At 42.0% G+C, this 72089-nt stretch overlaps 1 protein-coding gene across 1 annotated transcript; it reads right to left on the bottom strand.

The window, feature by feature from the left end:
• Window positions 1-20492: 20492 nt before the first annotated feature.
• Window positions 20493-66231, bottom strand: LOC147818604 (uncharacterized). Its single transcript, XM_087176428.1, has 5 exons — window positions 66148-66231; window positions 65013-65108; window positions 21102-21737; window positions 20667-20822; window positions 20493-20570 (listed from the first exon to the last, which is right to left on the bottom strand). Exons 1-5 carry the CDS (start codon window positions 66229-66231, stop codon window positions 20493-20495), a joined length of 1050 nt encoding a protein of 349 aa, XP_087032554.1.
• Window positions 66232-72089: the final 5858 nt, after the last annotated feature.

The following is a 72089-nucleotide window of genomic DNA, read 5'->3' as shown; positions in this document are numbered from 1 at the left end:
GTGCTTATCATTTATATTTAGCCCTGTCCAACTTCTAAAATCAAGTCTTATATGTATTTAGTTTTCCACAGTGGATATACAGTATGCAGTTTTGAAAATAATTATTTTGTCATCTGTCCAGTCCTCTAGTAAAGAAACATTGCTCTTTATTGACAGAGCAATGGAGCTACCTTCACCCCTGGCCTCGGGACACGTGGACACTGTACATCTAAATAGCAGTCTCTCAGCGAGCTGCTGAGCTCCATTGATTTTTAATCTCCTAAAGCACTGTGTCATTATTGCAATAAAAACAACCATCCCCTGCTTTTCCTTGATGATCTCTCTAATGTTTATTGACAATAAGCGCAGATTGAGTTTGTGCGGATTTGGGTTTGCCCTCTGTCCATCACACGGTGTCCGAAAGCGTTACTCTATTAGATGGATGGAGTATCACTTATATGTGCACGCGCATACATACACATAAAAGCACATTTACATCCACCCACTGCAGCAGATACTCACACATATACACCTGCACACTGCTCTCCCTCCGCGTGGTCGACCTCTGCTTTGCTCCGCAGCCCCTCAGCGCTGAGAGCCCAGCTCCTGCCAGCAGCAGCACTTTAGGGTTAATAAATGAAGCCCAAATGGGTTTGACCTCCAGAACAGACACAAAGCGATGAAAAATAGCACTTTGACACAGCATGGATACAGGGCCTATCACCGTATGGCGACCTTGATATTTTAACCAAGTGCTTTGTGAGCCGTAATTGACTTTCCCCTCTAAAAATCCATCCTCTCCTAACAATCTGATCCTTCACACGCCTCCTCTCTCTCCATGTCTCTTCATCCATATGTTATAGTGGATCACTGCTCATATGGAGAGGCCAGATTGATGTTACTGTTCATACTAATGTTGTCATGCACTATACAGGCCACTACATACATCAAACCCTGATTGGAGGCACACAGGAAGCCCATGTGTATGAACGGTGTGAGGTGGCTCTCAGTTCATACTTTCATACTTTGTACTCTGGAGGGGGAGGGAGACTAAACAAGGATGGAAAGAAATGGAAATTATTTAAGAGGAACTGGATTATTAAATGATATTATCATATGTGTATTATTAACATGACAGCACTATTTCATTGTTTAAATATCATAGCTTTCATCAACAACGGTATATCGCGACACCCCCCTAATTCAAACAGTTTCCATCATCAAAATCAAGCCTCAACCTCTGGAGTTCATAAAACTGCAGTTCCCCGAATGTCCACTTGAGGCGTCAATGTATACTCCCATGTTAAAAAGCCTGACTTTAAGAGGGGAAAAAAACACCAAATCAAAACAAAGCAATAACAAAAGATGGTGTTTGGTGACGTTGTGAAGTAGCATGGGATCATGGGAATTCTCTACCATAGCCCTCATTGCAGTCAGCCCCCCCCGGTTAGGATTCCTTCAGTGTCAGTTGTTCAGGAGGTTTTGACCAGGAGCAACAACAGACCAGGTAACTATATCAAGTAAAAACACTTAATAAAACTGTTTCACATTAAAAATCTGTGTTTCGCCGGCACTGTACTGCAGAGACAAGACGTTAGGGAGCAACTGAGAGCTGAGGCTGCAGCTAACCTTTGTTTTTCTTGTTTCTCTGATAACCTACAATCCAGACCTTCAGGAGGTTTTTACCAGCAGCTATCCATAGAGGTGTCCTCCTCTCCATAACAAACAGTCCACAGGATTAAAACCAGGAGAAACACCAAATAAAGCACCAAATAAAGCAGTCACGTTAAAAATCAGTGATTCACTGATGCTGTCTGTTGGACACAGTGGATGGGAGCTAAGCTGTCTAACATTTGCCTACATTTTTCCTCTGATAATTTAAGATCCAGAAGAAATCCTGATGATCCTGATGAAATCTGGTTAAAATACAGTGTTGAAAACGACCAAGGTGTACAAAGTATATTTTCAAAATGTGGATTAAAACTGGATAAAAGTCCATTTTGAGCTTCTGGCAGGCAACCACAATGACAGGTGACCAAATGAAAGAGGCCGCTACAATGATTAAAACCACATATTTCTCTTTGAGAATTGCTGGAAACATTTGGGATAATGTAAGTAGACAATTCAACAATATATTATACTAAAACAATACATTATATATAAACAAACTTAGGTCTAGTCATTTTTAGACATTTTAATGTGGAAAAGTTACACTACTACTTTACTATACTATACTTACTATAGCTTTAAGAAGGCTGTAACATAATGTAGATCACAGCTGAGCTGACAACAGCACTTTCAGACACCATGAAGGGAAGACAGCACTGATTTGGTCAACGCTGGTAATTCAGTACGTTCAGTTCAGCTTGAGGTTTCACACCGGAAACACACTGTTTCAGCAGAGTCAGTGAGCAGGGCTGTAAAGTTAAGACAGTTGACTGACCACATGTAACACACAGAACGGCAGAGAGCAGAGAGGGTGATCAGTAATGAGACTATTATTCGTTTTATCCCATTAAACAAGCAACGCTGTAACTACACTAATATGTGATGGTTCACTAGTGTTTCCACTGCTCTTTACGGTCCACATGACTTCTACTCATGTTACTGTATTGGTTTATTTAGGCATAATTAAAGTCAGAAACAACCTTATAAAAATTAGATACTTCTAAACTCAACATGAGCTATTTAGATAAAGCTTCCTCTCATGCAAACTTCCACTGGGCCATAACAGTGGTTGTGAAGCTCCTAATGGGCTTTGTTATCGAGGCAGGATGGATGGTGATGGTTACTGTTTCACATTGGATCACAGCTAGGGCATGGAGGGGGCTATAATTCTCATGATAATTGGGTTAATACCTGTCATGATATCCCCTATTACCACAGCAGTAAATAGAGGAGAGGTAGGAATTATTGTTGTTAATTAGGAAACAATTCATGCTGCTGAAAAATTAAATCAGCAGCATGAAGAGGAACTGTATATCTCAGCTTAATGCAGAGCAGAGATCACCTTTATTGTTATGAGCACATGGTTGTGTCTGGCCTTTGCGTGTGTGTCTGTGTGTACAGTACTTTTATATGTTGCTATTTGTGTGGACATGCATTCAAATATTCCTCTACATGTGTGCACCCTTGATTTGCTGTGTGCACATGAGCTGTAGTGCAGTGTAAAATCAGTACAACCATGCAAGTGTGTGTTTAAGTATGTGTGTGTGTGTGTGTGTGTGTGTGTGTGTGTGTGTGTGTGTGTGTGTGTGTGTGTGTGTGTAAGAGAGAAAGAGAGAAAGAGAGCAGTGCGTGTGTTAACATTTTCTCATTTTACTCGTGAGGGATGAGCAACAGACTTGCTTGAATGACTGCGATTCTGGGACTTTCACAGCGTAAGAGAAAAGTACAGGCGGAGAAGAAAGAGAAGAGAGAAGCAGGGAAAAAAAGGGCCATTTTGAAAAGAGCAGAATAAACAAGAAGCAAAGGGGTGAATGAGTGGATGTGTTAAAGTCAGGAAACAAGAAAGAAAACATGATAGCACTCCTTGGGGACAGCCAGCCAGGGAAGGAGGAGAGGACAGGAGGGAGGGATGAGATGGAGTCATTGAGGGAGTAACAGGTTACAGGGTGGCTGTTATCGGCCAAGTGATTGCTGTTAAATTGACTTTTGTCCCCCTGGCTGCAATGAGACAGATTGGATGTCCCCACCCTCTATTCTTTCTCCTCCTCCTCCTCCTCTCTTACTCCTTTTCTCCTCCTCTTGCCTGAACATCTTCATCCTCCCCCTCCTCTTCCCCGTCTTCCTCCTCCTCCCCTGCTGTCGGTATTCTACATTAGGCCTTAGCCGAGGCCAGTCACTCATGCATGAAGACGACAGTTTGACTGATACCAGACCTTCAGCAGCCAATTCCTCTCTCTCTCTCTCTCTCTCTCTCTCTCACACACACACACACACCCACTGCACATTCTCCTCAGAATGCTAATGCTTCAATCCGGCCGCTAATGTTAGCATGTGCTAAAGAGGAAGAGGGCTGAGAGGGCCCAGAACAAGGCAAACTCCTGCTCAATATAATACCAGTGGAACTTTGTCCCCAGGTGATTTTGGCCCCACACAAACTACAATTGGGGGGAAAAGTCAGCTGGTAGGAATCGTGTGCTTTATCATCTTGATGGGTCAACCAAAGAGAAAAATTTCATTACAGCTTTTCACAAGGTTCGATTTCCGGCTACGCCACATCCACTCTGGTCAATACACGCAGGGAGAAGTTACTGCACAGGAAGCACACAACCACAGTGCTGTGCTAAAGCTTTAGTCTCTAACAGTAAAGTTCAGCAATGAAGCCATGAATAGTTTTACTCATTAATTAACATCATACAAAGTCTAGCAAGTCTTTATAGCAGCACCAGTTCTCCTCAGCACACCTGCACACAGTTCTTCAGGCACTTGGCAGGTAGGTTATAACATGGTCAAAGATGTGAGAGCTTTTAATTTTTCATAACGTATTTCTACCTGAGATTTTTATTATGTTAAAGGTTTTTATCTTATATTATTGACATTATTAGCGTCTGTTCTGATGTTATCATCACATCAGGACAGTCTGACAGACTTTTCTCTTATTACCCCACCTGAACTCCAGTACCACAAATGAGTGTTCTCCAGCTTTCCGGATGTAATGACAACTATGTTTTTAGTCAGTGTTATGGAATCTATCTGGCACTATTCACTTTCTGTTTTTAACAGTTCATTGTTGTCTGGTTGTGTCCTTGACTACTTTAAGACGGCTTCTGTGCAACCACTTTTAAGAGAACCTGCCCTGGATCCCAGACTGCAGGAGAATTATTGCTCCATCTCCAAGCTGCCTTTTATTTAAAATTTTAGAATGGATAGTGTCGAGCCAACTTCTCTCTTCTGTGGGAAACAATTCCACTTTTGAAAAGTTTCAGTCTGACTTTTGTAAACTCCACAGCAGAGAGACTGCTCTTCTGAAAGTTACCACTGATCTCATAATGGCTTTTGATGCGGATACGTGCTTCACACTGGTACTGCTGGACCTAAGTGCAGCCTTCGACACAGAGGACTACAGTGTTTTCAGTGGTTTCTCTCTCATCTTTCAAACAGGAAGTGATGTATGTGTAAGCAGTAACAACTGTACATCTCTTCATTTGCACAAATAAAATATGGTGTGCCTCAGGGATAAATTCTGGGTCCAATTTTATTTTCCTATACATGCTATCCCAGTGACACATCATTCCTAGTTATGGTATATCCTTTCATCGTTATGCTGATGACACACAGATGTACCTGGGACAGATCAGGCCTGTTGTATGAAATATTTGTGTTTTATTTGATAGTAATTTAAAGTTTTCAACAGCATGTAGCACAAAGTTGGTCCAGTCATGTCTTTATTATCTTAGAAGTCTTTTGAAAATATTCCATTAATAATTTTCTGCAGCCCAGACATTGAACTGTTAGCTGTGGGGCTACATCCATATCCAAGGAGTTCCCACACGTCATATTGGCTTTAGATTCACCCCTCCGTTAACTCATTCATCCCTCCATTAACCCGACAACCGTGTGTGGCATGATCCACTCTGTTACCATGAGACTCCAGGTTCTGCAGTCTATTTTTAATGAATTTCAACTGCACAAGATTGTCCCTGCTTTCTCTCAGATGTGGACTGCACTACCAGAGGAGACACGACCCTGTAAATGAGGTATCCTAATGTTAAAGAGGCTGGCAATACTACCTTACACACTACTTTTTGCACATTTGCATTCATACTTTTTCTGTTTATTTACTATTTGTTTATTATTATCACTATTTATAGTTGTTTTTACTTGTATGCTTATTTACTTCCTCTTTTCTAACTGTGTGCTGTTCAATTGTAACAAAGCAATTTCGCTGAAGAGGTCATTAAAGTTTTTCTGATTCTGATTTCATTGCTCTTAAAGACATAAACCAGGTGACTATATCAAGTAAAAACACTTAACAAAACAGTTTCACATTAAAATTCTGTGTTTCGCCAGCACTGTACGGCAGACACAAGACATCAGGGAGCAACTGGGAGCTGAGGTTGCAGCTAACCATTGTTTTGATTGTTTCTCTGATAACCTATGTTCCAGACGTTCAGGAGGTTTTTACCAGCATAGACTTACATGCTTTTATTTCCTCACACCTTGATTACTGCAAAAGCCTTTTTTTTTTTATCTTAGGCAAAAAGCTAGTGATGGACTCCAGACTGTCAGAACTGACAGAACTTTAACCAGAACCACGAGGCATGACCTCGCGACGTCACTTTACACTGGCTACCAGTACGTTGTAGAATTGAATTTGAGATCTTACTGATCACTTTTAAGGCTCTTTATGGCCTTTATGACCTTTAGCATATAAGTGAGCATGTAGTTTGATATCCTCAGGCAGAGGTCTTTCATCAGTTCAGGGACGTGGTTAAAGACTAAAGGGGTGACAGCAGTCAGGTGGTTTTATCTTTTATCTTATAATTTTGGGGTTCTTTTGCTGTTGTGTAAGATGCACTTTGTAACTTGAGTTTTGAAAAGTAACTTATAAATAAATCTATTATCATCATCATCATTATTATTATTACTGCCATTGGATACTCCCGCTTCTCTTGTGATTTTGTTTGTGTGTGAACTGGGGCCGTGAGGCACGCCTGACCTCGGTTCTTTTCCCTGCTCCAATGCTTGTCATTATTAACAACTTAATTAGAATTAATTTTTAATGAAGCATTTTATTTGTTTCTTTTTATGTTTGAAATTAAAGAGAGTTGGAGGGAGGAGGGAGACAGTCCTATTCAAGCATCCATTCAGCACATTCACAGAATGAGAAAATGACCAGCACACATTTACCTGAACACAAAATTACAGTTATGTTTAGTGTTACAATTATAGACAGTGTTGTCATAATTACCTCAGATACCAAATGTATTGTGATAATATAGATAACTACAAGAAAATCTCTCTACAGCTGTGTGAACAAGTGCAGCAACTGACCGTACAATCAGCACAAAAGACTGAGACAAACAGCAACAAAGACAAAAGAAATGCTGAGCGAGGAGGAAAAGTTTGCCAATTTGTGCTGTCACTTCAATCATCGCTCTATGAATCTGTGACTCATTTATAATCTTAGCTTCTCTGTTAATAATCACTGAGGGGGGACCGGAGCTGTAACGTTTCGTAAAGCACAAAGCAGATTTTGACGTCTGCGTCTCCACGAGATGAGGCGCTCGCACCAGGAGGCTGTACCCCCGCCAGTTGGGACAGATTTCCTGCAATGCAGTAAACAGCCAATGCAGATATATACTGCCCCTGTGGCACACGCGCACACACAATACAAGCACATGCACACAGCAGCATACGTTTAATCATGCTTATAACTGCAAGGCATGCATCATATCGGTCTACACACACCACTAGACCGCACATGCACATATTTCAAACACGTCTTTAAACAAAATAAAAGTTGTAAATGCAAACTATTCCTGACTAGGTTCAGCTGCATTCACAGTATGGCGGCCACAGCAGCTGCTGCCTGCCTCCACCAAACTCCACTGTAGTACTTCAACTAACTGAGCGGAGTTCATCTAAAAATGTAATCACAATATGATGCTGAAATTCCTTGCGTTTTAAAAAAATAAAAATGAAATGCTTGAAATAAATCGTTGAAATATAACTTGTGGTTTTTTTTTCAAAATAACATAATTATTCATTGCATGTGATTTTTTTCTGCAGGGAATAAATTAAAATCTTGTGACATTTTAATACTTTTTATGACTCCAATATTAATTTTTGTTCACAAATTGTTCCTGGTTTCTGTGCAGATTCAGAGTGACTGTGAAGTGAAGTGTGAGAGAGAGAGAGAGAGAGAGAGAGAGAGAGAGAGGGAGGGAGGTGTAGGAGGAAAGACCTTGGTGGGAAGCAGAGGGCGTCCAGGAAAACATCAATGAAACTCAACTGATGAGGGCTAAAACTGAGTGAGAGCGAAAAACCTTGACTTTGACGAAGAGTTGGGTAAAGATATAGAGGACTTCAAAAACACAGTGAGTGAGAGAGTGAGTGGGGTGAGAGAGTGAGAAAGTGACAGAGTGAGTTAGAGGGGGAGAGATGAGACAGACAGAGTGATAAAGACAGAGATAGATAGGTGACAGGCAGTGAGCATAAATAGATGGGCAGAGCGGTAGAGAGAGATTGACAGAGATGGATAGCTGACATGGAGAGAGAGATGTTCATTTGGATGGAGCGTATGTTGGTGTCGGGGTCAGTGGCTGTCATTACTGGCCACGGCCCAATGTTAGCACAGCTAAGTCAGGCACGATACCTGAGCCCCTAAGCATGGCCTCTCCACCCTCTCTGCATGTGTGTGTGTGTTATATGTGCAGATACCCATCAGTGTATGCCATCTCCACAGGCAGCTCTATATCTGCACTGGTGCATGGCGGACACACACATACAGTCGCATGCACACAAACACCACAGTTTACACACATCATGTCCTTTAGAGTCAGAATACTCTGAGCTGTGTGTGTGTGTGTGTGTGTGTGTGTGTGTGTGTGTGTGTGTGTGTGTGTGTGCAGTCATTTTTCTTCTTCCTTGTCAAAACCTGATGCCGACATTACCCACGATGCTGCTGGACTGCAAGCAGTCTGATTAGACATGTACATTTACATTTACTCATGGGGCAGATGCTTTTATCCAAAGCGACTTACAAGTGAGAGACATCACTAAAGCTTCAGTGCAGAAGGAGACCTAGGTGTAAGTACTAAGTATTACATCTACTCAATAATCAGGTAAGGAAGTGCACAAAAGGGCTTTGTAAGTGTCAGTCAGTCATGTTTGGATTTTGGAGGTGTGAGGAGAGGAGTCAGTCTCAGAGGAGATGAATCTTCAAGAGATTCTGGAACATAGAAAGGGACACCCTGCTCTGATAGCATTTGGTAGCTTAGACATTCAGGTGTGATACGCTAATAGTAGCTAATGCAGCCTTGAGCCTCTGTCCTCAAGCAGAGATGAGGAGTGGCTCACTTCTTTCTAACGTCACACCCCCTGATTTCTTTCTTTTCAAACTAGTAGTCTTCACCCAATGCTGTCTCAAGTCACATCACATGAGGATATTCATCAGACTACACAGAGCTCCCTCTGGAAACACTAAAGGCTTTTGACAGTTTTTTCCCCTTCACATACAGAAGTACTCCCCAGAAACTTGAAACAGACGTTAATGTGTAAAATTGATTTGATCTAATCATTAGACTGAGGAGTAAATTGAAGAATTATTCCATTGTCATTATCCTGCTAAAGCAATTTCTATTGTCCATATTCAAATAACAACTATTGCTAATATGACTAATGGTGTTAGGTTATGTCATAACATTAAAGAGCAACTTAAAACCAGGCTGAAAGTGTTTCTCTGTCCTCTCTCTTGAAAGTTTCAAGAGCAAATCCAAATCCAACATCATTGAGGGGTGTTGTTGTTGCAGTGATGTCACAGTGTCCTGGAGTACACCTGCACATCACTCCTGTAAGAGTATGAAACTAAGTAACTGGTATAAAGCGAAGACATGATTTTCAGGGGGAGTAAAGTTACCATTTGAAAGTAGTATACTGCATTAAAAATATCACTGAGAAAGTTGCCACAAATTTACTGCATTCACAAACCCAGTCTGTCACTTTGGCAACCAGCAAGAGGGTGCAAATACACCACCCGTTAAGCCCGTTAAGTAATTATTCAATATAGAGACCTGATTCATAGAGACTTATGGGCTATAGTAAAGGCCTATTACACTTATGTAGGAAGGGCAATCAGACATGGGAAGCTGGCACCCTGGGGACATGTCTGCTACTTTTTAATAAGATAGATATCCCATCCTTCATTTATTTATTTGAAAAAAAAAATGACTTCAGCAAACACATGTACAATATGAAAATCCATTAGACAACCCATGAGTTATTGTTATGAGATGACACACTGCAGACTTTTCAAATATGTGCTTATGTTGCCATACTAGGTAACTTTAATGTAACAGCGACAACAATTTATGTAGGTTCACTGTAATGGGACATACAACTCAAGAAAGGTTAAAGAGTCTGCTAATGGATTTTTATAATATACAGAAATGAATGAAAGCCAATGGCTGTCTGCAGTGAAAAACTGTATCAGCCTGAATCTCAATAATTTATAGTTAGGGAGCCCACATTTGCACTCGCACTGGTATAGTTCTTAAAAGGAGCTATTTCTAAGTTTTGCTATTACTACAAAGCAAACGTTAACATTAACAGCTGTTTACTTACTCATTGTGTTTACAATACAAGAGGTTATAATAAGCCCTCTGAGCAGCACTACTTCCTCAGGGCAGACTGGATGCCACAGTGACTCAGTATCGGAAAGTGATAAGATCGTGCATGCTACCTCTAATAGCAGAAAGGACGTGACAGAAATAGAAGCAAAACAAGAGTTAACATTGGTGCTGCTTTCCACCTCTGGAGCTCTTGGTGAGTAAAGGAATTAAGTTTGATGCTGAATGCACAATGTTCATTCTAGACTGGTAAGTAAACACCTGTTAACCCTAGTGTTAGTTATGTAACAATATCAAAACTTACAAATACCTCCTTCAAAGTGGTAATCTTGAAGATTTCAGTCTAGGTTGATTTGGCAGCACCTGGTAGTAACAGCTTATGCGGTTTAATACTACAGGCCAGAGAACTGTGGGGACAGCAAAAAAAAAAAACTACTGTCGATTTTATAAAGACGCCTGGCAATAATTGACCTTTCCCATCATTCTGTGAGCAGCTGTGATCTGATTTTATGCTGCACACGACATGAGTCTGCAAACAGCAGGGCACGGTGAGTAGAGTCGGTCACCTCGCTGAGAAGTCGGAGGTTTGCAGCCTGTCGCCTGCAGCTCTTCATCTAACAGCTCACAGTGGCTGGTCATTCTTGTTCTATTACTGCTTGCAATATTTCAGACTGATCCTCTGTCAGAAAAATGCCAAAAACCCAACCCTACCTAACCCATTGTTTAGTACATGCATTTTTGATGAACAATAGCAGTAAGCTTACAGACAAACATTGCATTTACTCAAACTACTTCATTATCAAAGTCACCTCATATTTCACCAGTTAAATGCAGAAATAGGAATCATTTGGTTTGTATGAGCAGCAACTTAAAACAAAATTTCCGGGAATGTCAAATGTTTCTATACTGCAAATACTTGCAATATGTGCAATGGTTCTTAAAACCACAAATATATTTTCTTATGGATATCAATACTTCAAATAAAACAAAGGAAAAGAGTAAAATATGGGAACTTTAAAGATTGCCAAAATGATGACCAAAATTGACAAAATATGGAATTTCAGATTGTGGTTATTTTTGGTATTACGAGGAATGGAGGTATATATTACACACAGCACTCCACTGCCCTGTTTGTGGAAAAAGCTGACCAATTACACATCATCGCTATGTAAAAACATATCAGACTAACATACATTAGAGTGCCCTTTTTTAAAAGCCTGGGCCAGGGTCCAGGCCTGAGTCGCAAAAAGATTTAAAACCATCCTCAAATTATTGTGAAATTAGTATCCAAAGCTATTAGCCATGTGTGACGTTGCCAAATCCTTCCTGAGACTCTCCAACAAATAACAGGATGAGGAAACACTGCGACACAGTAGGTCACTTCTCTGAAAAACAGCAGTGTAATATTATGTTACATTAGCTTATAATGTAGAATCTGCACTCTAGTCAGCAAAAGCAGTCGAGGGGAAACTTGGGGAGAAAATACTGTCCCCCTGAGAAAAAAAGTTTGAAAACCCCCCTGTAATAAAACCGAGGAGATGAGTTGATGGGGAGATGGAAATGCGAGAGGGGGAGGTGGGGAGAGGGTGAATGAATAGCAGAGAGTGATTATAGTGGATGTCTTATCACTCATATTCCTCAGTAGCTTTATTCCCACCCCCAGCCCTGTCTTAACACACAGGTCTATCCTTCATTGCCAAGCAGCCAAAGTGTGTTAAGTGTTTTTGTGTGGATGTATGTGTGCTTCCACTCTGCATGAATGTGCTTTTGCATATGTGCACAACTCTCTCTCTGTGTATGTGTGTGTGTGTGTGTGTGTTTGTGGCTTTGTTTTACTATATTTGTCGGGTCTGGCCGCTTTGTGAGGACCAAAATGCACTGGACCCCACAAGTTTAAGTCTAAGACTTGGTTCTAGGGTTAGGGTTGGGGTTGGGGTTGGGGTTAGGCATTCAGTTGTGATGGTTAAGGTTAGGGTAAGGGGCTATGGTTCCCACAAAGTGAGTAAGACAAGAATGTGTGTGCGTGTCATTCTGTGCATATGATCTGACGAGACTGTGAGTAATATGGACTATCCTGAAAATCACTTCATTAATCTAGAGTGCTGTACATTCATCTCCTGCTTCCTAGCTCCTGTTTAATACTTGGGGTGTGTGCAGGCTGTCAGGGCATCCTGCTTAAGTAGGGAGGCCACAATCAGTAGCTAAGGAAGAGAGAGAGAGAGAGAGAGAGAGAGCGAATGAGGGGGAGAGGAAAAGAGCAAAGGTCAGAGAAAGAGACAGAGTGAGCGTTAGAGAGGAAAGAAAGAAAAAGAAAACAAGAGTGCGGAATAGAAGTGAGCCAAGTAGACAGATGGATAAACAGACAGATTAATGTGGACAACCTAAAAAGACAGAACTTAGCAAGAGATGACAGAGACAGAAAGATAACACAGACAGAGCGAGCAGGCGAGTGAGAAAGAAAGAGAACACCGGTCAAGAGGAGAGAGACAGATGAGACGAGCTGAGAAAAGAGATGACATATTGCTGTATATAAAGGTGGCAACAGCTGGCATAGTCTGCTGTTGTCAGGGCCTTTGCAGCGCTGGAACAGTAAAGTTCCCTGCCAATGCATCCTTGAATAGCCAGGGCTAAAGACAGACTGCCAATATAGCCCACTGAACGGCTAGGGCTAAAGAAAGACCCAAACAGTGGAGCCATGCAGGGACACAGCCAGGGATTTTAAAGGGGAAAGCAGCTGGGATGGCAGTGGTACAGAGCCGGTATTGGGTGTGTGGGTAGAGGCCTCTGGGACACCCTGCCAGGGACAATGTCACCTTAATGTTAGCTAACAGCAGGATGGCAGCCTGTCACTGTACATATACTCCCCTCACACCTGTCCCACCCTACTGTCCTTCTCTGTTATTCTATGGATATCCTGTTCTGTATGTTTAACCTTAACCTAAAAGGATACAACCATGTGTACAGAAATGTTTTGAGGTACAAGTTAACTGCAACTCCCAAGGTTAATTTTGGGATGAAACATCCAATCACCAAGCTTAATTCTGTCATGTGTGTGTTGTACTCTGTAAAACATGGACAAATGACCACACAGTGATTTGGTGTTTCCTTGACCAGAGCTTTACTAGGAGTCAGTCAAATAAAATACATGACAACAACTCTGCTGAACTCGAACACATCTGCACATACTATATTGCATGTTCACATCCCAAATTAATTAACTAAACAAGATATAACTGTGCTACAAATGTAAACAATGAAGATACTTGGCGTAACAAGATGGCGGCAGCCTCGTTCGCCCACTTCCACTTTCAACTACTCCGAAAAACATAGTTTCATCCTACTCAAACATCTCACAACTCCCCTCCTGACAGTCAACATGTCCCACAAAAACTATCGGAACAATGTCATTGCTCGCCCCTTCAACCACATACCTGTAAAACATGGACAAATGACCACACAGTGATTTGGTGTTTCCTTGACCAGAGCTTTACTAGGAGTGAGGAAAACACCGCGAACAATCTCCCGTTTGTGGGCGTAGACCCAACTAATCGATCGCCGATCCTGCTAGATCTCGACCTACTCTGCCTTTAAATGAATTATTCCTTTTAACTATGAGCTTTTTAACTCAATTGCACTTTTAACCTCTTCAGAATAATATCGTCTTTTTTAACCTATTACATGTGCATGCAGGAACTGAAGACCTACATTCTTGGTCAGTGTGAGTCCAGCAGCTAGGGCAACGCAGTGTGCCAGGATGATGAACAAAACATGATTTCTCATAACCTATGTTGAAATTATTAAATCTGGTGGACATAACATAAACCTATATAATAATAAATAATACATTATCTGGGTGTGATATTAAAGCTACATTATGCACATTCTGGAAATCAAGCTAGCACGAGCGTGAGATGCAAAAGAAAACCACACTCCTCTCGCCTCTCCCTGCTCTGTTACACTCAACCCATGTCTTCATCTACATCGGTGCAAGGCTTCAAGTTAGTGCGCAAGTGTGTTAGGGGTGGGCAACCTCGCAATCCACAATCTGAATCACCATCTGCATCCTGTTTCCGCTTTGATTTTATAGTGAAAGTCGTAACTAGAAGTTGTAAGTCGTATCTTTCGACCGCTTTGATGCTTCTTTCTGATATTTGTCTGCTTGCCGCTATTCTTCACCCAAAATTCTGTTTACTGTTTGCAAATTGTGTCACAACCAATCTCACTTTTTCCTCAGTTCATATGGATTATTTGTTTGGGAAAGTGTTGTAATTCATTTATGAGGTGCTATATGTAAGTGTTTTGATTTGAAAGTTCAGTTGCTGCCCTGGCTTGTTGTGCTTCCAGTTTCCCTGCCTACAAGCAGGCCTCTGGTCCCACGGGCTGACTGCAACTCCACCATCTTGGACTGCAGCTGGTGACAGTAGTTCTTGTTCTGCTCAGGTACAGAACTTGTACATGTGCTGCTCCACCAACCTCAACCAACGACAGGACAAGGACTGTTGTCACCAACTGCAGTTACCGTGCTAGCTGTTAAACAGTTAACAATGGGCTGGTTAGCAGCGACTGAACTGAAATGAAATATCTCAATATAGCAATTTTTAATGACACGATCTGCACGATTCATCTGAAAAATAGATCATATCCCAAAGTAAGATCGCCCATGATATAAGATCGTCAGATCGCCCACCTTTAAAGTGTATTTATGTATTGGCTGACAGCAGTAACTCCCACCTCTGACTCTGGCTGTCTCTGATTGGTTACAAGGGTGAGGCTCACTAAAAGCTTGAGCTTAAAGAAAATAGGCTGTTCAATGAGTGAGTGAGATATGTTTTGGAGCATATTTTTAAAAAGAAGTTATGTACTGTAGCTTTAAATATACTGTTTAAAAAATGTTTTTAAATGGGAATACAGCATGGGGAAAAACACTTCCAGAACCGGTAGCCCCTCCCATTTTGCAACCCTATTACTTTAAGTTCATACCAACGCAGATATTGCACCATCAAATTAACAGCACTGACACTGTTAGTCAGAACCAAAGTTTCAAACCGGAGAATACTAATGTAGCAGGCGCTGGTCCCGCTCGTTAACAAGTACTGTGTACTTAACTAATGTGTTGTTGGTTCTGTGCCTTTAAATGTGTTAACAATAAGAAAAATGATCTTTTAAAAACTACCATATGGCTCCCTTCTTGTTTACTGGTCTTCCTGTTTCTGATTATATCAAACCGCAGAGCGACCCCCACCCTCACCTTATTCTCTAGTGCCAGTGAATATGACCAGCTGTGCTGACAACATTGCAATGATGGTAATTAATGTGGCTAATTTGGGAAGAAAATCAGGCCAGGTACAAGATGAGCCTGACCTGTATAGTCTCCTTTGAAGAAAAAAAAAAAACAAAAGCTGTCCACTGTCATCATCAAAATGCTCTAAATGATGCTGCTGAACTGGACAAAAGAAAAGTTCACACTCAGCATCACTAGTTTTCAGGTCCACTAACATCTACTTTCACTGTCAAGAACCTTTAAGTCTATTTAAAGAACTAATAAAGCCTATACAACCTTGTGCAAGCATTTTATAATGCCTGCTCACACTTGAGGTAAAACCGTGACAGTGTACCAGTTTAGATACAGTAGCTGCAGTTTCTAACGATGACTAATTCCCCAAGTCAAAAAGAGAGAGCGATGGAAAGCTAAATGTCCTACATGTAGAAAATGCACATCACAGGCACCAAACAGCAGAAGAACAAAGACCCACAGGGCAGAATGAAAGGACAATTTTTCTCACAAACTCCTGAGAGCTTCTACATCAAAGGAAGGTACGATTTTAGGATCTGATCCGTGCTGCAAACTGAGAGCAAGAACAGGGGAGGAGCGAGGATCAGATCTGTAGATAAGACCACTCAGTCGAGTCCGAGACATGTGAATCAAAGCAGATAACATTCAGAGATGCATGTGACATTTCTAAACCATTATATACCGCATACATGTAATTATTTTTCTGGTACTTTTGTGAAGCCTTTGACATTACATTGAGACCAACATGATGAAAGATAAAAAATTTGCTGAAAAATTTGCAAAAAATCAGTATTATATGTAGTTTAGTTTACTGTCAGTATAGAATATCATATTCTCTGATGGTTTATGTATCTAGAAAGTTGTAATAGTTAACCCATTTCTCAAGAAACCCAAACCTTACTCTCACTTTTAATAATTTTAAGTATATGTCCAAATTAAGTTTATTAAATTTAGTTTTAGAAAAACTAGTTTCATCTGAACTGATTTGATTTATGAAAAATTATATTATTTGCTTCCACTAGGTCACATAATTAACAAACACAACCTTCATTATCATCGTTATGCAGATGACACTGATGTATCTTCCATTTAAAAACATACACCAACAGTTGTCTTGGCTCCCTGATATTAAATGAATGATTTCCAAGAATCCTACAGCTAAATAAATCAGAAAAAAATTATGCCTTGTCCTCCTAACTCCATCCCCAGCAGAGTCTTGACCCCCAATCAACAAATATCAAACTAACACTTAGAAACCTGTGTGTAGTTTTTGGACAGTGACCTTACTTTTGACACACAAATCACAAGAGTTGTGCTATCATGCTTCCTCCAACCGAGGAGCATCTCTGAACTCAGGTCTTTCATTTCTCAGGCTGATTTTGAGAAGGTCATACATGTTACATGTCTTGATTACTACAGTTCCCAAAGCCCAAACTCAAAGTCACACCTTCAGCTGTTTCAAAACTCTGCTGCTCAGCTTTTAATTGATTCGAGAAGGCAAGACCACATAATTCCTGTTCTGGCCTTTTTTTCAACCTTTATTGGCTACCAGTCAGTTTTAGAGTTCATTTTAAGATTTAACTGATCACTTTTAAAGCACTTCATGGCTTGGCTCAGAGTTATATTGCTGAATTGTTGCAGCTTTGGAACAGTGCTGGCCCAAAATGAACAAACTGATCTCTCCTGCTAGTATTTTTGCAAGTTTGATACAAATTGAGTTTACACTATTATGCACACAGTATTTCATGGCAAGAGTTCCCACCCCACTTCTCTCAAAGAAGTCTTTCAACATGTCAGTTTAATAGAATACACCATATCTGCAGGTCAGATGAGCTTTATAATAAACATAGTCTTGGTGTGTTTGAAGGATTGAGGGATAGGCAGCATGAGGAAGGCTGGAGGAAGAATGTGTCAAAGTGAATGTCTCAACAAGAGAAAAACTGATTCAGACAGTGGAAAAACCCTCTACATCATATAAAACTCTCCTTTAGGAAAAGAATTTGAAGAATTTGTCCAGAGACACTGGCATATTTTGAATCAGACTTAAAGATCCCCCTGCATTGTCTAATACACATTTCACAGTTGGGAAAGCTACCAGAAGAGGGATGGACACACACTACAGGTACGGGAGCACGGAAAAACAGCGAGCCGACTCAAGTACTACAGCCCTGGTAAGGATGCGTCAATGTGTCCCCTGTCAAATGTGTGTTTCATCCAATTCCACAAGGTCCTACTAGGTCATGTTTCCCTGAACTTTCAAAAACCTAATCAGATACCCAGCATTCCTCACTAAAACAGAGCATGTTCTGTAAGATACGAAATGCCGGTGAGGGTTTCCGAACTGTCTGGAACTGACTCACAAAAGGTTCCTGAGAGCAGAAGAAAAGTAGGTACAGCAGTTTTCACACACAATATGTTTGGTCTATGAGCATCATGCAATTTACTGTAATGCATCCAACATGAGTTTAAATGCTGCCCATCTATGCATCCCGTCTCTCTCCCATAAATAACAAGGCCCATGCCACTGTAGCTGCTGTTACAGTATTATTTGTCCCACCATGTTTTCTTCTTTCCCTCCTGTCCTTTTTTTCTCCTTCACACACTTTTTAATTATTTTCCTGCCACATTTCCCTATAGCCAGCTATCAGATTAAATGGGACGTGTTGAGGAGAATGAGTGTGATGTGTTGAGTGGGACATCATAGTGTGTGTGTGTGTGTGTGTGTGTGTGCGTGTGTGTGTGCGTGTGTGTGTGTGTGTGTGTGTATGTGTGTGTCTGCCTCTATGTGTCTGTGCATACTGTAGATGTGTATGTGCTTCTGTGAGTTTATGTCTGTGTGCCTGTTCTTACTCTGTGTGTGTGTGTGTGTGTGTGTGTGTGTGTGTGTGTGTAGGTGCGTGTTTAGGTGTGTGTGTGTGTGTGTGTGTGTGTGTGTGCGGAAGGGATGTCCTAGTGCTCCTACTGAGAGTGATGAAAATGTCATTTTATCAACATTTTCTGACAGAACAGCTCAGTGAATACTGATGCATGGCTGCTCTGCACTGAGGGGCTCTTGTGGTGTGTATACAGAGCCGGTAAATGGTTGTGAAGGCTGATCTCTGCAGGTGCTGGAAGCCTGTGTGTCCTTTTGATGGAAACAGCATGGATGAGCTGTCATGTGTTTGGTCAAACCTGTCTTTCTGCATTTACAAAGAGAGTTTAGTGAGATGCCTTTTACAGTGAAGGCTATAGGCAGTAGGGCTCTGCATGGTGTGATTCAAAAACTGCCTTAAGGTCAATTGAAGAAAAGAGCCGGGCTTTATCGGCAACAAGTGACCCATAATCTTAATAATGACTGGACTGAACACAAACCAGCAAATAAAAAAACTCAAAATGTCTTACATAGCACAGTGTGTCAGTGCGTCTTTGATTTCACACATCAGGCTGAAGCTACATGTGCCAGGCAAAATGTCAGCATCCTCACCAGTTGACTATAAATTAGTTAAGATTAAGTTGGTTATTATAGTATAATATTGTTAATGAAATGTAATAAAAATTTAATTTTATCAAAATGTAACCCTGGATGGACGCTTAGTATGGAAAATTATACTTCACTGATAAAAATATCCTGCTTGATCTACTTAAAAAAATTAAGGCAACTTTTTGCATCGGATTATTACGTAGATCCAGCAAAGCTAGTCATAAAAAATGTATTTGCAAGTAAAGTCTACTTAATTTTAGCAATTTTCCCGGCGTATTTTCGAGTGTTTTATCTACTTAATTTCTTGAGTTACAAATATGCATTTTTAATTGAAATTTACTTATTTTTTTAATTTGATATTTCTTACTTGAAGTGGGATCTACATAGTTTTCCCAAATGTGCTAATGTCGTTTTAAAGTTACATTTACTCACATTTTCTAGTACACAATTCAAATAATTGGTTATTTTATTAGAAGGGTACACTCAGCAAATTACGTAGCACTCCATGCATTACATAAAGACGCGTTATGTACAAGTCAAAAGTTTGGCATGAGGATGGTACTAAAGACTTGTCATAAGGTCACCACAACCAAGAGGAATCTTCCTTTGAAAAGCATTAATGTACTACTGAAAACTGACATATTGGTCTTGAGATAAACTGACAAAATTGACATGGTTCACAGTGTAGAAAATATGAATGTGCTCATAGAAGGCCATAAAGTCACTAAAATGTAATGGATTTATTGACTAAACATCATGAATGTGTTTGCTAAATTCTACAACAATCCATTCATTACATCCATGAATATGACGCCATGTAGCTGAAGTGTTGAACACACGTATAAATGGACAAGGCCATCCCCTAGTCTGCCAACAGTATGTACTCTGAACAACACCCACAAGTCAATCATCGGGTATAAATATTTAACTTGTATTTCAAAAGATTCTGAAATGCAGTTCAACCAATGCACAACTTGAAGTAAGGTCTTATTTTGAATTATGAATACAATACATCCACATTGTATAGGATCTTCTCCATGAATCATGTGTTTCTCACTCCTGAACAGTTACGTTCCTTAAAATGCTCTTACAACCTTAAATTAACAACAACCCCATATGAAAAACCTAGGTGACAAGGATTTGTCTGAGCTGACCAGGGCTGAATTTTGTGGCATTAAAAGTACAGAGAACTGATGGAATTCGGACTATAATACAATACATACAATACATACCCCAGATAAGCAAACACTAGCGTCAAAATAGATCAGTGTAACCTGAATTATAATTGCTTATCTGCTAACCTGTATGCCTTTTAATAATTTGATAATATTTGAGTAGAATGTGTATACATGATACCATTCAGCAGCCAGCCTAGCTTGCACAATATTGTATACACAGTATATATATACACACAATATACACAGACAGGGCAAATGTATATTTTCTTTACCTGGTAGTCTTTGATTCACTCCTCCGTCTTCTCACCAAGGTAGAGAATGAGGCCTCTGATTACAACTTCTCTTCGGAACTCAATGCTGTGGTCCTATAAAAGTATAAAATAGGTCATTATGTTAAGTACAGAGAGTACAGTGCAATTTTGATACATAAAACTAACTTTTACACTGTTGTAAGTACATACCTCATTTAACATGTCGAGGGTCTCATCAAGTTTCTTCCCAGTGGCTCCCCCCTTCCTCCTGTAAAGGTACAACAGTTTGGGCGTATATTGGTCCAACTTCCCCAGGAATGTGGACTGTAATGGCTTCAGTGTGATCCTACAGAATTCCTCCTCGACCTGTGAGAAAGACCAAGAGTGAGATGAAGAAACATCACAAGATACAGAAAGAAAACAATTAGAAAGAGACAGGGCAAGAGAAAAATACACAGAGTATTCAGCTTGAACTGAATCGTGAGTGCACTAACAATGGAGCGCTTGCTATTACACAGGTAATCAGATAGACATAACATTTTCCCCCTCAAAGCTTCATCAGGTAAGAACACTGCTCATTTTCTCGAACAGGTGATCAGGTAAGTGTATTTTTTACTTTATTCTCACAACATAAGATAAACATACCTGGGAAAGTTCAAACAGGGCAGGCCATCGAGCTTTGAGGTCAATCACAGGTGGTTTCTTGAGGATTACATCATTACGACGCAGTGAGAAGGTTTTGGCCATTTTCTTATTGATGAGCTTGTTGTTATCTCTCTTCTTGTACTCATACAGAAGCACCACTTTCTCCTGTTCAAGGGTTGCATCAGTTTCACCTTGAGGATGAGTAGGGAGGTAGTTAACCTCAGATTTCTTTGCCTTTTTTAAGCCTTTTGCTGGAGTTCTATCTGCAGCTGATTTCCTCTTCAGACAGTTAACGTTTAGCTCTGGTAGTCCAAGGTGTCTCACCTTTGCTCTGTAATTGCCCAACTTGTACTTCAGACTGTTGTGCCAACTATATAAACCATTGAAGGACAGTGGGTCCCTCAAACACAGATGCTTCCTAACCAGGGCCTCAGTGACCTGCTCCCTTTGGGCTTGTGAAGGATAGGCAGTGTAGACAAAGATGCACTCTGCTACTTTGTTCAGGATGTCAAATTTTACTGCAGGATTGGTGAGTAGGGTTCTGTCCTTTTTGTAAGCTTCATTTGCAGCTTGTAGAACTTGTAGGTATCTCAAACTGAGCTGGCCAAGGCACAAAACGAAGGGAGGAAGCGCTCTCTGGAGAAGAAAGAATTATTGTATCACTAGACACAGTGATACTGGAACCATCATCTTCCTCAGCACAACTGCTATCAAAGCTCTCTTGGGACTGTTTAGCATTTAATGAATCCTCAAGCGTCAATGTGACCACTGGCTCAGCAAGAACCACCTTGACAGTGTCTTTGTCTTTTATTTCATTAGTTTCAAGGAGAGTAAAAAACTGACCATTAAAATCTTGGTCCTGGAACTGGATACTAAATTCTTGTTCGATTGCAAATGTCTTGTGTACAATATGCTTCAATTCCTCCACAGTCTGAGGGATTCCTGAGGGCAAGGAAAGCTTGCGGATTTCTTCCTGCAGTATGACACGAAGTTTGGCAGACATGTTGATGATCCTGTAGTAGGAAAAAAAAGACCTTTGTTATTTTGAATTTAGGCATGTAAAGAATCAAATTACATTCTTCAGTGGATAAAAGTGGATAAAAGTGCATTTTCTTTAAAATGCGTTCCATCATGAAATGACTCATATCGACCCTCATCAGTGTTGTATGAAGATTTGAAAGCTTTCTCCTGGATGTCTCTCAGACTTAATATGTGACAGTGATTCCAGAAGGGGAACATACTGTAAGGTGTGACCTTCCCTCTTGTCCAGAATGTATTCAACAGATTCAACCACATGAATATTCCTCTTAAAAAACTCCTGTCTTTTGTAAGATGTAGCAAGAGGACCATCAGCTTTTAAAGCTATGCTGATGATTTGACTAAATCAGAGACAACCAGGTCATCAAGTAAACAGTCATGTTTCCTTAAACATGAATTTACAGCCTTTCTTATGCTAGGACCTGACACTGAAGAGGTGAACTGGAGCTCCGATACTACTTCAGTAATGCATTTGCTTGGCACATTATATATGCTCTCCAATTTTAATCAAAGGTGGCCTAACTTCAGTTCAATTTCTTCTTCTTTCAATTCTTCAGTTTCATACTCTTCTGAACAGTCATATGTTCCTGAACATTCATTTGCCACAGAACAATGTGCCTCAGAAATATCCTCAGTAATATTTGACTGATCTATATACTTATGTACAATTTCTGCCTGGAAGTCACGTAAAGAATGTGCTGTGTGTTGTCGGGATCTGTGTGATGCAAAGGTTCCATAGACATTGGTGTAAAAACCACACTGCCTAAAGACGCAGTTCACAGTTTCATTTCTCTTGAGATGAACTCCAAGATGTTGGAAGTAATCCTTCTCAGTTGACAAACAAGCACGGAAAAGTTCACAAGTGAAACAAATAACTTCTGGTGTTGATTTGTTACCTGAATGTTTCCTTGACAAATGTGACTTTAGCGCACTCCAGGTTTTGAAGGAGCAGGGGCAATCAGGATGTAAACAAGGAACAAATTCGCTGTGGCTGTGTCTTAACTTGTAGTGCCTCAAAAGTTAATTTGTTTCTGGGGCAACGAAGTGACAGATCTTGCAAATCCATCCCATAAAAGCCAGATGCAAGATCCAAGTATGTCCGGTCCCTAAAGGACAAGCAAATTCTGTGGTCTCTCTGGGGGATGTTAGGATGGGACTCAGCCGCGAGATTTGTCACCTATGTGGTGCCAGGTAAGGGTCAGGAGCTTGGTTTTCTTTAAGTGCCGTTCACCTCTCTGTCCACTTGTCCATCCATCCTCAAAAATAAAGAAGTTACAAAAATTAAAACTTAAATTAGCTGATCAATCATTTACAACCTTAAAGTGTGAGTTCAGGTATTTGATGTGGGGTTGTGTCAGATGCGCATCCATAGTCAGTGTGTAACCTGGAGTAGATTCAGATCAGTGCAATGCTAGTTTAGAGAAGGAGCAAAGAGCACCAGCTCAAGTGATGAGCTGCTGTGCATGTTCCTTGGTGCCTCTCCTAACTGATCTGAATCCACTGCAGGTAATTCACTGGCTATGCATGACTACCTCACACCACTCCATGTTAAAGAACCCAAACTAGCACCTTAACCAACCCACACTACTGATTAAGGCAAGATCATAGTAAATTTCTTCCCTGTCTAGATGCCAATTAACCCTACTGCACCAAAACCTGGAATACATACATAGAGTATATGGCCAGGTATGTCTTTCAAATCTAAGCTTGTACATGTGATGTAACCTACTCCTCACCATAAATACACAAATGATATACCTCATCAGAGTGCATCCTGAGGATTTTTTTTTTTTCAGCATTCTAAATTGCACACATCTTTTTTCTGGAGCGGATGATATAACTAGCTAAGGAGAGAACCATCTCTTTCCTTCTCATCTCTGTTGAAAGTTGCAATGGTCAGGCTAGATGTACTGCATTGGAGTAATTTATCAAATGTTGTGGCTGACTTTAGTGAATCATAACATGGAGTTAATCTGCAGATGCTTTGAACCATGTTTTTAGGCTAGCCGACTGCCAGAAATGTTTTTAGCTAGGTGTAACGCTATTATATTGTTAAATAGCAAAAACTGCAGAAAATACAAAAGTCAAAGATATAGTTTTATCAAAATTTTTGATACACCGCAACCACAGGAGGACTTTGAGAATAGAGACCTACATATGCACAAAAATATTGGGCCGATGAGGTCAGTAGTATGCAAGATTACCTGCGGACACACACGACCAAATGTATGATGCCCTCCAGGCTTACACCTGGCGGGATAGCTATTTAGCCACACACCAAAGTTAGCTTAAATGTAATTTAGCTTTAGCACTGAGTTTACCCATGCCGACCAAATCTGCAATTTAAAACGGAGCCGTTAGTTTATAATAACGTGTTAACATTAGCTTCAAATTGGAAGAAACTTTTCAATCGCCACTTGCTAACTTTATTTTCAAGTTACAAGTGCCACTAGCATAAAGCCATTGCTACCGTCATCTTCATTCGAAAAGCCTCGTTTTTATTTGTTTTCCACAACAAGAAAACAAAAGGCCAGTATCTTACCAACTATTTTGCTAATGTATTTCTTACGTTCAAATTCAGTCCTCTTTGCTCCTCTTTTCTCCCCGCTTCACGTGTAACGTCTTCTGCCTGTGCCGAAGTGTGTTCCTGCAAGAGGAATATTCTGGAACTTGCGGCTCCTTCCACTTCACAATCAAATTTCAATGGCGTAAATAAAACAAGATCATTGTTTGTTGTAGGGCTGTATGTAAAAAGATTGCCCGGGATTATGTAAATACATCTTGTTAAGGAAAGAAATCCCAATGTCTCCTGTTTTGAGCAAAGCTTTTGAACTTAAAAACAAGATATATTCATGTAAAGATGCAAACTTTATTTTGTAATGTTAATATCACAGGTTTAATTATGCTACATTTACAGCTGCTCGAGTTAATTTTTTTTTTCAGTGTTGGACAAGCAACATTACAGTGGCCCTGAGAGCTAAACGCACTGTAAACACATGCAAATAGACAAAACACAAACAAATTCAGAAAACATCTGCATCTATTTCACAACACGTGCTGTGAAATTGATGAACAGTGAGTTTGGGAACGTAGACCTATGTCATGCAACGATTACCAGTGTCCATGAGGTTTTTCGAATGTAACCTGTAACCTGACAAAATAATGTAGTTTGCTAATGTTATGCTGTTTGGCTTTAGAGGTTACACAGGGGCTCCTCCTGTAGTCATTACACTAGTTAGTTTTGCATGCTAATGTTTGCAGCTCATGTGGGAGCAGATGGACTCTGTTTAATGCAGTCCTTACATTTTCACTCATTTTTAGCCTTTGAGAGAGAAAACATGGTCTAAACTCTTGAGACATCACAGCTCTGTGCTTCAACATGTGGCCTGCATACGGATGCAATGCTCAGACAAACAGGATGACTGGGGTAGTATGAGGAAGATTGCTATAAATATATATAAGTATTTGAGAATTTTCAAAGCAGACATTTTTCTTCCCAAACTTCTTGAACAAACTGCAGTTGCTGGCATGTTATCTGGATTGACAATATTGCTGAATCAAGCAGTAAGAGCCGCTTTACATTCCCTAATGAGCATCAGCAGCACCGCTCCTCCCGTCCATACCACCAAACACACACACATACAAAATGCAAACACAAACACATGACCGTTAAAGAGGTGAGCATATTGACTGAATAATTCCCATCTGTGTGACCCCTGGGGTCCGAGTCGATATGCAGCTGATGGTCAGGACTGGACCGGGCCTCAATTCAGCCTCTCCAGCTCATAAACCCACAGTGGAAACATCAGACTGCACAGACGTGAGAGAGTCATTTCAACGCCAGCCTACCCCCCTGATTCGATTTTAATAGGGTCATTATCTTTCAGATTTTTCACTTTAAAGTAGAGGGGCTACATCATTTCTTTCAAATGTTTCACTCTTGAGTAAAACCCTCCAGCAGTTGTTGAGAAGTGTCAAGCTTCCTCTCTTTAGTCACACTATAAATTAATATTAATAAACTGAAACTTCACTAATGTCACGGGTACATCAGAATATGTTTGGGCCTGAAGTCACACAGCCATGTGTAGCTTAGTATAGGCTCCTGAAACATTACACAAACATTAACTGAAATTAAAGCCAATATTTCACAATTATACATGATAATATCGTCTAAAATGCATCTCTGGATTTATGTTCAATGCCAATGCAGAAAATGACGTGCACCTGATACCGGGAACACACTGCCTGCATTGCGTGTGCGTTGCCGCTACATGTCTGCTACGTCGCCTCTACTGCCAGCTTTCTACATAGTTTGCTTTTCATAATGGCCATCAACAGGCTAATGTTGGATTTCTTTTTATTATGAATTCATTTCTGATTTAGTTTTGACAGAAAATGTCACTGTAATGCCACTGTCTCCACATGCAGCTGCTAAAATGATTTTAAAAAATTTAGTTTTTATATTGTTTCATGTCTGAGACATATTCAGATTCAGCCTAGACATTGACAACTATACTGAAAGGTGTCAGTTTTATGTAATGTTACTGGTATGATGTCAATATGACATAAAAACAAGAAAAATAGGCATAACACCGTTTACCTATTACTGTAACAAAAACCTGTGGGCCCGCCCACAGTCAATCTTAAGTGAACACCTATCTGCCAGTACTTATGTGGAGCAGCCAAGACTATGACTAACCATACCAGGATATAAGACCACACCCCCCATTCAAAACCTATACTTGGTAAAATACTTTTTGAAGATAAAAAGTACTTTATGACTCCTGTTGGGGAAGCTTTTATCATGTATATTTATAATTTCCTGTGGTATTCTTAAGTGTCAATCCAAACGTTATTACAGGCTCAAAGTGGTTCTCTTTTAACACATCTCTGTTTAAACACATATCTCCATAGAAACGTATTGCTCTTGCATTAAGAGCAGATTTCTATCTGTCCCCAAACAAAGACGACCGACCAGAGGTCTAGTGCCACCGCTGAGAGGATCTCTAAGTTCTAAATTGGTCCGGCAATTTCCCCTGTCGCATGTTGAGTGATAACAGTGAGGTCAGCCTCTGGTCAGCCAAATAGTTATGGGAGAATAGAGACGTTCCAATCTGTTTTACTGTTCCACCCCTATCAGCAAATTTCCACCATTTCAGTGAGACAGAGAACAAGAATAAGACAGAGAGGGAGCAAGAGAGAGAGGGAGGAAAGGAAGAAGGGGTGGTCTTCTCTGCACAACGAACAGTCGGCTCATTAAAATTAATTGTTTGGTAAAACGTTGAAAGTTTTGGCTAAGAGGATTCTCCATTCGATTTGTAATTTGGACAGTTTCCAGTTTGTCTTTCCGCTCCACCTATCAATTACGATGACACTTTTAACTGCAAAAAGCCCGAGGTGTATCACTCAAACCAGGCCTGTCCTGAACCTCCTGTGTATCTGTGTGTGTGTGTGTGTGTGTGTGTGTGTGTGTGTTTGAACCACACCAGTATAGCTGAGGGCTGCTGCCTCAGTGGTAATGAATGTCAAGAGGCGGGCGTTAATAAATTAGCCATGCGTGTATTTTACCTTATTAATGGTCTCAGAGGCAAATCACAACCTCTTTAATGCATTTCACTTAGTGCAGCTTATAGGTGCATTTCATAAAACATGGCAGCTTTTTAGACACTTATTCTGGGTGCAAATTTATCACCCTGTCTGCCTCCTTTCATGCTTCCCTCTTCTCCCTTTCATTTTCACATGCACCCTTCTGCTGTGTCTGCTGCTCCACACATTCGCTCCCTGGCTAAGATAACTGTCTGAAGGAAATGTGTTCGATCTACGGTTTAATCTGGAACACTTTTCCCTAATGGAAATTGTTCACAATGACAAAGAGGAGTAGAGCGGCACAGGCCACAAACTGTGCCGCTATCCCCAGAGAACACATCATTTGATCATTTGGTATCTCTCATGTTTTAAAGGTCCCATATTGTATAAAGTGAGATTTCCATGTCTTTTTTTATTATAAAGGTCCAGGGTCTATATTAATACTGTGAAAGTATCAAAGCGCTTAGTCCACAGAGAAATGCACACAGCCTGTATTCAGAAACTGAGCCTTAAAACCAGCCGTCAGAGCCACTGACATCATAACATCACATTGTTACTGCAGATTTGTCAGCTGCACATTCGTGCTGCCAATCTCCTATTCTACCACATCCCAAAGGTGTTCTACTGGTTTCAGGTATGAACTTCACTGTTCACTGAACTCACTGTCATGTTGAAGAAACCAGTTTGAGATGGCTTTTGCTTTGTGACATGGAGCAGTATCCTGCTGGAAATAGCCATTAGAAGATGGTAAACTGTGGCCACAGAGGCATGAACATGGTCAGCAACAATACTCAGATAGACTGTGGCATTCAAACCATGATTGATTGGGATTAAGGCTCAAGAAAACATTTCTCACACCATTACACCACCACCAGCCTGGACTGTTGACACAAGGCAGGTTGGGCCCATGGAATCATGCTGCTGCTGCCAAATTCATGTAACCATAACGCTTAGCTGCACAATAATGGTTGTTAGCATGAGCGTGCTAGCCACCAACATTAAAACCCATGGAAACAGCCGGCAGATACAGCCGGTCAAAGCAACAACAAAAACATAGCAAATGTGGGGGAAAAGGTAAAAATGTCCCTCTCTTGTTCACACAGACCCTCTGTTTCTCCCTAGAACACCTCTCTGCGCATCTATTCCTCTGTTACGGAGCAGCTTCATCTTTCCTCCCCTTTATGTCCCACCCACCTCAAGAGTGCCTCCCCTATCCCTCCCTCTCTTCCCCCAGATCCTGAAGGTCAGCTCCTGGTGAGTGATCTCCCATTCTGCTGAGTCCACCAAACACTGGAGCAGAGTCGCGCTGCGCTACGACCCGGCCGGCCACTGACGTTCATAAACCAAACTGGGAATGACAGGTGTCGCTGGGTCCCCTTTTCCTCCCCTCTGCCTCCCCTCCTCATCCAGTTTTCCTACTCCTTTTTTTTCCCCACCATGCGTTGCGTTACCCCCCACCACCCTCATTCCATGTTGATTTATGGTTTATTGTTCCTTGTCATGTTTCAAGGTCGCTGCTAACGTGGGCCAAACTAGGCCCAGGGGGGGTGTCTTTCAGCATACCTGCCAGGAAGCCACCATCATTGCTGCTGCTGCTGTCAGAGCTCCTTCTGCCAGGGAAAAGGCTAAAATGAGGCTGGGGATCCCACCGAGTCTCCCCAACATCTAACAACTATAGTTTAAGAACCACATCAACAGCATCAGAGGTGACGCTCATCAATAGCAAAAAATGTCAGAGGTTACAACAGCACTGCACCTTTTGAAAAACTCAAGGCACAGCCATACAGAAGCTTACTGTTCCCCCTGTGCTGTTGCCAGACCAGAATCATTTTCAGATAGACTTTTCTTTTTCTACAGTGTAGCCTCTTGATTTTTTGCAGTAGGGTTAATTGCCCTGGGAGATGGAGAGAATAGAGAGAGAAAAGGAGCATTAAAGGTAAAAACACATGCTTACTGCGGCAGACGTGGTTCCTCCCTGAACTGTAGTCAATGAAAGAAAGATCCATCATGGGGCTCCCAGGGGAGTCACAGACATCTAAATAGAAATTAGCAGGACAGTACCCCGCTGTATAGCTATCTCTGCTCCACCAGTGGTGGATGGTAGATGGTGGAAGAAGAATACCTGGTCTCAAACGGCTTAGAGCTTTTGGTGTGTCTGTGTGTGTGTGTGTGTGTGTGTGTGTGTGTGTGTGTGTGTGTGTGTGTGTGTGTGTGTGCATGTGTTGGTATGTGTGATGTGCTGGTGTCCTGTTTCCACAGGATCTTGGTTGTTTCCTGGTTGACTCTGGATCTCTCTGCTACTAAATGGAACCTGTCAGGACATTAGCATCTGTGAGGGGCATCGAGAGAAGAGTGTGTAGTGGAGGGGATTGTCTTTGTGTGTGCGTTTGTGTGTCCACCTAGACATGCATACAAATGTGCATTGCAGTCTTGTATTTGTGCAGAGAGCTGAGTGTGCAGGGGAATGTGTTACAGTTGCTCCACACTCAGTTAGGAGAAAGGGAGTAAATGAGTAGAAAAGTTCTACAGAACTACTGTGCAATAATCATAATATTAAATACACAGTAAGTGAAAGTAATGAGTGAGGTAGAATCAGAGTATGAACATTAGTGGAAAATGGAAATGTGCAAAGTAGATTAATAATGATTCAACAGTAGATTGATGTGCAAGTAAACTTATGAAGAGTGTAATCAGGTCATCAGTAAATGAACGGTAGTTTAACAGCAGAGAACTGATAGAAATGTGCAGAGAGGGGAGGAACTGTAAAACTTGATGGCCACAGGAAGGAAGGAGCTCCTGTGGCGTCTCTGGCTAACACAACGCTGTGCAGAGGCTGGGGACAGCATTCATGAAGGAGTGCAGTTTTGACAACATCCTTCACTCTGCAACTACATGTAGAGGTATACCCATGCATGCACATGAGGAACAGCCTCAGTATGTGGCACATAGTGCTTTGTGTAATGTATGTGCACTTGTGTGTCCCTGTATGTGTGACATTTGGACGTATGAAGCGTCATCAGTCACGGGCCAAATAGTGTTGTGATTCAAAGTTCAAATCTGGCTACTGTAACTAACAGAGGTCCAGATGACCAAATATTTTATCGAGGATGTTTTGGGAGCTGACTGGTGTGTGATCTTGCAACTTTCAACTTTCAGTATTTTATTTATTATCATCTATTTACATTTAAAGTTTAAATCTTGATTAAGTTAGGATTAACCGTGGGAGAACGCAAAAAATTAAAAGAGCTGAATCAGCAGCAGAGAAGAAGCTGCTGATTTCAGCTGTGACTTCTACATTCACTACTACCATCAGTGAGGTGCTCACCACTTTTTTGCTGTATCTGGTTGTTGGGACTCATCATTCAAGAGACCAGATGTTTCTTTGCTCCACTGGACAAAGGAACTCACACTCCACAGTTCCTCAATGTTCACACCTGGGGACGACCCTTCCCCCCACGGACCTCACTGGCCAGCCAGTGTAGGTCAACGTGTGACATGTGACCCCCAAGGGTGTCATCAAACAAAACCAGATCTCCTTCTTGGTTCTCTCTCTTCTCGCTTTCTTCTCTTCTTGGCTTGCTCTGGAGAGCAGCTCCTGCTCTCTCCTCTCGGTTCTTCAAAGGGCAACAAGGCCCCAGCCCAGGTCAGCTCTGCTACCTGAGAAACCAGCTGTCTCGCCGGCCTGCTCACAGCAGCCTGCAAACACTCTTCTCCTCAACAGCAGCGACTGCTTCGGATTAACTGTGAGTGAACCAAATCCTCTTCAGAATCAGCAGCTACGACACAAGGCCAGCTGATTTTCCAAGCAACAGGAGTCGTAGCAGAGTTAGCGTGGAACAGCTAACTCTGTGAGGAGAACAAAGGAGATAACAGCAAAGCAACTCAGCCAGACAGGACTTTACTCCACTAGGAAGCCATCCAACTCACTGGATTTTACAACACTGGAAAGGACCTCTTTGTGTGTTCCAAGGACTGGGTAACATTAACTGACTGGGCCTAACCTCTCCCAGCACAGCACAGCACAGCACAGCACAGCACAGCACAGCATAGCTAAGCAGCAGAAGTCTTAACTTTGTTAATGTACTTGTTGATTGATGTCTTGTTGTTGTAATGTTTGCTTAGGTTGTGGTCAGTCATACAGTTAATCGGCTAACAAAGAAACTCACACCCTCCCTCCCACACACACTCACCAGGTGGTCTCAGCGGCCATCTTGTGTAGTCTTCTTTGTTCAGGTCATGTGGTCACAGTGACCACTTTGAATCGGCCATCTTGCCTTTGTTTGTTTCCCCACAGACACATACACCTACACACACACATACACAAACCTGTATATACTAGACTAGACATTGTGTTTTACTATGCTCCATTGTAAATAAATGTCTCTAAGTATAACTACTGGTGTGTTTAATGTTGCAAAATGATGTTTAAGTGTGAATATTGCCAACCTCTACTTTGTAGAATTGCAATCCTTCAACTTTAATTTACTGTTGATATGGTCATTTGGTTATAGTTAGTAAACTCTAATTGTTAATCAGAGTTCCAGATTAATGGTAATAAATTGAGACTTTTGCCTATTAGTTTAGGCTGGTGCCCCGAGGACTTTAATTCATTTTAAAGTTATTGTTTAATATTAATATTTTTAATATTAATATTTTTCTTAATTTATGATAGCCAATAAATTGATAGACAACCGAAATCCAACATATTTGGTGTCCAGCTCATGAGGTAGAGCTCAGACCCAACACTGATGATCCCTGTTGTGACTGCAATGCTCATTCAGCTCAGGCTACGTCCACACTACTATGTTTCACTTTTTAAAATGCATCTCTTTTGTTGCGTTCACACCTGACATCCACTCTACTACTCTGGAGTTTTCGAGCCTCTAAAGCTGAGACTTGGAAATGCTACTGGGCCCTTTTTAGTTTGAAAACTCCAGGGTTGTGTTTTAGTCTGGACAGGCAGAAACAGAGACCTTCACATTGCCAACTGAAGCACCTGGGATTGAGAAGAAATGATGCAGCATGCAATCCAGTGTTGTGGAAAGTGGCTGGAAGCAGCAAAAAAGGCTGTAAGTGGACTTTGAGGTGGGATTATTTAGTCACAGAACAGGTGTACAGGTGTGTTGAAGTACCGGAGCCTGGTTGAGCTGCAAGAATGCTACTGTCCCAGTTGTAAATTAAGCGTACAACCTGTTCTACAGTGTCTCAAACTGAAGTTGCCCAGTTCAAACTTATATTCTTGGGAGTTTAAATACTTTGTGTTCAGAAAAGTCTTTGGTGGAGCGAACCAGCAGATCTAGTCGCCTCTGATCACTGTCTTTTTTTTTGGCACTCATCTTGTCTGTTTTTTACCCCTCTACCCACCTCCTGCCTGCACCCATCTCCCAAAGTCTTTTTCCCTTTCACCATCCCTTGCTTCCTGCATTTTCCCCGTATCACCTCAGCCCTCTCCACTTTTGTCTCATATTCCCCTCTTTCCTCTTGCTCTGATCTTGTTACCTCCTCTCCCACCTAACCCCTACCTTTTCCTCTCCTCCTGTCCCTTTAACCCACCCACATCACCCTCTTCAACTTTAGTTTTTTCATTTGTTAAACCTCCTTTGGACTGAGGGATGCTTCCTCCCCTCTCCCTCCTCCCCTGTTTGAAAAGTGCGTGTGAGAGGAGCAGCTCTGCAACCGTCTTTCCTGAGCTTTCCAGGTCACTCTCTCCCAACAGACAAATCAACCTCTGGCTCCCTCTCTTTTTCTCCTCCACCTCACTTTTACCCTTCATTCAGACTGATAGAAAATTTTATTTCACTTTTAGCGTGATTGCCTAACTTGTAAGGCTAAGAGAGTTAAATTATCAAATTGGTAAATCAATTTGATTACATCATATGAGAGAGAGGAGCCAAGATATTAGTCTGTACTTAGGTCTTGACTCTATTTTACAGTTTTACAGCCCTAAATTGGAGCAGCAGATGAATGTTTGATATATTTTTTTCTGTATTCACTGAGGAATTATGTAATGTGATATTAATAAGTGTACTCATCAACAAAATGTTTTCCCTCCCATATATTACTTTAGGCAACATTTTCTCAGAACTGTTTTCTAAAGAAAATCTTGGGATGGTGACATTTATTAACCAGTGGTGAATGTAACTATTAATGGATTTGGATCTCTCTTTGAGTTGCATGTCAGACTACGACACAGGGTTATTATACTGCTCTTGTCAGTCCGGAAGAATCACATAACTAGTACCTAGGACATCTATGATACCTAAAGTACTGTAGAAAATCAAATACTGTTGCATTTACAGAATTTTCGGCATCGTCATCATACCAAATACTCGCTTCTTGTTACACTGCTAATTCAGGGACTGCATCATTTGATGGCTGCATTTGAAGATTGATTGCATCACACAGCGTTGCAACCAGAACGTCATTTCGAAGAAAGATGGCAACGCAACGCAATGTATAGTCAAAATTCTTAGTAGATGTAAAAATGAAAAATGCATGATAAATACAAGACTAAACTGTCACTGACGAAAACCAGACTAGAATATCTTTGGTGTTTATCCACTAGTTTTGGGAATCAGCACAGCTAAGGTGTCATATTAGCCTGAAGCAAGTTGTGTAAACATAATGTGCAAATGTCATTTTGGAGTCTTATGGCTGAATTTGAATTTGTCCTCTGGACATTTAGGACCAGCTTCAAGTCGTCCTTCAAACTGACACTTTACTGCAGTGGTCAGATCCATTGCTCAGCAGGGAATTGTTTTGCCTGTGTAAATTTTATTTGTTTACATCATATATTTCAGCAAATAGATGAGCTGTGTACTAATGTGGGCTGATCTTGGGCTGTTACCGAATAAAACCCCTTTGACCTCCATTCACATGATGTATTGTAGATGTTTACATCCGCTCTCAGTACAAATGGTTTCGCTTTCATTTTAATGGCTCAGTAGCAGATATTTAGCTTGTTAGATACCAAAGAAAAATGTGGTTCTTTTGCCCACCAAAAACATAACCATAAACCAAGAGCAGTCCATCGTCTGCACTCAGACCTGCTGAAAACTCACTCAGCTTTAGATTTTGGTTGATCTGTTTGTCCCTGTTGTGCTCGCTAACATCTGTTTTTTTAACTAGTGGTCAAAATGTCATTATACATCATTAAAATGAGAAGCGGGAAATGGCACAGAATGTCTTTGTGCTCCTCTGTGACTGTGAGTGAGCGGATGACTGCTGCAGCACAAGGTTGAGCAAAGGCCACCTCGAATTTATGCTCTCTCCTCTCTCGCTCTCTCTCTCACCCCCACACACACACACATACACATACTCTTACACACACCAGTTGGAGGTTAAGCTCAAGCGCAGCGACTGAGGGGGAAACCCAAATGTCACGAGAGGAACAGGTCCACGTTAACATGAATGCACCCCTGCAGAAATAATTGATTTTCATTTTGGTGAGCCGCGGGGTGCATTGCTCCGGAGTCTGACGTTGAGTGTTTGTTGCCATCTACATATCAAGCCATGCACCAGTGGTGACTCAACTTAGTGCAAACATAACTGTAGAGCATCTAGCACATTTGAGAGTTTGCCAGGAACTGTTTTTTATATTCCCGCTGAATGCAGCACACCACCTACACCCTCCAGGTCTTAGTGTGGGGTGGAAATTTAAAGCAGCTGTGAATTATATTTAAATAGCAGGTTGTTTATACTGTTTCTCTCTCTCTTCTTTCTCTCAAAATGAGCTTGTTCAAGAAAAGTATTGAATGCTCATTTCAGAAATTTTATTTGATATTCTTGTGGTGTGAAATTAAATGCTCTGATTCTCTCTTCTGATTGGCTGACTGTTTTCTGAGTAATCAATAAAAATATAGCAGATTAGCAGGTAAACACACACAACCAAATCCCGCAAGGTTGGATGTTGGGTTCAGGTGGGCTGAGATTGGAGCATGGCTGAGAGGCTGTGACTACATTGTTGTGACATCACAAAGTTCCAGAAGTCCTGACGGCTCTTTTTAAGGCTCAGTTTCTGAATACATGTTGTGTGCAGTTCTCTGTGGACTGAGCACATTGATAGTGTCACAATATTAATATAGAACCTGAACCTGCTTTATAATCAAAAATGACATGGAAACCTCACTATATACAATATGGGACCTTAAACATAAAAGCTAGCACCTGTTATGATTTACTCTAACCATTTTAACTCTATTACACTATAACTTTAGCTCATTAAGATTCCCATGTAAACATTAGCAAGTTCTAAGTGTATTTGACTCAGACAGTCTCTGTCATTTCAATGCTGAGATATCCATAATTTCCTCTCTAGTTCATGGTCATTCACTCACAGGTTTGACTTTTATTCAAATGTTTTCTTTTCAACGTCCACGTAGCAGTAAAACCTCTGGACAGCTTAGTTCTGCAGCTTGAGATGGAGCCAAACTTTAACTCTTCTTCTAATCTGGACTTTTTTAATGTTTGTATATGACTGATCTTCACAGTAACATATGCAAAGGTTGGGTCAGTGTCTCCTTTCTCTGTCTTGCTCTAAAACACACAGAAGCAAACGCTGTTCTATGGGTTTGTGTGTGTGCACACTGCCACATCTCACTGACAGGCCTTGATCTGTAACAATCAATGGCCGTGGAACAGAGGCTGCCTTAGCTTGAGTCAGCACTCTCCTCTCTCGCACTGTCACTTGCTTCCTCTTTGTTTCCGCACACTCTCAAAATATGTCGCATGCACACGCACATGCACGCACAAGCACATGCACACGTACACTCACACACACACACACACACATACACACACACACACACACACTCATCATTTTAAAATCAGAGGTACTTGGACATGGTTTGGTGATCAGAGGAAAGACCTCCTCTGTGCTGACTTGGCTGTGGTGAAGGTGATTAGTTACAGTCTCCCTCTACTGCCACAGCAGCCTTACTGCAGCAAGTATGCCCTTTAAAATACCGCCTACTGCACTGGAGAAATGACACTGGAGGAGAGGGAGGAAGGATAATGAGAACCTTCATTACTCTATGTAAGTTACATTCAATAAAAGCATCATAGACCAGGCCATAAATTGCCAGGGGGATAGAACAACAGCAGATCAATGTACATGAGAATCCCCTGATTTCTGGAAGAAAGTGGACGTTTGATTTTTTTATCAGCACAGCAAACATACAAATTGCGGTGTTCTGGAAAAATCCACTAAAACCAAGTCTCATCTAGTGGCTGAAAGGACTTTTGGCTTTTTCAACTGAGGAAAAACAAACATTTCGATTAAAGGGAAAATCCAAAGACTTTGAAGAAATATGTGGACCATTCAAGGACTTCCAGAAAAAAACATTTTGTTTAAAAATTTTAAGTAATGACATCATGGGTTCTATGTATTTGTTAAATATTTTATCTCTTTAGTATATTTTGCACTTAAGATGCACCATACCATTTCCTCCCTGATCTCAGCATCATGGAGTCTGGGATCACATGAAGAGACTAAATCTATTAATGAACTGTAGCAGGTTCTCCAACATGTCTAGAACAACCTTCCTGCCAAGTACCTGAAGAACTGTGTGCAGGTGTACCAAGGAGAACTGGAGCTGTTTTAAAGACAAAGGGGGGTCACAACAAATACTGATCTGATTTAGTTTCTTTTCTTTACTGCACTTTGTATGAAATAACCTGATGAATAAAAAGTGCATGGCATATTTATAAATAAAAGAGCCTTTCTTCATATTAATGCCCTACTACTTTCTATTTCATTAACTTCTCAGCCTCTTCATGCAAATCACTTCAAGTTCCAAGATATTTTAGTCTTTCCATTTTCACTTTGACATTTGTATCCAGAGTTTGCATAGATTTAGTGGAATCCATTCCCTTCATCCATGCAGTGTTTGCTGTGCTAATGGCTGCCATTCGACCTCAAAGCTGAATGTTTATGCCCTCATGCTTAACAGGAGACAAAACGAGGGACTGTCCTCAGTAGGTACATTCCACAATTCCTCCTAATTCTTTTCTCTAAATTCAGGAAATAAAATGCAACAGTGCATTAGCATTGAAGAAAAGCTTCTTTTTCAGTCTGTTTGCTGCAGAGGTTGTGTATTTACTTCTTTTTACTTAAGGAAAATATTTCATTTGTGCCCAAACCTTTGCAAACAACATTGTCTGTGTGTATATATGCCCATATGTATTCTGTGGCGGTTCATCATATTTTGTATGCCTGACAGGTACATGACTATACATATGAATAATAAAAAAGGTGAAAATATGGTTTATGGAAAAGAAAGATAAAAGAGACTTAAAGTCATTTCAAGAATCAAAGCTGAAAGATGAGGAACAAAATGATCCAGAAAGCAAAAGAAAAATAGAAAAAAATGTGTAAATCTACAAAAATGAGAAAACATGAACCAGAGTCAAATCTGTCAAGTGAGAAGGACATGATATGCAGCCTGGCTGTCCTGAGCCTGAGCCAGCAGGACAGCCTATTTGTATTTTTAACCTGTACAGAGCATAGCTGGTTGAATCTTGTCATGTCAGGTCTCCATGTTCATGATAGATGTCTTGTCTCCCTCCGGCTCCAGGCATGTAGCCGAGGCTCAATGGAATTCCTCTGCCCGATATTCACAAGTCCTTTTTTGACGACATATCCATTTTCCTCCTGCACCCTTCGGCCCCGCCACACCTGTCTTTACAATGCTCCATCCATCCCCATTATCCACCCTAATGTGGCAGATACCTGCTGGCGTCTCTCCACGGAGAGAGAGAGAGAGAGAGAGGGTGGAAAGAGGTGTGTGAGTGAAGCCGCTAAGACTGGGATCTCAGAGGGCCTGAGGAGGAGATTTCTCTGTGAGTGACTCTGCAGTCCTCACACTGCAGGGTGGAACACTTGTCAGGTTAAAATGTAATAATAAATATAATTTATATTTATATATAACTAAAATTCTCTTGCCTTGATTCTCAAAATTAAAACTGTGTCTACACTGAAGTTGTAGCGTGAGCAGCATATTAGCAGAGCATTAGCTTCAGTGCTCTGTTTGTGTCCACACAGGAGGCTCCCAGGCACACTGTTGAGTTGGAAGCGTTCAGAGCCCAACACACAATTGCTGTAGTTACATGGTCTGGTATTTGATGGCGTGTAGCATGAGTGTAAAATGTGAGCCGATGCATGGCCTATGCAGACAGCTGGATTGATTAACATAGGAGCATGTCAACATGTTCTGTACGTCCTTTCACATTTCTCGTAAGTCCTGTTGCCTTCTGTGCTAACCTCAACTGGAAGACACAGCACACTTCCTGTTTAGTGACCATACAGCAATTTAGTGAATTTCTGGAGGATGATACACAGGGATTTAATATAGAGGTCATTTAAGAGGGCTCTCAGAAGTGACATTGTTTTCTTTATATTGAAAATAAGTTAATTAGTGCCACTGGTTGATGAGGAAACACTTCGTCATTGTTATGGTGTTTTGTGTACTGCTTTTGATGTTTTCACGTCCGTCTGTTAAGTTCTGTTCAAATGTGCTCTGTGTGTATGTGCCCATCTGCTTTAGATAGGCCAATGTGAAAGCTGCCAGTCAGAGTCTGGTGCAGACCATACAGTGTAAATAAAGATAGAAGTAGCCTCTGTGACATCACCCACTGGTTTCTGAGGAGCGGTTTTGAAGCTTGGAATGGGCTGCTCCGCTGTCACTATCTTGGCAGCGGCTGACCCAGACTAACTCCAGGCTAATCCAAAAATGGGCAAAGAGGTGGCGGTTTGTGGCAAGTATACGCTCAACCACCTGTCACTCAAAGTGGCCACACCCTAAATTATGCATAAGTTTAAGGCTCGATAAAATTTAAACAGGTGAGTTATACAAAAATTCACCCTCGTACAGTTGTCATAAAGGAGGAAATTAGCTATAGAGATCAAAACTTATGTTTATTGCTGCTTTAAAGTTGGACATTGTAAGATAGGCTTCTATGGGGATTGACAAATTTTTGTCACTATTTTATCTATTTTCCACTGCAGGAAACAAACAACCTTGAACCAGGAGCTTCCTTTAATGTGAATCTGTAAGACTATGATTTTCATTGTGTTTTACAAACCAGAACATTTTGATTATATGACTGAAAAGGCTACATATCGTATAGTGACAGCAGGACATTGTTATATGCTGTTTGTTTAGTGCAGTTGCCTATCTCATAATGTAGGTTGAATGAGTCACTGTGAATCAGTCAGTGTGAGCACAAACTGGACCAAAACTAAAGGTAACAATGTAACTTATTTTCCTTGGTTTGGAACAAATGAACCGATTACAAAGAGGTCTGATACGGAAAAAGACAGACAAGCAATCTCTAAAATTACAGCTAATAGATATGCTACAACTCTGGCACTTTCAAGGTAGGTCACTATGTGGGTAAGGCTGTACCCAAAATACAGCCCACACAGGGGGATGAGGTGCAAACAGGTTTATTAACTTAACAACTGCTGGTGAACCACAAAAGGAAACTGAAGCACGAGGCTTACACCAGAACTAAACCACAGGCCAAAACACGAGGAACCACAGGGGGATGACAACAGGCAACATGAACAGACTGAGGACAAACTGGACATGAACAGATCACGGAAAAACCATAGATGACCAGACCAAGGAAAACCCAGAGATCAAAAGAGGAACCGACGAAGACAAAGGGAAGCACAAAGACTATATAGACACAAGGGAGGCAAGGGTGATTGAACACAGGTGAAACACATTAGGGCGGGGCAGACAATCACCACACAGGACCAAGACAGGAAGTAAAAACATTGAGACACACAAGGAAACCAATTACAAAATAAAACAGGAAGTGACAAAAGTCCAAACAAACTAACAAAAGGTGTCTGCCATGGCAAACCATGACAAGCACTGGAGAAGACAGTGAAGATCAACTTTATCAGACTAAATTGTCCACGTTTTTCTTCTTATCCTAAAAAAAAGAAATAACAGAGGTTTATTTCTCTACAGTAATATTTATGTATTACGACTCCTCATTAACCACATTCATAACAACTTAATGCTCATTCGGTTCAATACAGCTCACATTAGAGAATCAGTGTGTTTATAACACAGAGAGAGGAGAAACCTTAGCAAATAAAGGCCCAGGTATAATACAGAGAGTGAAGGTTTGGGTTATTTGTTTTGTAACAAAGCACCAATCTAATCTAATAAGTGATTTGGTGCACTGGACTGCCACATCTTTTAACCCAGACACCAGCATCAGCAACTTAAAGAGGGATTTATGATGGCAAGAAGACAGAGGCATTACAGAGAGGTGAGCTTCGGTGTCTCTGTTTGAGGGAGGAGCTCATGGCAGTGTGAGTGGTAACATCTAGGTGAGTGAGGTGTGGCTCGGAGGGAGAGAGGGAAAGAAGGAAGAAAGGAGGAGTGGAAAAACACTTAGAGAGATTAACCACAGTAGCATGAGTGAGGACTGTTTTTATGTGCATGTGCCTGCAAATGTGCTGGCTTGTGTGTGTGTGTGTGTGTGTGTGTGTGTGTGTGTGTGTGTGTGTGTGTGTGTGTGTGTGTGTGTGTGGTACACAGGGTTTTGGATCAGTTTCAGGTCCTGCCTGGCAATCCATTATGGATTGGTAGTGGGTCGGCCCTGTTTTTATTACGTATGGAATCTATCATTAATGGACATCTAGAGGACTTCATAGGTATTCAATGAGAAAGACATCACTCCACTGTCAGCACTAACAGTGTTTGCCTCAGTGGCGCTCAGTGTTCTGGAACCAGGAAACGGTGTTAAACTACTATTATTGGGACAAAGAGTGATACTGGGCCTGGGTTATTCCATTCATCACACAGTGACATCAGTGGGAACACACACCCATCTACCAGGATGGGTGGAATTAAAAAGAGTGTGTCCGTGTGTGTATGCATATGACTGGACTAGCTCTAGCCCATGAGAGACAGGCTGAGCGCTGCATGCACAGTGAAATGAAAATGTAAAGGAAGGATTTCAGATTAGTTATAGGTATGATGGTAGTATCATTCATTTTCTCAACATACACACAGAATGCATAAACATGAACTAAGTCACTACACCAGAGACCAGCTTGTGATGAGATCACATCAGCCACAACTTCCGTCAACATGTGGACGTTCTGACAATAAATGCAAGAGTTGGTTGTCAACCTAGCCTCCAAAGACAGTAGCCTACTTCGGCAACAAGAGGGCAGTAAATTGATGAAGGCAAACGGGCCCAATGGATATTGCAGAAGGAGAGATATTGCGTCTATTTAAATATCGTTCTAATTGATGTCCATTTTTGTGTCCTGATGGGGCGCCACTGATCAGAGTGCTTCGCCTTTGTCCCACAATCTGGATTATCTGATCCCCCCTGAAGTCTTCAGATAGTCAACAGTAAACCTTGAAAAAACACAACGCCCTCATTGATTTCAATATGGCCGCAGTGTTGGTACAGCTGAAGCTGAACCAAGACAAACAGGCAGATTTACCCACAGGGCCCAGTGTGTCTATTTAAGTCCAATCATGATTAAAAAAAATTAGTCTTCAGCAAAAAAAATTTCTTATCCTGTATTTTTCAGGGGATAAATCATACATACATGAACCACTCCCTGACTTACACACATACCAAACAGCTTCAAAATTTGTCCCAGTCTGGAGTTGAATGCATGAATATTTCAATAGTGATACAAGAAAAGGACAATGGTGTGTGGAGAGTAGTAATTTTTATCATCATCTCCCATGAAGGAATTGAAAAAGAAAAGGATGACATCTCCAGAGAGGAGAGGTATGTGTGTGGAAATGCATGTGTAGGACCTGTGGTGGAGGTCCTTATATTCAGTGGTGGGAAGAAGAAAAACAAGATGAGTAGGTTTGGGAGAACTTATCGATTGCAGCACAGGCAAAGCAGAGTGGGGATAAAAACTATTAGAAAATACCATCAGGCTGTTTAAAAGAATGGGCTTGGCTAAAGTTTATCATGGCACATTGTTACCTTTGAGGCTATTGCATTTTGTGACAAGTCATATAGCGAAGACCAGGAGGTTTTTCAATTATTCCAACCAATTTTGAATAATGTTACTGTGACCTGAAGCCGTTTACGATGGAGGCGTTATTACAGGAGAAAGCAAAGACTGAGTGCAGACTGAGGCAAAATGCAGAGCAGGGTGTTTTTTTTACCCTTGAATTGCCCTAATTATACAGAGCATTGATTTTACAATGCATCCATGGATTGATTAGAAGGGCCCTGCACCTCCCCTAAGGAAGGAGGGCTTCGCTCCCTGGTCTCCTGCTCTCTGTTCTGCTCTCCTCTTGTCCTCTGCTCCCCCCTACTTTAATTGCACCTTTTTCTTTACATTCTCCTTGCTTTCACAATTATTGTATCCTTCATCTTCCTGTCCCTTTTTTCTCCCTTTCCTTTCTTTTCCTTTCTTTTCTTTTCCTTTCCTTTCCTTTCCTTTCCTTTCCTTTCCTTTCCTTTCCTTTCCTTTCCTTTGAGTTGTTCCCTTCACTTATACCTCTTCTGATACTTCCTGATTGCACAATTACTCCAAAAGAAAATCCACTGAAATCTGGACTTCGTTGACTTTTAAAGCTATAGTCGTATCAGAGGGTTGAAAATTTTTTTTTGAAAATTCAGTTTTTGCTGAACAGCAGCACCAGTGGCCTCTGCAGCTACAAGTGGTAATTACAGGGTGCTGACATTAAATTCTGTGGGGTTCCAAGTCTGAACGCTTAAGGGTACTGAAGGCAGCATACCCCTAGAAGCTAACAAGTCAGCATTCGGCTAATCTGATTGACCGAAAACATCTGAACCTTCAGCAGTTGTGCTAAAATGTAGATGCTGGGAGCTACTTGTGTCACCTCTGAGAATACTAAGCTAACGTCTTCTTATAGCTAGCCAAAGACCCATAGTTTGTGGTGTGTGACATAGTGCCAAAAAGTGACAAGCACTCCTAGTAGGAAACTGTACCCACTCAACCCAAGTCATGGCACAGAGAGGTATAAAAGAGACACTGTTCTTCCTTTTACAAGTCATTGTACCATGAAAATAATTATTTTGAAGCTGTTACTTTAAGGATAATGTTGCTTTAAAAGGAGATGATCACAAAGCCTTTTTTGAACTTGCTCTATGTTTTATCGCTTGAATCAATCTGTACCAGCATCAGAAACTTGTAGGAGTAACCACAATCAGCTCAGGCTGACCAATCACAGTTCTTACAGTCCCCATGTGGTACTTGCTACATTTTCCACTAGGCACACTGGCTACAGTGTAACTACTTCTATAGGCTCTGCAGCTATGACAACCCCTTAACGCACACCCAAATCAGCCTTCACTGCATTAGTATGTTTTGACTTTTCGGATGGTTGAACAGTGTCTGAATGATAGAGGATAGCAGGCTTTTCACGCTCATCTGTTCTCCAGAGAAAAACGACAGTATCAGTCATTTCAGCAAATGCCCCGAAAATGACTCTTGTCCGTTGAGAGTGAAGGAGAAAGTAGTTTGACATTTTTATACAGCCGCAAAGTCAGCAGAGGGAGGAGGTTGCAGTGGGTCAATAAAACACTGGACATTAACATGGGAGGTCGCTGTTCATTTCCAGTTTTCCACCTACCATCAGTGCTGGTTTTTAAACATGATCGTCTTCATTCCCTGACCTTAAGTAAGTTATTGTTCATTTAGCTATGATGAAGAAGATCTCCTAACCCAAAGTTGTAATTGCAACCTAAACTCCACCATGTGTATTTTGTTCCTAAAAATAACTGTAATTGCGGCATTGTCGCATCATAAATCTGATTTGTTCTTTAAACAGTGCATTCTGGAGGACTAGTTTTTCACCCTGCCCGCTGAATAGAACACACTCAGACTTTTTCATACAAGCTAGTTTGTTTTCAAACATACTCAAGCCTCTTTTATCAGCCAATTCTATCTGTCCCTTTTGTCTGTCATCCATCCACCACGGTCTTCCTCATCTGTGTTCACCCTTCTCTTTATTCACCCTTTCACTCCCATGGAAAGCCACGTTTCACTCTGTTTTCCCATCTACCTGTCCATCTTCGTTTGCTCCCACCCTCCCTCTGTGCAATAAGGTGTTCCTGTCCGACTGCAGGGAGGGGCTGAAGAGAAACCTAATATGTAATACATACTGTATAAATAATGAAACCGCATATATACAGAAATGCCGAGATGATGATGTTTATCTTATAATGAAGAGATGAATACAGGGTTAGACAGTCAGATTCATGATCAATTGCTGTGGGCAACCAGGGGAAAGTGGAAAAAATAGTAGTGCAGGAATAGAGAGAGACGAGTGTGTTTAAAAATCAATTACACAGTAAATATGACACGAGTCAGCAACGACGCCCTCGGGGGAACCCAGGAAATATGTTCCTGCCTGTGCGTCGGTAAATCTGCTCTCCCTACAAATGAATTACTAATTTTATGTACAGGAGTGCGAAAGAAAAAAAAATACCCACCCTGTGTGTGCTGCTTATGTACACAAGCTGTAACTCCCATGGGAGAGTATTATTAATTGATGGAGTAGAGTGAAGGAAGTTTTTTTTTTCTATTGAGGGAGAGGAGGCAAAAGCAGAGCGCAGACCCAGTGTTACCTCTGATCTTTTGGAGTGTCAGCAGGTCAGCGAGCCAAAGAAAAACACTGCAGCAGCCGGCGCTTTGAACCAGCCTCAAAGATTGACCTGAGGAGGTCTGAGAGAGGTGGATGAGAGGACAGGGAGGGGAGAGAGAGAGAGAGAGAGAGAGAGAGAGGGGGGGGGTGGGGGGGAGATGAGGGCATGGCCAGGAATAACTGTCCATGGAGAGACAAACGGATAAGGATGATGTGGAAACAGAGAGCATGATGGAAGATGGAATTAAAACCTGAGACAAAGGGATGAGAGGACATATTGAAGTATGGAGAAAGTTGCCAAGAGAAACTGCGACAAGAAAAGGAGAGAAAGAAAAAGGTTTTAAAAGATAAACATTTATGTTATTATATACTTTTCTCACTATCGACAAAACCTATCTCCATAGTGACACGTGTAAAATGGAAGAAGCCAAAATTACACTTTGGGTAAAGAGCAAGTAAAACATGACCCTTTACACAACCAGTTGACAGCTGTACTGCTTAAAACAGAAACTCTCTTTTCCGTCAGACAGATGAATGAAAAACATTGCTGAAGCGCCTCCTGTGTACACAAGCTGTTAGATGTGAAGATTGATGCCACTCATGTCTGTACATTAAATATGAAGCTAGAGCCAGGAGAGTCAGCTGAGGCACAGAAATTAAAAGAGCCAGTACATCAGGCTTTGGATACACAGACTATACCAAGCAGCAATCTCCGGGACCGGAAAATTAAACCAACACGGAAGTGACCAAAAGTGCAGTTCCTCAAATGATCACTTGAGGCTGGCTCCAAAAGTGAGTCAACCCCAACAGACTCCCATGTTAAAATGTCCAACTTTACCGCAGAAATAAAAGTGTTTACAGCCTGGTCCAAAAAAGGTTTTAATCTCTACAGCTAATTTCCTTCTTCATGACAACTGTATGGGGGGTTAGCCTACAAGCAAGACCTGTTTAAATTTCATTAAGTCCTAAAGTTATGCATAATTGAGGGTGTGCGTGTTGAGTGACAGGTGGGTGAGCGTATGCTTGCCACAAACTGGCATTCATGAAGTCTCAGCCCCCCCCAGTTGCCCATTTTTGGATTATCCAGGAGTTAGGCTGAGTCAGGCTATGCCAAGATGGCGACAGCAGAGCAGCCCACCTTCAGCTTCAAAAATCACGGACGTCACGGAGGCTATGTCCAATTTTATATACACTCTATGGACAATACTTGTTAGAAGGATCAATTCATGGTTGATTTGTGTTCACATATGATTTGTTGACAGTAAGAAAAGTACAGAATATCACCGGCCTTCTCCTTTAAACTGTCAGATGTGAGTCATTCAGATCATAGCAGCTCATATTCCCAAATCTAATTCATTAGTGATATAAAGCCAGATATTATACTAATGCTAAACTGAGTGCAGTATCACAGCATCTAAGATAAGCATGAGCAAAAATAGATTCTATAAAAATAGATGTATAAAACTATATGGTTTAAAGCTGCACTTTAAGGTCAGTTTAAAACTATATATCCAGCTCCTCATTAGCACCATCACTGCATCTTCTCATATTGATATATAAGGACCACTTCCTCCCCAAGAAACTATAGAATAAAAAGTGACACACACACAGAAACACACAAACACACTGCCAGTCACTTCTCTCTCTTTCTCTCTCTCTTTTTGCATTTTCACCAGCTCTGCATTTCCCCTATACTCTTCATTTGGGTGGCGAGGTTGGCTTGGCAGGGCAGCAGTATTTGGTCCAGCCCTAATGAAGAGCATTGATCCTTGTTGGGTTATGAGCAGGCTTTAGTGGCTGTGTTGAGATGTTAATAAGCCTGGCCTTATTCCGGAGGAGCTTTAATTAGCCTGTTGGAAATGTGCTTACGGGGCGCGCTGTCACTCTGTTGTGACACACAATGCTGAACACATACACACACTCACACACACACACATACAGAAGAGGTCGCACACAAGTAAATGTGTGCAAGGGCAGCTGCACACATTGACTCACATGCACACACACACACACACACACACACACACACACACACACACACACACACCCACACCCATCTTCATGTACCGTGGTGAATGTAGTCCCTGTTCTTTCATTCTTTGTCCTCCTCCTCATCATCATCATCATCCTCTCCTAACTGCTGTTGTAACACTGGGTTAAAAAAAACTAAGCACTGATCCTTGTTGGTCATAATCCAACAGGGATCTTCTAATTGATGCATCTTGCATTGTGACACAAGCAGCACCAGAAGATGGTGGTAGTGCATAAAAAACCTGTTTGCCAACCACCAGAAAAACCAAGAAGAACCATGTTTTTTTTTTTTTTTTTTACAGCGGCACGCAATGAAATACAGCACCCGTGGAGAATGGCATTTGTTTTCCGTATGTTAATTAGGTTCCACTGTCATATATTGTACCGTATTATCTTTTATCATATTTTTTGCCCCATTTTCTACCCAGAAATAAAAAGAAGGGAACAAAGACTCACAAAACTAGTATTTGGAAATGGGTGGCTGATTTAACCTGTCTTCACATGAGTAAAACACTAGCGTTGTGTTGTAGGACTGAATTTGCAGTGCATTTGTTTATTTGCATGTGTTGTGATTTTTTTTTGCAGCGCATGTGTTGTCAAATTGATGAAGATGTTTCCTGAATTTGCAGATTGTTTGTGTATTTGCATGTGTTTTCTTAGGTTGAAGTGCGTTGTGTCTTTTTCTGTGCTCCCGCTGGACAAGTTATAATTCCTGCGACAGTTAGAGAAAAAGCAATATTATTATTCTCCTACACAAGGGACTGTCATCTTACAAGTGCAGCCAATGGTCCAGGTCCAACAAGGAGAAGTTTAATGCTTTGACTCTCTGGCTTGAAAAGGTTTAATAGCTTTTAACACTTGTATGATCTTGTTTCTAAAGTATTTTTCCTGCTATCAACTCATCCTGAAAACTTGGCACCAGATATAAAACCCAAAATACAAGTCACCTGAGGCTTCATTTATATACAGTTAGAGTTATCACGGACTTTACTGCTGAATCCAATCATTTAAAAATATGGCACAGTCGCAGTTTACAGCGCCAACATTGATTTAATGATTGAATGTTGATTGAAATACATTGGCATTATCTGTTTGTTTCAATCTTATGGGAAAAGTATTACAAACACACACCCAGCAAAAAACGTAGTTTTACTAAGTTTTCTTTTTAGAAAATAAGCTACAGCACACGTGTGAAATCGCTAATCTATAGCCACGCTGGTTTCATTGCTCCAGGGATGGAGGGATGGTATTTCCCTTGTTTGGTCTTTCAGAGACTGTCCTCCTGTAAAAAATGAGCCAATAAATCATTTGTGCAGCAGGTTATCAAGACCCATAGTTAAGTTTTGTTGTTAAGCAACAACTAGCAGCCATAGTAATTATGACAGGAGCAAAGGGAAAAGTGCAGTGATGTAGTATAAAGAGAGACAAAGTCCATGTAAGTATGAGGTTGGGGTGGATGGATGAGTCAACAAAACACAGGAATATGACACAGGAGAGTGGTGTTCAATTCCCATGTGAAAGTAGAAGTTTATGTTGTTTCTATTAACCATGACCATGTGTTGTTATGATTGTAACCATGACAACAAAGATCATCAAAATTTGAGAAAGTACTTATTTCAACCCAAATCACGATCTTTTCCTAAACCTAACCAAGCCAATATTCTAAATATAGTAACCATAGCAACGAAGGTAGGTATGCCACTGTCTGTACAGTCCATGTGTTTATTATTGTAACTGTGAACACCAAGGTCTGGTACGCCTGCTGCCGTATGGGCACTATTTCAGGAGACACTACTATGGGTCATATCGGAGGTCTGAAAAAAATAACCTGTGTGGTTGTTCTGGATGGAGGACTTGTTGGACATTCATGATACCCAGACAGTGAATCCAAATGACTCTGGTGATCCCTTGACTTTTAATCTAGCACCACCAGAGGGTCAATGTCTTTGTATGTGCAATGCAATATTTCAATATTTATTGGATGGTCTGGACAGTCCCAGATGTTGAATCCTGTGGTCCTTGTGGTTTTAACTATATTGTCTCAGCAGCTATTTGATGAATTGTTAATTTGTCCATTACTTTAGTTAATGACAAAATACCTACAGAAGTAATGACATTACCATTAACCTGAGTTGTACTGTGCAATTGTACATTTAGCTCAAAGTGCAGCCACTATCATGGCTGCAGACTCTTCGAGTCATTTAACAGAGGACAATAACTTTGCGTAGAGAGTGTGTGCCTTTTTCCTTGAAATTCCCGCATTCACATTATTTCCTCATATATCATCACCCAGACTGTCAATACACTGGCCGTCACATTTTCAGCTGCTGTTACTTTGAACAATTGGTGTGGACACTGCAGCTTCACTGAGAGACACAACAGAAAGCTGCTGATGCTGCTGAAAACCCTTTGTCCATCACAGGAATGAGACACTTTAGAATATCTAGTGAGGTCCTCACAGGGATCATCTGGAGAGAGAGGGTACTACTCATGCCATGTCATGTCTGTCTCTCTCTCTTTTGCAAAGTGTGAAGTAAATCACGAATTACTTCTGGGCTCCCTATGTTTGTTCTTTGTTAAGTGGAGCTGAATGTTGCTGAAAACTAGCACAGCCAATAATAAGATATCAGTAAAATATTATTTATGTCACCCCATCTTCTAGGCACTTTGACATGCTCTGTATCTCTCTGTATAATTTTTTAAGGTGAACTGCCACCGGATTTTTGAGGTTAGTTGTATAAATACTGCACCAGTGTGCTGCAGAAAAACCAAATGAAGAAGCATGATCACTGAAATAAAGCAGAAGCTGAACCGTGTGCTTCAAACCTAGGCAGATTTCATCTGAAAGGCTGTGCTGAGAACGACTCCTGCAGGAAAAAGACAACCTGGAAAACCAAAAAGGACCCCGTGCAGAACTGTGACTGACCAGCTAGCCAGGATGAACCATAGAATGTATATAACGATAGACACAGCCTCCAATGTCACCTGTAGGTTTCTGAAGATTGTTTTTGAAGCTCAGAATGGGCTACTGTACTGTCGCCATCTTGGCAGTGCCTCACCTAACTCCCGGCTAATCCAAAATTGGAAGCCCAAAAGAGGTGGAGGTACTTAATGAGCTAAGCTAACAAGCCAAGTATGATGAGCACAGACACAGATACCTGCTAATTAACATGGTTAATTGCTAACATATAAATAAAATACTACTAGAATTTCCTTCACTTCAAAAAAGAGGAACACAGACTTCTGCACGGAGGTTGGCGCTTGGGATGAACTTAACTTGGATGGAGGCTTCACATGTTGCCAAAGACAGGGAACAAAGATTATTCCTTTTTCATAAACTGTTTTTTAGAATGGGATGACTGAAACAAGGACACTAACCCTAACCCAAGGACAATTTTAAGTATCACTGTGCACGGCCACATCTATTACTGCCAAGAGGGAGAGATGACAGGAAATGGACAGGTCTCCTCTTTTAAGATTTGTATCTGAAGCACCATATTTTCTAGCTGATCACCTGCTGACTTTTCTACAACCGTTTCAGATTAATGTGTTTTTTCAAATAATTCTGCTGAAGCTACTATTTAAAGAATATTTTGTTCTGTAATATTGAATGCCAACATGGTTGTACAGTAAATTCTCAATATCGTGCATGACTCCAATTAAAAGTCCATTTAGTTATATTGCCACAGAGTGAAACAGTTAAACAGTTTAGTAAAGCTCTTATAGGATTAAAGAGGTTTTCATTGAACAGCACCAACACACAGCAGAGCAGCCATCATCTCATCAGATAAAAGCCAGCAAAAGTCCCAACAGAGATCAATGAGTTGAGGCCTTTATTACTGAAAACACATGACTATAAAGGTCTCAACTGACTGACTGACTGACTGACTGACTGACTGACTGACTGACTGACTGATGGTCTGGTCAGGTCTAAAAACACAGATTAAGCAGTTTGGACAAAGAAGTGTGTGGCATTGTGTGCCTGAACCCATGTCTGTGCACATGTACAATATGTCTATGCCTGTTGGTGTGTGCAAGTATGAAAGTGTGTGTGTAAGGCGTCCGAGCCTTCCCCCTCAGGACAGGAGACAGACAGATGTTCTCCACTGCTGTTCGCTCACTGCAGACACTTTGTTATACAGAGGGCAGTGCTCTGTTCATCAGTGTGATAGACTGAGGCCATCGCTAACCTAAGCCCTGCTCATCCATGGTCATGGCATGTTGGCCCATTGCTGGGCAGGCAGTGCTGGTTTCATGTCAAACTGTCTAGAATCACCAGAAGCTCAGTGATGGGCTGTGTAACTCATCATATGTGCAACACAGAGGAACATATCCACACTGTGAGAAAGACCTCAAATACATTTTACTGTGGGCTGAGATAATTCTGTTTCTTTTTAAAGCAAATCAGCGGCTTTGTTTTTCTCTCACTTTCATTGGATCAAATTTTTTTGCCTCTATTCATGAAATTGTTTTCAAAAAAATATTTAACCAAGAAGGAACCTGGGTATTTCTCAGCAGTTGTAAGAATTGTTGCTGTGATCTAAAGCTGCACAGATCAATATTTTATACAAACAATGAAATAATGACAATTTGTGATGTGAAAGGTGTTGCTTGAAGTGAAGAATCCATCGTGAATTATCATTATCTGCAATTCCCCTCACTTTATACTTTTAGCTCAGCTTTTTGGTTTAATAGATCACAACTTTGCAGTTTTGATTCATTCGTCAGCATTGTTTCCAGCCGATTCCAGCCAAAACCATGACTCTAAATGAATGTGAATGTCACTCGGTGCCTGCTGGATGTGTAAATATGCGACAATGATGACACCTCTTCTGTGTACACGGCTACATATATCAATGTTCAAGATGAGCAGTCACAGAGAAAGTGAGACTAAAGGTTGTCTTCTTAACTTTACTGCCACAGCCCTCGACCCTTTGTTTTGTAAAAGCTTAGTTTAGGCCAGCGCTTTAAGACTTACACATTCTGAGGCTGTTTTGAAAAAGCTCAGTTGTGGGCAGTGACAATGTTTTAATCTAACAATGTACATACTGTTATTCTTACATAACAAAATTCTGCCTCTTTTTATGTTTTTGAATGTTAATATATAGGGTGGGGGGTGGGCACTGTTGAAATATTCAGGTATTTTTTAAGAACAGCTACGAATATTCAGATAAGAACATTTGGTAATCAATCAAAATAACAAAAAACAAACATCATCTCTGACATCCTCAACATGTGTAGCAGTAATGTTTAATGACCTGACATCTTCCCTCCCTCTCTGCTTTTCCATGAGTGATAAGCAGCAGAGTTATTACAGTGTGGGTCATTGGCCCATGAGTTGTTTGAAAAACAAACACAAATGGAAGTTTCCAGATGGTTTTGAGACTTGTTGAATCTGACCTGAAGCAAAGCTTTGCTGCAGAGCTGGAATAAGGACAGAGCCACAGAGTCTCAGGTTTTACAGCTGATAGTTGTTCCTCAGCTTTAGGACATGGTTTAGAGTTACTTTTAAGTTTAAGTTTCACGATTCACGTCAAAACTGATGTTTGGTATTTAAAAGCAAATGTGGGTGAAACTAACGGTTATCCTGCCATGTGATTGTGCTAAATTTCACCAGTTATCAGCAGCCTATTAACTATTAAACACAGACAACGAACGAGATCATGGACTCATCATATCAAATGAAACCTCCTGCATAAGACACAACAGCAAGTGTTAAGTGTTACTAGTAATGTGGTCACCCCACCGGAGACTCGTTGTGCATTTGATGACATCTGGCTAGTGTTTATATGTGTGATGATGCTACATGAATGGCACCACTTGTTTCTGTGCAGTGTGTGTGGCACTGGGGTTGCTGATAATTAAAACTCTGTCTCAGGTCACATTGTTCTGCATGAACTGCTGGGTCTGAAAAAGTTTGAGAGACACTGGTTTAGGCAAATGACTGTACCTCTACCAGGATCCTGCTCTGACCTCTGACCTTTCTAAAATTATTTCCCTCTAAAGAAAACTGACATTTTGTTTCTGTGCTTTATATTTAAAAGTATCAATTTGTAAATGAAAGACTCTGATATTTTCAGAAACAGACATGAAGTCCCTGCCTGCACAAGAGTGTGTTTTACAACTGTTGGTCTGGTCTCAGGTCTGTAAAGGTCTTATTTGTTGTTGATATGCTGACCTCAGTGCTGTCCAAGAATAGCTACCTGGTCAGGACCCCTAGAGCCACATTCTAATAAACAGCATGGGGATCTCTAGGACAACATGCATGCGAACCTCCTGTCTGTCTGCTCTCTCGCTCTCTCTCTCCCTCTCTCTGTCTTCATAACAAGCTCAAATTTCCCTCATGCAGAAACTCCCTGTAGTCAAAAACAGCTTTAGACAGCAAACCTGAACAGCCCAGGGCTGCAAGGACACGCTGCTCAAAATTCGATGAAGCATTTATTAATAGACAGTGAGTTTGTCTATGTATGCACTATATACCGCGCCTGTACATAAATTGCTTACAATTCTTGGAGGACTATAGATAGAAATCAAAGATACGATTACACAAAATAATAAATTTCATTTTGTTCTTAGTAGTAAATGCATTTCTTTCTGTCTCTCTCTCTCCCCATCTTTCCACCTTCCACACAAACACACCCACACACGTTTAAGTTGTCTCTCCATCACACACATGCACAGGTGCTCACACACACACACCTAAGCGGGGTGCCATGGTGCCTCAGAGACCCACTTAGCAGCAGTGTGGATTTGATGAGAAGGGCCTTTTGCTTTATTTAGTGAAGTGCTGCCTAATATGATTATGGTCAGCATGTCTCCTGTTCTCTCTCACATTGGAGAACACACTGGGAGCTATTACCCGAGTCCCCGATGACCGAGCCCTTCCTGGAGAGAGAGAGAGAGAGAGAGAGAGACAGGAGATGAGACACCTTAAAAGTCGCAGGTAACTCGAATATCTGCAGACATTCGCAGACAACACACACACAAAACATCTTTAAGGAGAAAGACACAGATACACTCGACCTCCTGGAGCATATCAAATAATCAAGCCTGCGTTGAGGCATAACTGATCATCTGTCGTTGTTTAATATGATACTGGCAGTCCGCAGGCTTTATGTCCGCAGCCAATAAGGAGAGAGCGTTATAAAAAAGAAAACGCTACAAAGCTCAGCGGTATGGTTTCTCACCATACACACTAGTGTTCATATTACACAGTAACAAATGGATCACACAGATTGATCTTACAAGTTTATGGCTTATGCTACAGCATAATTTAGCAGGGGGAAGCAGAGCTAAGTACGTCACAGCTGTTCTCAAATGGAGAGAACTACAACTGTATACTATAAATTAAAGTGTGCATAATGTGATATAATTTCACTAGATACTATATGCTAAAAAAAAAAAAAATGTCTAGTTTTTCCAACTGAGAAAACCTTTAAACAGTAATGACTCCACCTTCAGCGCCAGCTTCTTTTAGCAGAAACTTCAGTGTTTATATTGTGGATGTCTTCTTTCTGAATGATTCTCTCTTCATGTCTTTGCTCCAACAAAGGAACAATACACTCTGCAGAAAAACTGTGAGGGAGCAGCAGTTTAGTAGGAATTGTTTAAATGCACTGTTGGCCTACTGTAGCAGTAAATATATACAGTAGTGTTAGATCAGAACATTGAGTCCAGAGGAGCTACAGTGACTTGACTGCAGTCTCTAAGCCTATAGACGCAGTGCAGGGACCAGTCTCAGCTTCTGATGAGAATGTCGACACTGCCCTCTGCTGCTGGTCGTCAGTACAGCACCTCGTGCACACAGTGGGTGCAGGAAAAGCTCAACATCAGGTGACTTCAGGGTCAAAATTTATTCATTTATAAAGGTAAACAGCAGTAAAAACACTGTGAATACATCAAACCTCCATGGGCCCCAAAAGCTCCAGGCTCAGTGTGTCAGTTGCTTTTTGTCATTTGTTAGTAAATTTGCATTAAAAAAAAAATACATTAATCAAAATGCGCAAAACATTATTTTAGTTTATATCATGCTCACATAATGTATTTTCCCAAATAAAGTTGTGTTTAATCAAAATACCACAAACTCAAGACACATAGAAAGTGTGGGACAGAGAGTGTAGGAGTTCTGATTGGTTTCTGGTTCTCCATGCAAAACACAATAAAGCTGGCGTCTTCAGTATAGTGTGCTATATGCTCTGTACATGATGGGAACTTTGAGGCAACAGGGGCCAAAAAGAGGTTAATGCAACTAAAGTCTAGCATGGATCCAACTGAGTCAGCAGATCCCAACGCTGCCACAAGGACTGTAAAACAAAAACAACATGGTTCTAATATATGAAATACAAGTGTACAGACCTGTCACATAAAATATTATTTAATTGTATATTTCACTCTAAAAATAAGAATAAAAAGTTTTTATTTCTATTGTTAGTGCTCAATTTTCACTTTGAAAGGTGATGTATAAATGAAGCTTTATTATTATTATTATTATTATTATTCAGATAAAGTTGAGTAGTCTCTACAGAACAAGAAGTGTTAAATGTGTTAAGGATCGCAGTTTTAAAGATAATTACTGTAATTATATTATAATCTCATTGAATAATAATTGCTGTGTTTGTTTGTGTGTGTGTTTTCCATAAAGTCTGTGTGTGTGTGTGCAGATGATAAGAGAGGCAGACTGTCAGCAGACTTGCCCAGGTGAAGCAGATGCAGGTGATAGCTCTTGCATAACTTCAGCTAATGATAAGACACAAACAGGCCGAACAATGTCACAATGTGTTTTTCAGGTCTTACTCCCAATATTTTAGTTCTTTCTAAATTTCAGTTTTTGCTTTTGAAATTTACAATTTGTTCCTTTTCAGATGTAATAAATAAATGAATAATGAAATGTGACAGATACAGTAGAGGTCCACTGAGTGCTGCACTGGTCTGGTCTGGTGTTGTTGTGTGTGAGCTGAGTGTTTGTTCTACCTCAAGGTCAGTCAGGCTATTGCAAGTAATTCCCATTCTGCTATCAGCTTTGTTTGTTTGTGTGTGTGTGTGTGTGTGTGTGTGTGTGTGCATGTGTGTTCGTGGTGCCCGTCAGTCTTTCCATAAGTGAATTCACATGCAGTTGCATCGACGTCTTTGTATATGTGAACTGTACAAACACATTTATGACTTAATGCGTTGGTAAGTTTCTTGCATGTTTCTCTTGCTGATTACAGCCTCCAGTCTGAAAAGCTCCAGCACTGGAGAAGAGGAATGACAAAGAAAAAAAAAGTCAAGCAGGTAAGGAGAGATCCGAAAAAGAAAAGCGTTTAAACTCCTATACTTCCCTATAAAATCGAATATTAGTGAGTAAATACACAGCAATGAAATCAACACCTCTTTGTATTGTTTTGGTTATTAGGAATTTAACAAATGACTGTCTGGGTGTGGTGATCAGATTTGATTGGCAACGGCCTGGAAAGAGAAGTACACCAGTTTGAGCAGAGTTGTGAATGAATAACACATCACCTTTGCAGCCAGATATAGCTAATAAGCTACCTAGCCCTCTAGGACAGTATGGAGTTCTGAGGTCACAGATGGGGCTAATTAGCTGTATCCTGATGCAAAGCTCTGATTTATCAACTGTTTGTCTAACTGAAGAAAAGAGAAACAACACCGGACCTCTTTGAATCGCTGAAAAACTCTTTGACCAGTAACTCAGAGGTCAGGAACTAGGTGAATAGAAGCAAACAACTTCCTACAGAGGACAGGAGAGAATGAATAAAGATGGGAGGAGTGAGGAGGGAGTGTAACAGCAGAGGGAAGTGGCACTGGAAGAGAAAACAGAGGTACGAGTAAGAGGTAAGAGCCAGGTAAGGTGCTTTCTTGGGCATTCCAGCAGCTCTGCAGCAGCCAGGGAGACAGACAAATGTGTGGAGTGGCATTTACTCAAGCTAAGAGCAGGTCTGATAGCAACACCCCGGACATGAAGCCCTGCCTCGCTGTTTGTCTGCAAGGCACTTCAGCCAATGCAGGTGTGTGCTGTTATACAGTGCTTCAGCACAGCAGCCTGTCTGAAGTGCAGGTTGGGAATTGTGCCTCGACTCAGGCTCTATGGAACTAAAGCCTCCAAATGTTCTGCTGTGACTGACTGTCACTGCTTTCATCAGCAGTGTTTCAAGCAGTAGCAGAAAAAGTGAAAAACAGACTCAACATTGGACTTAAATTCATCAGGTCACCAGGACACAGCTCCGGGTCTGCTGGATGCGTAAATAAGCAACTAGTTTGCTAACTGATCATTTTATAAGGTGATAATGTGTTTATAGCTTGTTACACTACACTGGACAATAAAACGTGCTATTGCAGGTTTAATACTATATTTGACAACAGAATAATTACTATTAACAAGGGAAGAGTAGGATGCTGCCATCAATGCAAGGTTCAGCTGCAGAAATTCCAGGCTCTTGATAAACAGCAACATCTTATTTGTGATTCAAAACAAGGTTTATGGGAAATGTGGTCTGGATTTTTCAAACGCTAACAATACAGAAATGAGGTTATGAATTGTGAGTTATGGCCAAAAACGTGTTTTGGGAGGTCACAGTGACCTTGACCTTTGACCACCAAAATCTAATCAGTTCATCCTTGAGTCCAAGTGAATGTTTGTGCCACATTTGAAGACGTTTCCTCAAGGTGTTCACACCAATGGGATGGACGGACAACCCAAAGACATACTGCCTCTGGCCCTGGCTGTCAGACACATTAAAAGTGTTATATATCTTAATATGTTACAGCGCAATATATATTTATGGTTTGCACACACAGACAGAGGGTAAGTCCTGAGTCCTGTCTTGTTGCCTGATGAAGTCAAGTGTCTGAACAGTGTGAATGGTGGACTAGTTTACTCCAAAACAGCTCTCATTTATCGGCTCATACCCTCAGTGATCCAACGCTGTCAACTAGATGACTTTGAGGATGAAGTTGTGGAGTTCTGTTAAGTTTGTGATCAGAAGTATAATTCTTGAATTCCCTTATACTCTTTTCAATTTTTATCTGAACAATGTTGCAGCACAATATTGTTTCTATCTAACCTCTATCTAAAATGAGCCCATTACAATAGGAACAGACAGGATGATAGCTCATTTTAAAACATAAAAAAAAGTCATAAATCAACAACAAACTCTTAATAACCACTTACTGGGTTTTCCCTGCTCCATTAATCATAAGTGGCAGTTGAGCAGAATCCATCCGTATTTAAGATGCTGATAAAGCCCCCAGATATCATCATATCATCATCATTCGGTCAAACTACCATCTCCAAGTTCAAGACTTAACTTTCACACTCACCCTCAAGAGTCCTAAAGTCAGGAAATAAAAGTAAATGTAACACAGCGACATCCGTCTGAAGGTTTCTTATATTAGCCACAATAAGCTACTGGACAAGACTGTAGCAGCAAAAGCCCTGATTGTTCTGAAATGAGGAGTGTTTTACTGCTAATGAACCTAAAAAATAATGGGATATCAGTGAATGCTAAACATAGTGTAAATATGAACTGAAGGAGCCTCTTTGGTGGGAGATGAAACATGTAAGTCCAGTTGCCCTTGATTCAACCCTTGCTCTATAATAATGGCCAGGATGTCTGAGAATCATCACAGACATCAGCCCAAGTAAAGACGAGTCATAAAGTCAACGGACTGACTCAGAAATGTCAGTTAATGTAAACAACCGTGTCTATCTGAAGTTAGCTCACATTAGCAAACATTAGCCTTGCAAGCTAGTGGCCAATCTGGCTGTAGCAGAAAAGTATATTTTATGATTATGAATTTAATTAACACTTTGTAAGAGAAAGAATGTGTTATTTCATCATTCAAAAGTCCATCATTAATGTTATGACAGCATTGTCATGTGAGTGATCACATGCTCATCTATAGATAAACATAAATCAATGATCCTGGTCCCAAGTACACAAACACACATTATCACCGCTCCCTGTGTCTTCAGCCGAGTATTTGTGCTGTATGACCTTTAGATGCATCAATCCAGCTGTGGATGAGTAACTCCAGAGATCACCAGCACAAACGCTGAGAGAAACAGTCATTGCAAATACATGCAGATAACAACATTAGCAGCAAAAACACAAACAAATATGGGCACATCCTGAACAGCACCCTTGGGGAGGCAATCTCCTCCCACTGCTAGTGTAGCATGTTTGCCAGCAGCCTGTGTGACAGCTGGTTGTGATGCTCTGTGTTTTGCAGCTGAACCACAGCTAAATGATCCGTGTAAAATGGCTTTTTATGAGACTGTGGGGGAGTAGATGTTTCACAACCTATTTAACTCTTCATCATTGTTTGGTCAAAAAGAGCCTCAATCTGCAGAAGATTAAGTAGACTAATGATAAGTAAAAGTTGATTCATCCACCTACCACAGGACATAGCACAGAAAGACAACACTGAGCAGGCAGTCCGTCATGGAATTACATGACGTTGATCAAGTGATGTATTTTGAAAGCACAGGGGAAATTTCAGCAATTTTTAGTTGTAAAGATGTCAAAGATGTTGAGATGTTTCATTTGAGGCTACTTGGTCCAGTTAACCCTGAAAAGTCAAGTCAAAGTTTATTTATGTAAGACAAAAACATAAATGTTGCCTGAGAGGGTCTTACTACGGTGGCCCAGACAGGTCAACACAATGCAAAAGCCACAACACGAATGCAAATTAAGCCAACACTGAAGTTGCCCAAATGCCCAAAGCCCCTATTGTTCCAGGTTGCAGGTTTTTTGGGGACAGTAGTCCGATTTGGAATTGCTCTCATTGACATGAGAACAATTGGTAAGGCTTCAAGCCAATTAATTTTTCTTGATTGATGTAACTTTATCAATTTATCTTTAATTGTTCTATTTGTGCATTCCACTTGTCCGGAACTTTGTGGGTGATAAGGAATATGAAAAGTCCACTTAATTCCTATAGCTTATACACTAGCTAATAGCTTTGTAACCTTAGATGTAAAAGGTGTGCTATTATCTGAATCAATTTCCACAGGCACACCAAACCTCAGAATTATGTGTTCCATTAAACACTTAACCACTGTCTTCTGGCCACTTGGAAACCTATCCACAACTACCAAAAGATATGAATAACCCCTGAACTTTGGCATATGTGTAAAATCAATTTGTAATTGTTGGAAGGTTCCACTTGGCGGGGGCAAATGGTCGTGTTTTGGTGCATTAATATTTGGGTTACATCGAGCACAAATTAAACACCTGTGAACAAAATCTTTTGCCGGTTGTTCCAATCCAATTGTAAAGAAGAGTTTTGAAATATACTCTGATATTCCCTTATAATTTACATGAGTGTCCCCATGCACATAGGCAATTAATGGGCCATATGCTGTTTTCGGCAAAGCTATCCTTCCATCACTAAACTTCCATAACTCATCAATGTCTTTATAACATCCTTTTTTTTCTTCCACAATATCAATTCAACATCAGAAACTAGATTAGACTAGATTTTTTTTGGAAAGTGGCGGCCATTTTGAATGAGGGATAGAGTGCCTTGTTAAACTGAACTCTCCCCCGCCGGATTAGGCTGTGCTCTACCTCCCCCTACTCCCCCACTCTCCAAGACAATACTACTCACCTAAAACAAACAAACTCACCTAAACAGTCAAAGACACACTACAAACCAATTCAAGGCAATACAAACAAACCATACAGGCCAACTCACCTGAACTAACCGCATGGTCTCAAAGAGGCTCATACAGGCCACACCCCCCACTTAAAAACACTTCCTCTTCCTGGATTTCTTCCTTGCTTCTCCTAAGAGTCTGTCTATCCTAAGTGCTCCCCCTGCTGGGCCCCGAGCTACCATTACTTCTTCTCATCCAAATCCACTGACTGGATCTCACTGCCTCATCTGACATGTCCTTTACTATTTTCCTCACATTCTGTCCACTTCCTCCTAACTCCCTCACCAAAGAGACAACAGACCTCGCTACAAATCCTCTACATCCTACTTCCACTGGACAAATCCTAACTTTCCACCCTCGCTGCTCTGCTTCTGCCCCTAACTCTACATACCTAAGCTTTTTCCTTTCATATGCTTCTACAGCTGAAGCATCCCACGGAACAGTCAGCTCTATGAAATATACTCTCATTCTACTCCTAGACCACAAGAATATGTCTGGCCTTAGCTTTGTACTGGCTATTTCCTGGGGAACAACAAGCTTTCCTCCTAAATCTACCTGCATTTCCCAATCACAAGCATCCTCTAAGCTGCCTTGCCTCCTCGCTGTCTTACCAACTTTCTCTCCCTCTTGAACAAACTTGATTGCAACTCTCTTTATTTTAGACCCTCCTAAATTTGCCTGCCTCCGTAAATCTTCAATTCCTGCGGCTAAGCTTTTTAAAACCTGGTTATGTCGCCACATATACCGGCCTTGCGACAGACTAACCTTACAGCCTGACAAAATGTGCTTTAAAGTTGCAGTACCTGAACACAATGAACATAGCGGGTCTCCATTTACCCAGAGCTTTAGGTTCTGGGGAGTTGGCAATACATCATATGTTGCCCCTATCAAAAATCTAATACTACTTTCCTCCATACTCCACATTAATTTCCAGCTAAGCTTTTTCTTATCTACACCTTCCCAATTCAACCACTGTCCCTGCTTAGCCTGGGCCACTGCCTTTGCACCCCTTAATATTTCCTCCTGTCTACGAACCTGTTCCACAACTAGCTTTCTCTTCTCTTTGGGACCTGCTCTACTCCACACCGGTTTGCCTGGGCCAAGCCCCAAGCCTCCCCGGTTTATAATTACTACGTCTTTGACTAGTCATATATTACGTCGTGATGTTTAATAAAATAATATTTACTGCATGAGAAGTGTGAAGAATCATGGGATGTCCCAGTACAACAGTCTGCACCTTTTCTACCATTATTGCCGTCAGTGCTGGACTCGGTGTCTTTCAGAGCGGGCCTCTCGGCGGAGCGAATACAGGTTTTCAGAGCGTGTCTGGCACTCTTTCATCCAAATCTGTTCAATTAAGATCGTGTCTTCGACTACTGGGAATGATGTACTTCTGCCATCCTCGCAATCCGTCTCGGTCGCCTCCACATGAGGGCATTCCAGCGTTGGGTGGCTTCCCACAGACTGTATCCTGTGCGTCATGGCGCGCGGAGAATGTTGGTCACATTGGAATGCATTATGGCGCTCCGTCACTGGACAGTACCACATTTACTGAGCCGAGGCATGGCCGGTGGCTTTACCTCGGCAACCTGTCCCGGTTCCCCCTTCTTCTGTGTAGCGGAAGACCTTCGTTCAGGCTGATCCTCAGGTGCCACCTTTCAAAATCCCTAAACTAAAAAAACCCTAACCCTTAAAATGTAATTAAATTAAATTAAATGTCTGTGAGCTGCCTCTCTGATGCTCTTTCTATATGGGGTGAGTACCAGAGAACCCAGGACCCAACTTCAATGCAGGAAATACCGCTCATCTCTGACTTATGCCTCCATGTTCAACGTTCGCGGTCGAGGCCACGCGTAAAGTACTGGGAAGCATGGTCTTACAGGAACTCGTGCGGTGGCTTAACCTCGCCAACCTGTCTGAAAAAGACTCCCTCTCAAAGTCCCGGTTCCCCCCTCTCCTGTGCAGCGGAGTACCGGTCATCTCTGACTTATGCCTCCGTGTTCAACGTTCAGGCTGCTTCTCAGGTGCCGCCTTTAAAGGTCCCTAAACAGCCAAAATTAAAATTAAAATCAAATTAAAATCAAATAAAATAAAATTAAATTAAATTAAATTAAATTAAATTAAATATAATGTCTGATTGTTTGGTGCCCACACCGATTATTCCCCCCTCCCAAACGAAAAGCAGACAGAAACTGAAGGAGCATCTATACTGATATTTATTCAGCAAAGAAGATCGGGAGTAAAATCACATGATAAAGTCAATAAATCTAAAGGCTAATGAAATTAGCTAAAATAGGGGCTACCTAAAAAGAAGGGGATGAGAGTCCAATAAATCAGTTCGAGAGTCTTATCTCTGGGGGTGAAGGGGCTGCAGCACAAGTGCCGGATGCCGGCGGGAGCGGCTCCGGCAGTCCGAAGAGGCACATGGATCCCTCCTATAGTCGCTCAGCTTCTAATGGCAGCTACCGGCGTTGCACCCCTCTGGCTACGGCTACTCCTCCTCACTGCTTCCTAGCTCTCTGCTGCCTGCCAGTTCTACTGTCCCTTAAGTCCGCTCAATCACACCTCACAGGTGCGGTTAATTAACATTGGAGGGGAAGTCACCACCGAGTAAAAGGTTTCAACAATAAAAGCACAGCAACACGGCTCACAATAAAACATGCAACATGCAATAAAATTGACAATTCATGCCATACTCCACACTAAAATCATAAATACATTAACTAAAACATGCTGTGCACTAAGGCCCATATATATATATAAAAAAAAAACCATAGTCACAATTTACCCGTGTGACATCTCCGTCTCCCACGTCTTTCGTGTTTTCAGGTTGAAGGCAATTTCCCTCAACTGCCGATTGGATGGAGCGGCTTCGTTCTGGTCTTACATTGGTTGAATAAACTGTCCCTCAATAAAACAGAGCTACACAGGTCTACGTGATCTGATCATAAGTCACAGCCAGGGCAGGATGTGTACTCATAAGATTTCAACCTAACAGCGTGCAATAAATCCACGATCAATAATTAAAAAAAAAAAAAAAAAAAAAAAAAAAAAAAAAAAAAAAAAAAAAAAAAAAAAAAAAAAAAAAAACAACGATCAAAACACAGCAATAATACAAAGAAAATCATTAGAAATAAAATCATGCAAATAAATAAAACTAAGAAAATACATAAAAGCATGCATGTAAACTGTGGAATCAATAAATAACCATAAAATCCACTCCCGCCTCTTCAATACTGTAGCGAGAGTTAGGGGGATTCCCCCCAGTGAGTGACGTCAGGAGAGGGGACTCCTGTGTTTAATGAATGATTTGGTGCAGCTGTGACTGATGGCAACATGAGGAGAGACGAACAGTGAAAAGACGGACAGAGGGAGCATGACGGGGTTGGAGCAACACGTTCGGCGGCGCGGCACTCTGGTAGCGGGGGTGTCGTTCGCATTGATATAGAGCTGCTGGCGACGAAGACAGGTAGTCAGAGGGAAGCTGTTCCTGTGTTAGGGGGGGAGGCTGAGTGCCTCCTGTAGCCAAATTAGGGCCCACTTTAAAGAGTGTTGTGCTGCTACTGCTCCTTGTGTGCTACCTGGCATATTGTCTCCGCTTTCATCCGGCTGCCAACCGGTTTCTGTCTCGCCGTCCAGCGAAGCCGTTTCCCCGGGGAGTTGGACGGCGGCACAAGCTCAGACCCCGGGGGAGGGTCTCGCCGTGTTGGCGAGTTAAGTATATTTTACAAACTTTATTCTTATTTCCTTGCGTTGATTATTTGTTATGTATATGAATCGTGGGGGTCGGCCATTATTGTAGTTTTAATAGTGTGGAGTGGGAGGGCTGAGTAAAGGGGAAGTGACGAGTCGTGGGTGGGGCAGTGTCTTACCTGTAGTGCCTCCTAAAGGAGGGTGCCAGCATGTCAAATATTGCCTTATGCTAAAGCTTAGCCTCTGGATGGGTTTAGGGAAGGCAGACATGTTACATCTACTCCTCACATTCGTCCTGGGAGGGATAGTGCGGGTGCCGCTGCAGATGTTGGGGTGGATGGGGAGTCTGCACTTTCTGGTCAAGATGTCCATGTTCTCAGTGACCTAGTGAGACAGATAGGGACCAGTATACGTAAGAACATTGTTTCATGTCTTAAGTCCATTCCAGCTAATGATGCTAACATGACTCAGTCAACCACAGCTGATCTTTCTAAAGTTAACTTGACAATTACACATGACAATTATGAGCCTCATCCTTTCAGGGGGGATAACACTGATAGGATTTCAGTCCCTGCGTGGGAGGAAGCTATGAGGCTCTATCTGAGTAGGAGGGGCATTGAGCTGTGTTACCAGGTGGATGAAGTTTTGGGCAAGCTAAGGGGGAGGGCACGCGATGTAGTGACCATTGGGCTTTGCAGTCAACCCTCCTTAGACTTAAAGTCAGGCCCCTCAACCTGTATTTGACATACTTAAGCAGCACTTTGGTGACTCGGTGACCTCTTTCATGCCCCTTGCTGACTTTTATGACACAAAGCCTCAACCCACTAAGACAGCTGTTGACTATTGGATCCAGCTTAACAAAGCCATTGACACGGCTGTAGATGGACTGAAGAGACAGGGAAAGACTCTCGACAATCCTTCCCGTGAAGTCACAGTCAGATACTGAGCTGTCTCTAGTCTTCAGCTGCAAGCCACTGGAGGAGTGGACTGCTACTGATGTTCAGGTGAGGTTGGACGAACACCACTGGAAGAGGCGCCTCCAGCAGCGTCAGTTTTCACACCCAGCTGGAAACCTGCAATCCAACCAGGCTGCAAACGTTTTGCAGTGCCATTCCCAGTCTGCAAGGGGGGGCCCCTGCCCTTGAAACAGTTACAGCCAGCGGAACATCACAGTCTGAAGGGCAGTCGCTTGATCATGTTATCACTCTCCTTGAGCGGTTACTGCAGCGAGAGGCTTCCTGTCATTCCAGGTCGCCAAGGTCAGGTGCTGGCGGCCGCAGCAGGTCTCGAGGTCCGTGTTCCGTTTGTGGGGGGGACGACCATGACACCATGTCTCATTGCAGGAGAGAGCGGCTTTGTTTTCGCTGCTATGCTACTGGACATCAGGCTGTGACCTGTCATAGTGCTCCTCCTTCTGACTTACCTGCTGCTCAGTCTGGTGGTTCCAAACAGCAGGGAAACTAGTTGGTCCACACGAGCAGGGTAGTAGTGTAGGGCCAAATGACATGTCCCCACAAGATTCTGATGATGTTGATCTTGGGTCAGTATACTCACAGTTCTGCTCCTTAGCAGGTGATAACTCCAATGTGATTATTCAAAACACACAAAGGCTGTCTGCAACTGATAACCTGTTTCACACTGATGTGCTGATCCAAGCTACTGTAAAACTTCGAGCTATGCTTGACAGCGGCTCCATGGCCTGTTCCTTGAGCTCTCGGGTGCTCCCTTTCCTGATGCAGAACAATGTTGTTTCCCCTGACTCTGTTTCCCCCACTTCAGTTGTTCTTGTCGGATGTGGAGGTTCGAGAACCAACCCTGTCGGCGTGTGTGAGTTGCAGATGAGGGTGTTTGGCTGTTGCTTCTCGGTTCCAACGCTCATCGTGGAGGGCCAAAGTGATGATCTCATTCTTGGCAGCAATGTCATGAAACACCTCATTCGGGTGCTGAAGCACCCTGGAGACTTCGAGGAGAGGACGTCTCTTTCTGATCAGGTTCCTGTGGAGGAAAGGAGCTTGCTGCAGCTGTTGACCACTGTGGAGACATGGAGAGGCGATGAGTGTCCTGATAAGGTTGGGACTGTTAAACTCAAGCATGCAGTGACCCTGGAGCCGTTGACAGAACACTTAGTTTGGGGTCGCCTACCTGCTCATCTATGTCTCTCAGCTGGCAGCACGGTGGTTGTGGAGCCAAGTGAGTCAAGAACAGTGCCACGTTCAGTGATGGTGGGGCGTGTTGTGACACCACTGTGGGGTGACGGATGGGTTCCAGTCAAAGTCATTAACCCCTCCCCCAGATCAGTGACTTTGAGACGCAACTGCAAGATTGCTGACGTGTCACCATGTGTCGCACTGGAGGACTTTGACACTGACTACTTTTATGTAACTGACTCACCTGATGAAGTGAGATGTACTGTGACAAAGACAGCTGACAAATCTGACACAGCCAGTGAAAAGAGCTTGACTGTTGACTCAGACTGTAATGCCCGACCGACCCATAGCCCTATGCTCTCTGACCTTGGACTACAGGACATTGACGCTGATGCGACTCACCTGTCCCCCTTCTGGAAGGCGAAGCTTGTTGACCTGCTGGCTAAGTATGAGTCCGTCTTCTCTCGCCACAGGCTGGACTGTGGTAAAGCCAAAGACTTTGTCCACCGCATCCGACTGAGTGACAGCAAGCCCTTCAGACTCCCTTATCGCCGACTGTCCACATCGCACTATGAGAAGCTGAGGGTGGCTTTAAATGAGATGGAGGAGCGAGACATCATAAGGAAGTCTACAAGCGAGTACGCATCACCTCTTGTTCTTGTCTGGAAAAAGAACGGCGACCTGCGTCTCTGCACTGATTTTTGGTGGCTGAACGCACGCACTGTCCGTGACTCGCATCCCTTGCCTCATCAGGCTGATGCCTTGGCCGCCCTGGGGGGGAATGCGTTCTTCTCGACCATGGACCTGACCTCTGGGTATTATAACGTGGAAGTGCATGAGGAGGACAAGAAATTCACTGCGTTCACCTCTCCATTTAGGCTTTATGAGTACAACAGGCTCCCGCAGGGACTTTGCAACAGCCCAGCCACGTTCATGAGGATGATGATGGCTATCTTCGGTGATCAAAACTTTATGTGCCTCTTGTGTTATCTTGATGATATCCTGGTGTTTTCCCCCAATGAACAGCTGGCGTTACAGAGGTTGGAGATGGTGTTTGAGAGGTTAAAGGCGCACAACCTGAAACTAGCTCCGAAAAAGTGTCACTTCATGAGGCCTTCAGTGAAGTTTCTGGGGCATATTGTGACGAAGGAAGGCATTTCAACTGATCCGGAGAAAGTCAAAGCTATTGTGGACTTGCAGGAGAAGGACTTAATGGTGGAGGGCACTGACGTCCCATCCCCTACCAAGGTCAGATCCTTTCTTGGGATGGTTGGGTTTTATCAGCAGTTTTTTGAGGGCTACTCTGGTATTAGCAAGTCTTTGTTCGCGCTGACGTCTGGTGGAAAGAGGCTGCAACGTATCAAGAGTAAGAAGATCCAGCTTACATCTCGGGACCTCTCTTCTGCTGATTGGACACCTGGATGCAGTGAGGCTTTCAGGAAGCTAAAGCAGGCTTTGTTGAATAATGTCACTCTTGCTCACCCCGACTTCAGTAAGCCTTTCCTCCTGTCGGTTGATGCCTCATCCAATGGCCTCGGAGCAGTGCTTTCTCAGCTGGCTGATGGTGATGATGTTGCGAGGCCCATCGCATTTGCCAGCAAGTCGTTGAATTATGCCCAGTCTCGCTACCCAGCACACAGGCTGGAATTCCTCGCACTGAAGTGGGCTGTGTGCGACAAGTTCAGCCATTGGCTGAAAGATCACCAATTCACTGTATGGACCGACAATAACCCGCTCACTTACATTCTCAGTAAACCAAAGCTGGACGCCTGTGAGCAGAGGTGGGTGTCGAGACTGGCCCCATACGACTTTCACATCAGATACATTCCTGGTCCTAAAAATGTTGTGGCGGACGCCCTCAGCCGTGAGCCCTTTGTGCACCCCAGTGTGCTTCATCGACTCACTACAGGCCCCTATGGTGCACTTCTGGAGGCAGCTAAGGCCTTGGAACCTGATTGTGTGCAGGATGCTTTTCGGTTGTCATGTGATCCTCTCAGCCGCTTGCAGCATCATCCCTTGACTGTGGCCTCCAACAGTGCGGTGGCAGTGTCCCAACATCCACCTATCTCCTCAAAAGCTGTGTCAGCTGTTCTTGAACACTCCCTGGAGAACGACTGCTTGCCCCCTCATGCATTCTGCTTGCTGCAACTCACTCAGTCACTTCTGCCTTCCGACCTGTCTGATTTTCCCCCCTTTGCCCATAGACAAACTGACATCGTTGCAACGTGCTGATCCATGCTTGGGATGGGTGCTGTACTTTGTGGAACGTCAGAGAGACGCGAACGCCCACGTGAGCCAGCTGAAGCCTTGCGGTTTCTCCGGCATTGCAAACAACTTACCATCAAAGCAGGTGTTCTGTATCGCATGTCAAAGGATGCTGTGACAAAGAGAAAGACTTACCGGTATGTAGTGCCCACTCACCTGAAAAATAAGGTCCTGAAAGGTATCCACGATGAAGCAGGCCACCAAGGGCAGAAGAGAACGCTTTACTTGGCTAGACAGCGGTTTTACTGGATCGGGATGGAGAAGGATGTCAAGGACTATGTGCAGCGCTGTCGGCGTTGTTTGGTCAGTTAGTCTCCTGACCCGAGGCCAGGGCGCCACTCGAGAGTGTTAAGACCTCTAGACCTTTTGAGTTGGTCTGCATTGATTTTTGGTCAGCTGAAGACTCATCCAACAAGTCTCTTGACGTACTCGTTGTGACTGACCATTTCACTAAGCTGGCTCAGGCCTACCTCTGTCCCAACCAGTCCGCTAAGGCTGTCGCTCATCAACTCTGGAACAACTTTTTCTGTGTTTATGGCTTCCCAGAGCGAGTGCACTCAGACCAAGGTGCAAACTTTGAAAGCAGCCTAATTGCGGAGATGCTCCAAGTCGCTGGTGTTGAGAAGTCTCATACAACACCTTACCATCCCATGGGCAATGGGGCAGTCGAAAGGTTCAATCGCACCCTTGGGAACATGATCAGAGCTCTTCCACCCAGAGCCAAGCAGAAATGGCCCCAGCTCCTGCGTTCACTCACCTTCTCCTACAATGCGACAGTCCATGAAACCACAGGTTTTGCACCCTTTCTGCTCATGTTCGGCAGGGTTCCCAGATTGCCTGTGGACATGATGTTTCAGTCTGTGCTCATGGATGAGCAAGTGGTGGATTATGATGTCTATATGCAGTGTCTCCGATGTGACTTGGCAGAGGCTATCAGGATTGCTCAGATTTCAACCACAAAACAACAAGAGAAGCAGACTGAGCTGTACAACCGCAAGGTGAGGGGTGCCCCTGTGGAGGTTGGGGACAGAGTCTTGTTGGCTAACAAAGGAGAACGAGGTCGGAGGAAGCTGGCTGATCGCTGGGAGGGTCATCTGTACACTGTTGTGGAGAAACAGGATAACACTCACACCTTCAGACTCAGGAACTGTGCGACAAACCAGGAGAAAGTGGTACACAGGAACCTCATCATGCCTGTGAACTTCTTACCTGTTCCTGCTGATCCGGAAGATGGTGGCTCCTGTGTCAGTGACCTGACTGATAAGGCTGTGGATGAGTCTGTGATGGATGCTGAACATGATGGTTCAACTGTGCTTCCTGGATGTGGACCCGAGGACAGGACTGTCTATTGGATCTCTCAGCTCCCAGCCTCCACCGGAGATCAGTCGACCTCTATGGCCGATGAGGATGGATGTGACCAGACGGGATCTGATGCACCTGATCAAGTTGACCCTGACAGTCACAATGACAATAGACTTGACAGTCCAGACGAGAGCATTTCTGACAAACTGAAACAGTCTGACCCTTGTGGTTCTGCTGTTAATGCTGACTGTTCTGTTGACTTACTTGACTCTCAACCTTCTGTCTCTCTCGCTCTTCCAGTTGACTAGCTGTCTCCTGATGTTAGGTCTGTTACTGCATCAGAGGCAGGACAAGACCATTCCTATGATAGTTTGCAGAGAATGTGGACAAGATATGGGAGAGTTGTTAGGCCAGTCATCAGACTTATTCAGAACATGCGCCAGAAAGTTGTTGCTGGTCGCTAGTATTATTTCATGTAATGGCCTTGTGTAGTTGATTATTGGCTCAAATGTAGCCTATGAGTTCCTTCAATTTTGAAGAGGGTCTGGGTCTTATTTTTTTTTTTCTGTGATGGTTTGACACCTGTGTGTGACTACTAGATGGGTTTGTCCAGGTGGTAAATTTGTGTGCTGTTTTACTGACATGATATCTGAGTAATTTAACATGTATATGGGCATGTTTTTGCTATGGATGTCGGAAGGCTTTGCAACCCTTCCTCATTCTAATTCTTCAGGAATAGTCTCTTGACTGGAGTATTTGGTATGTGTGGTATTAGCAGCACTGACAAACTTTGTTTTTTATCCATTTCCTCCTCTTGATTTGTTGTTATTGATGCCTGGTATGGTTGTAGTTTGGGTAATGTACAGTCCGGTCTCATTTTTTTTTCTTTTGGTTTTTTTGTATGGGCAAGTAGAGATCAGTAGGGGGGAATGTAACGGAGTAGTAGGTGATTCCACTTGCCATAAAAAGTCATCTCACAACACGCAAACTTGTTTGTCCCATGGTCATTAAATGCAGCACCCCTGTGGTTTAGGGTCGTGCAACCCTGGGGGTAGCAACAGTCGGACCTTGCTATCCCCCTGGTAGGTGCATGAGCTATGAGCTCTGCATTGTGTCATATTAATTACTGTAATTTCCAATACTAAGGGGTGGTTTAAGTTGTATTATTTTAAACATATAGCTCCCGAACGGTCGAGCACGTCCTTTTTCATAAAAGTTGACAGTGTTTTTCTTTTAATTGGGTTTACAAAATGGCTAGTGCTACACTTTGCTCGCTAACCTGCACTTTCTTTTCATTTGACATTTTTCAGATGTGTGTGTGTGTGAGGAAAACCGGGTTCTGACTGTATTAATCCCTCTGCCAGGTATGCTTTGTGTGGGTTTGTTATGTACATTTTGAAACTAATTGGACAGTCGGACCTCGCTGTCCCCCTGATGTGTATGTGTGTGTGTGAGAGGAAAACCGGGTTCTGGCTGTATTAATCCCTCTGCCAGGTATGCTTTGTGTGGGTTTGTTATGTACATTTTGAAACTAATTGGACAGTCGGACCTCGCTGTCCCCCTGATGTGTATGTGTGTGTGTGAGAGGAAAACCGGGTTCTGGCTGTATTAATCCCTCTGCCAGGTATGCTTTGTGTGGGTTTGTTATGTA

The sequence above is a fragment of the Seriola lalandi genome, unplaced genomic scaffold (assembly GCF_002814215.2).
Source record: "Seriola lalandi dorsalis isolate HSWRI2012SDOR001 ecotype SW California unplaced genomic scaffold, Sedor1 jcf7180002054554, whole genome shotgun sequence".
Taxonomy (NCBI): Eukaryota; Metazoa; Chordata; class Actinopteri; order Carangiformes; family Carangidae; genus Seriola; species Seriola lalandi.
Note: the sequence above shows the minus strand (reverse complement) of the source record. Positions and strands in the feature narration are given on the sequence as shown.

Bases quoted from the DNA above. Each gene is read 5' to 3' on its own strand.
- LOC147818604 (XM_087176428.1), bottom strand. From the start codon at position 66,231: ATGTCATTTGGCCCTACACTACTACCCTGCTCGTGTGGACCAACTAGT. The intron at 21,738-65,012 runs GTGAGGAGTAGA...TTTCTTCTCCAG, and splicing joins CTATCCCTCCCAGGACGAAT to AGAGCGCTTCCTCCCTTCGT. The intron at 20,823-21,101 runs GTATGTTTATCT...TCTTTCTCACAG, and splicing joins CCCTGTTTGAACTTTCCCAG to GTCGAGGAGGAATTCTGTAG.